Genomic DNA, 72,089 nt, shown 5'->3' with positions numbered 1-72,089 from the left:
TCGTGTATATCTTAAAAAACTGTGTTTGTCTCATTTATATACATTAGTATCCATTTATATGTTGCATGTTCAAAACCAAAGACAATTTACAGTTTATTTTTTAAAGTTGACAAACATCTGATATAAGGTATCAGAAATACTTTGTGTGAGGTTATAGTAATCTGATACAAGGCATCAGATTAATAAAAACTTTGATGTTTGTATTGAGGTTGTCTAAGTAAAGCCATGATCCAAGTAGTATGAATTTTAAAATAGGTATTATAGGTGTAATGACTTGCAAAGCTGCTCAATTTTATGGCTTTTTATAAAAAAGTTGTGTTGGCAAATATTAAAAAGAATGTACAAGTAAAAAGTTTTTTTGGTTCATTTTATTTCTGAAAATCCTATTTTTATTTTGATTATATCTCGATTTCAAAAATTATATTTATTTAAATAACTTAATATATTTTCTTAGACTTGGATTTTATTTATATCAATTCAAGATATTTTCATATAAACTTTATGAAAAAGAGAGTATATTAAAAATATGAAAATAATTTATTTCTATTAGTTTTGATAAATATTACCCATTATAAAAATATTATTAAGATGGCACCTTTCTTAATGTTATGCTTTTTTTTTTGAATAAATTAAGGTGTGCATGTATATAGTAGTTTTATTGGTTTAAGTTATTATATTGGTTTAAAATTAAATTATTCTATTGGTTTAAGATTAAATTAAGGTTAGCTATTTAATCCAAAACATATCTAAAACAAGGATTTATGATATAGAATTTACAAATTGAATGAAAATAAAACATGTATGATATATCAATGGGACAGTAGGAACTATTTATTTTTGTTTTTTAGGTATTGACAGGCTGTACTTGACGACATAGCTTCCTGCAACAAAATTAAAAGAACCTTCAACTACAAGCCAATCTCAAATAACTTTCATAGCAGTATTTTCTCAGAAGAATTTTCCCTTTGTTTTATTTACTAATTAGGTTACTTATAATTCATAATTTCTTTTAATATTTTTGGATGTTTAATTTTGGTGTTTTACAAATTTTTAATTTTAAAAATTTATTTTATATATAGATTTTTAGTTTTTAATTATTAATTTTTATTTAGGAGTATAATTATAATTGGAGTGTCCGATATTGTAACTTTTTTTTGCAAATACTAAATTGATATAATGTTATCAATGTGAGAGCATAACTACAATAAAAAAATGGTAGGATGAGGTACATAGACCAATGATCCATACGCTTTGCTTTTTATAAATCAAATTGAAGTTTAGTGCAAAATGTCTGTACAGATAGAAACCACTCGCAAAAACTTTTGATATTAATTGGTCTATAAAAATGTTTTTGTTATTTTTACATGGTTTCCACTTACTATGACTGTAAGTGTGAAAGCACACGCAAACTGGCAATCGGGCGATTTTTGAACAAAAATTAACCCTGTGATGGTATTGAAGAACAATCGTTATTTATGTTAATATTCGTTCCTTTGAGTTTGTGTGCGTTTTTTAATATTTGAACCTTATATTTATATTTCAATAAATTACAGTTTTAAATAGTTCTCAGATTTTTTGAGCTTATTTTTTTTGTTCTGTGGGCATATTCATAAGTAAATCTTTTAATATTGTGATTGTTTTCAAATATTTTAATGACCTTTTATTTACTTCACATGATTTCTTTACTATCTATAGCCATAATTATTACCAAAATATGTGAAAAATATAGATGATTTCAAAATGAGTTCATTTTTTAAATTTTGGTAATTGGTTCCCGAGTTATGACGACTTATGTGCTGCCCAATAATGCCTATTTTGGGTCAAAATATGTGGAGTTTTACTTAAGGATATTCGGCATTAAAATTAAAAATTTTATTTACTTTTCAATTGACATCAACGAGAAGACTTACAGTTGAGCGCTAATAAAAAGTATATTCATTCTTTTTTTAAAAAAAAGAAAAGAATGAATGCATTCAATTATACGAATTGCTTTTGTAAAATAGTTGGGCTAGGAGTTGTTTTACCCTTTTGGGGCATTCCAAGGGCTTGTTGCACCCATTTGGGGTATTTGGGTCAAAAATAACAATTTTTTTGTAAAAAGCATAAAAATTAACTTTTGTTGTAAAAACAGTTTTTTCATACTATAAGAGTAAACAAATTCATATAAACTTATGAAAATTCTTAAATCATGTAAGAATCATAGGACTCATTTCCCCATTTGGAGCAACTGGGTCAAACAAAATATAATTTCCGCAAAAGCCGTAAAAAACAAGAGTTTTCTCAAATTATTAGAGTGAACATAGTCATATACACTTATGAAAATGAAGAAAATATGTAAGTGGGTCATAAGCAATGAAATCTATGTGGAAACTATAAAAAGCAACTTTAGTTGAAAACTAAAGCTTTTTCAATCTTCAAAGCATTTCATAGTGTTCATATGTTCCTGGAAGTAAAATGTTAGTAATAAATTTGATTATTATCAAAAAAGTATAACAGATTTATCTTTGTTTACATTTAAATAGTAGGATCTGTTATAACAATCACAAGATTTTAAATTAATAAATACTGAAAAAAAAATTCAGTGATTTTACCTTTTAACTTTTTAAACAACTCTTCTTTTTGTTTCTTAATCAAGTCATTGCGTTACTTTTTTCTTTTAGTGTAAGATTCCTTTGTTCTGGTGGAGGCAAGTTGCATGTGCGAATGATAGTTACCAAGTTCTTCATCAGCTCACTTGAATTTAAATCAATACGTTTATTTCCAGAAACTTTAGTTTAAAAAAAAAACTTCAATAAACATTCAATGCCTCCATTACATTACGATAAAAATCTAATTAACTTCTAATAACTTGCTTCCATAAAGTATTATTATCAATTTTTAAAGATTTATCTTCTGCTTCTTCTACTGTTAGCCAAACTTGTGATTTCAATTGAATAAGCACATTTACTATATTTGCTTTTTTCAGTGATGCTCTCTTTCTTGCATCTGCTTTGAGTTGCTGTTTTATTCTCAACATTGAAGTGTTCTTTGAAATTTACTCTACTTCTCGCTCTTCATACTTTAGTTTCATTTTCCCAACACTATGAGAACCTGTTTCAATTAACATGTAACCCCTTTCTTCTGATTATGCATCCAGCCATGCTAAGGTTTTGTTTCGGTGCTTATATGCTTGAATTGTACATAGTTTATGTTTGAATTTTGGCATTTAGTTTAGTTCGAACAATTAGATCCAAAATTACGAAATCAATTTTTGAAGCTTTGTTAGTCGTTGGTACATTTTCAGCAGCCTTTTGAATTTGATCGTGTGAGTTCCTGGGAGCTGATTGATTGCTTGTCTCTTAAGTATTATTAGAAATGCATGGGTAACTATTTCAAATGACTGTTGCACCAAGGCATCTAATTCTATATTGACAGTATCCTCAAATAGTTTTTCATAAAGTTTATTTTAATGTATTTTAACATCTTTCGGATCAAATACAAGTGTTTCATTGAGCATTGGAGAAGCATCTTTGCAAAGATCTGATAATTTCATTGTTAAACAAAATAAATACTTGTTCATGCTAAGAATGTTTAACTTTTCTTCAATGAGTCTCCAAAGAGGACCAGTAATAAAATTATCAAAAATACCTAGTGCACGAGATTCAGCTAAAAATAATATATTTGATATATCTTCCTTAACTGCCTTCGATAGATTATTAGGATTTGGCCATTGACACAAAAATTCTTTAATAGATTTAGAATGATAATGCAGTGCAGCCCCATTATAAAACAAAATGTTAAATATTTTGTCTATAAAAGGAGCAAACATAAACTTGTCTTCACCTTTTCTAATGAGAAAAGAATTGAAATATTCTGCCATTCAAGCTTCATCACTACCTCGTTTGTTGAATGGTCTACATGCAGTGCGTATCAGTCTTGCAGCCCCAGATTCTAACGTTTTAAATGCAAAAGTGTCTTCGTGAGCATCACTCAGAGCAATTTTTTCAAATAAACCCAGTACTTTATCTGTCTCAGTTCCAAAGTTTGTTAAAAGATGTAACTTGCAAAAAAATTTCGACATATCTTTAAATTCATTTTTCTGTTCAGTTGTTACACTATCCTAATGTTCTATAACTTTTGGTAACAATAGCTCCCTCATTTCTTTGAACTTACTGTTTAACACTGGATTAACAGAACCTAAATCTGGCATAGTTGTTTTAAATGAACATATTAACCTTGTAAAGTTTTCTTCCCTGTCCTTTGTGTCTAGAATATCACAAAGCTTATATAAAATTTCTGCTAAAGATCTCAAGGTTGATGCAGCATCCCCAGAGGCCATTTTCGATTGTCCAAATGATAGAATTCTACCGCTTTGGTAGTCAACTGAAAGTTTTGATAATGTCTGTAATATTTGATAGCTCCATCTCCATGTAAAGGTCACTTGAGAAGTGCAGCCATGGCGCAGTGGTTAGAGGTCTGGCTCAGAACAAAGTGGTCCGAGGTTTGACGTCGGCTCCAACACAATTAGCGACATTGGTGAGGAGGGAGGCGTAAACTTCCTACTTAAATTCATTTTCGCGGAGCTCTGTGATAAGACCGTAAATACTTCTGAGAACCACACAAAAAAGAGCTGATTACACCGAAAGCTATAAATTATCAGTTTAATTTCTTAAGATTAATTAAGGTATTTTGTCATAAATTTGTTATATAAATAGATATAAATTTTGATAATGTCTGTAATATTTGATAGCTCCATCTCACGTGTCTTTTTCAATATTATCTAACATTTCTTCTGATACTTGAAGCTGTGCAAGAATTAAAGCTTCTAAATTTAGATCTTCCCTACTGAGGCAAGTCTTGTAATTCCTATTTTTGCATGTTTCTTTAAAACAATTTTAATAACATCATTTACCTTGTTTATACTGACACTTAATGATAGTGATGTGACCAAACTTAAAAATTGTAACTAACTTAACTAAAAAAACCGTAACTAAAATTACCCGACTAACTTTTTAGTCTAACTAAATTTTGTCGACTAACTTTTTAGCGTAACTAAAATTAGTCGACTAACTTTTTAGCGTAACTAAAATTAGTCGACTAACTTTTTAGCGTAAATAAATTAGTCGACTAACATTTTAGTCTAACAGAATTTAGTCGACTAAGTTTTTAATTTGCGAAAAATATATTGTTACTTTTACCCAAAAAATACTTTTTTAAAATCTTGTTAGGTGTTAGTTGTGAAGTGGTTTGAGCGCCATTTTTTTAATAACGTATTTGCTGTAAGTCAAAATTTAGATCTCCATGGCATCTTTTTCAAAGTTGATTTTCCGAGTTTTTCAAGTTTTTGGAGCAGACTTTTTTTCTCAAGTTTGCGAGATATACAATTGGAGTTTTGTAATAGTAAAAAAACTGTATCCAATTACTCCCCCCTTATTACTAAGTACTTGTTTTAACTTTCAATGAAAAGCGGTTTAAATCTGGATTTTTTCAATTTCTAATTAAAATGAATCATAATCTATTTGAAAAAAAAAATGGTGCCATATTTTTGAAAGGTGTTGTATGCAGAAGCTTTTTCGGATTTCCTTTATATAATACCAGCAATCATTTTTTTAAGGTAATAATACCTAATTTATATTTGTACTACACTCATAAAATGCAGTTTTAATTAATGTTTTTTATTATTTCTATATTGTGTAATTGAATATATATCTTGTTCAACTCTCTTTTTTTTTTAAATTATTAAAATGCTAATAACTAATTATGTATTCGGTATAAAATATCAGCTGTTTTTGGCGGAGTTGTTTTACTAAAACACCAATTTTTATTTAATTCAATAAAAGAAAATGTGGGGCAATACTAGGTACAAACAAAACATTTTTATTACCTAATTGTCACAAATTATATTACGTATTTTAAATTTCTTAAAAACAATAAATTTTAATGAATGTCTTTAAGTTGATTTATTTGTCTTAATTCATATTATGTTCATATAATTTCTCAACACAACAAAATTTAAGAAATGTCTTAACTGACACCTCAAAGTAATGGTTTCCCGCTATATATTAGATAAACCGTTATTCTTAAAAATATATTTAAATTTACTTTAAGAAATTGCATTTTTAAACTATGTCGAAAAATAATACGTTTTCTCCAATTGAATATGCTGCTCCAATATCTGATTTGATGAATCTGACGAAGAAAAGATTGGATAAAAGAAAGACTATAGATGAACAAAACCCTGCAGATCATAACGATAGCGAAACAAGTTCAAGTTTTTCATTCGGTCAAACAGAAATTGAAGTTGATGCTCAGTCCATTGAAGAAGCAGCTAAAACTACATACGAATATTACTCAATCGAGGAGGAAACATCAAAATGGATATGCAATCAATGTAATAGTAACAGACCTAAAAAGTACTCTTGTAAAACATCAAAGAGTATATTAGATTAACATCTTGAACATGATCACAAAATAATAACGCCGAAAAAAAAACGAACTATGAGTGGCTTGTCAAAAGAAGTTAGCGATAAGATTGATGGAGCTCTTTTAATTTTCATTATTGCCTGTTGTCTTCCATTTATGTTGGTAGAAAGTAGTGCATTTAAAGAGTTTGTTTTGTGTTTAAATCCAAAGTATAAAGTGCCTTGCCGCAAAAAGTAAAGATCTCTTTTAACTGATTTATATCGAGAAAAAGTTGAACTTTTGAAATCAAAATTATTATCAATTAAAGTTTTATCTATTACTACTGACGGATGGACGTCCTGTCAAAACTATAGTTACATATCTGCAACTGCACATTTCATTTCTGACAAAACAAATTTCATCAGTTTTTGTTTGGGCTTTGCATACCTTAATGGCCGCCATGATGCAGATAATTTAAAGGAGGCTTTGCTAAAAATCGTAGAAAAGTTTAAAGTGGATGATAAAATAATGAGTATAGTATCAGACAACGCCAGTAACGTACGCAGCTGTCTAAATTCTTTAAAAGTTTGTTTAAACATTCAACCAATAAGATGCATGAGACATGTTTTGCAATTGTTTGTTAAAAATGTCATAGATTTAGTTGAAGAAGGTGAAAAAGATAGTTCGTCTAAATTCTTTTTCATTGCAAGAACATTAACTAAGTGCAGGAAAATTGTTACATCTTTCAATCATTCTTCGATGACGGCTGATTGTTTTCAAATGTTGATGTTTTTGTACGAAATTTTGGAATTTTTTAATTTGGTTTAAAATTGGTGCAATTTTATCAATTTAATACGGAAATATCTTGTTGTAATAATTATTTTTGAATTTATTTTATTGTTCTTAAATAAAAACTCTCAAATTAAGAACTTGAACTGTTTTGTTTTAAAAACAATCAAACAAGGTTGCAACATGTTTAAAAAATGATTTTATAAAGTTGTTGCTCTCATGTTTGGGGCGGGAGGGGGGAAACCCCAGAAACTTGAGGGCTTCTATATTTCCAGGCTAGAATCATTGCAATTTTTTGCAAAGTATCATTATCCGATTTTTAATTTTTTTTTTAGAAAAACCAATTGCTTAATTAGACTATAAAACTAAGTGCAAGTTATGAACGTTGCAAGTCTTTCCGATACTATGTTATTTAAATTCAAGTTTTTTTACATTTGTAAATGTATTTTACATTTTCATGTATTAATTACGACCCACCCAAGTTTATATTTCATAATAAATGATTTTATTAACCTTACCTTTTCTATATAATTCTACAAAAAAAGGCGTCTCAAATGCGGTTTATTTAAGTTGATATTTCAAACTTACTTTTTAAATAAGATTGCTTCTAGTTAACTTTAGATCTTACTTTTCACGCTAAAACTCTTATTTTCAAACAAACTATCTACTCCAGCTTGAAGCAATTTAAAGCCAAAATTTGCTGCTTCCTAGTATACAGCCATATTTAATATAATTAAATGAGTTTATATACGACTAAAAATTAAATTTTTGATACCAAAAAAATACATTATTTTGGGAAAAATATATCGTAACAGTTATTAAAAACGGTTTAATTGCGGAAGTTGCATTTTTAAATGCGGACAACAAGCTTCTCGGTAAATGCTACTAAATGTTTTGCATTTTAAAAACTCCATTAATACGTTTAACATTTGGTATGCATTTTAGAATAAATAAATTGCCGAAGCTTAAATGTACTTAAATTCTAACAAAGATAACCTAGATACGCCAACCAATTTAAGCGCAATTCCGTGCATATTTGTCTGTACGTTGAAAAAAGGAGGAAATAATAAAGTTTTAATTATGAATGTAATGATAGCATTGAATATATAAGCTTTCTCATTAAATGACAAGCTTGTTGAGAAAAATTATGGAAGTTAGCGTTAATAAATTGGTACTTCTTATCGCTGATATGAAATTAAATATTTAGAGACTAAGTATATTCGCTAGTATACAGGGCGGGGGGGGGGGGTGAGGTAGTAAGTTAAAAACTACCGTAAGAATATTTGCCGATTAAAAATTATACTTGCTGAGAATAAAAATATATAACTCGATTATAATAAAATAATTATAATAACATCTAGTTTGCCGAATGATCAAACTAAATATTGGTAATAGCATGACCTATAAGAGATGGACGTGCAACCTATTTTTTTTTTTTTTTTTGCGAACCATGCTTATTGCGCATTGTTACAAATCTTTTGTTTTAAACAATAGAAATTAAATTATAAAGTCTGTCGGATTCGTTGAAAACATTTGGTCTCACCTACATCAACTTCCTTTTAGTTATTCAAGATTACAGCAATAGATAGCGATTCCACGGCTCAACGAAAAACATTTGACGTTTGACAAAAAACATGTAACTTTCATGAACTTTATTCTCTTATATCTTTTTGTATGCTTAAGCAAACACCTTGAGGTTTTTTGCATCAATTAGTGTTACTCAACTTCTTTCCAGCCATATACAGAAAGTACTATGGTTTATATGGCTTCATTTAAATTTTATCCATATCTTAAGACCACTTTTAAGTAAAAAGCTCGAAACGGGAACGTTTTTTTAAAACAAAGCTTTTGGAGCGTATATATTAAAAAAAGGGATGACGAATCTAATGGAATGTGGACACTTTTTAACTTTTATACATAAATTTTTAGTTCTTAGCGTTTCAAAACTTCAAGGTTTATTTTTATAGAAAAAAAAAGGTGTTTTTTAAAAGTGTCCAGGTGGAAATTCCTCTTTCCTCTTTATATGACAAGTATTTATTTATGTTTTCTTGAAGAATAGGTTCTAAGGATTTGTATATAGAAATTATATATATATATATAACTATATTCCTTCGCATATTTTATGACGTTTTTTGTTTTGATTTTGCGTGACATAATGCAAATTTTCGGTGCCATAACAATGCAAATTTTCCATACTTAAGCCCTATATCTTTCGTCAAAAAATTATCAATTATTGCACTACAAAAAATTTAATAACTTTAGATCCACTTAACTTCAAAGGCCGAATGACCCCTCATTTTTTAAGTCAAGTCAAGCTCTATACCAGTGGTCGGAACCATATTTCCAAAGAGGCCCACTTGCAAAATTCTTGTTTTAGTTGCGGCCCACAGCAATAAATAAATTATATATAAAATAGGTTTTATTACCTATATAACAGAATATAGTATAGAATTAGATTATAGAACTAATAATTGTATCAATACAAAATACATACTTAAGAAAAAAAACACATAAAACACAATTAAAAATTTGGTGAGTATTTTGTTGTTGCAGCTAGCACAAGGTCATTCAAATGAGTGTCAGTCAGTCTTGTTCTGTAAACATTTTTTATTATTTTCATGGCTGAGAATGTTTGTTCGCATTGGTAACTAGTGCCATACATACAGATAAGTCTATTTTTTAAGAACTGGAAAACGTTCCTTCATGACAGCATGCCAGAAAATATTAAAATTTTCACCAAAAGTGCCATCTTCATCTTTTTTTGTGCTTTTCTTCTCAATTCCTCGTCACATTGAAAGTTAATTAGTTCATCCTCTGCTTTTAAAATATCAGCTTCTTCAAAGTCCTTTGAATACACAAAAAAACCATATGCTTTTTTAAGTCTTCAAATTCATTAAATCTGTTTTCAAATTGATCATACAAAGCAGTCACTATTAATGAAAATGACGATAACATTTCCCTTGATGGTTGACATTCATTTAAAGTAGGAAAATGAGTACAACTACCAGATGCAAATTGAGTTTCGTACAAATTAAGTTTTGTCTTCATCACAGTGATGTGGTTGATCAAATCAGAAACCAGCACACGGCGGCCTTGTAATCTCTTGTTCAGAACATTGAATTGTGCTGTGATGTCGCAAAGGAAAGCCAGTTTACACTTAAACTCTTCAATAGACATTGTAATGAATGAAAATTTTTGAGTTACCATGAACTGCAGTACACTTGGCAAACACTCCAAAAATCTGTTAAGAATATTTCCTCTTGATAGCCACCTAACCTGCAAAAAATAGACAAACATTTATTTTTGATTGTAATGGTAAATTATTTATTTTTTGTCTATATACCTCTGAATGAAGAAGAAGATCACCATGTTCATCTTCATTTTGTTCCATTAGCGCACGAAATTGACGCCGTTTAAGTGCATTGGAACGTATATGATTGATTGTTTTTACTACAGCTGTCATTACATCATCAATTGTCGCAACTTTAGCGCACAGTGCTTCCTGGTGTATCACACAGTGATATGACATAAATTTGTTAGGAAACTCACCACTATTTCTCAGCAAAGTAACAACTCCTCGAATTCTTCCAATCATAGCAGGAGCGCCATCTGTGACAACTGAAGATATTTTTTGAAGAGACACTTTCCTATTTTTTAATATTTTGAACAATTTGTCATAAATGTCTTGTCCAGTTGTAGTTGTTTCCAGTGGTTCAATTCCAAGCAGTTCTTCAAATAAACAACAATTCGTAGTGATAAAACGTGCATAAACACAGAGTTGTGGTTTACCGACAAGGTCAGTAGACTCATCAAGAGCGATACTCACAAATTCAGCTTCTGACAGATTCTTTGACAATTGTTCATAAACATTAACAACCATTTTCTCAATTTTTCGAGTAACTGTACGCGCGGACAAGTGCATACTTTGAAATTTGTCATGAATTTTTTTATCATTTGGGAAAAGAAATTTTGATGCTTCAATCATGCATTCTTTGATTATTTCACCATCAGTAAATGGTTTCAGGTTTTTTGCTAATATCCATGACACCATATTAGAGGCACGAGTTTCACAATCAACACTGCTAGACATTTGTTGAAACAAATTTTTCTGTTTTTCTAAACAGCTTTTCAATGAGTCGTATTTTATTTTTCTGGTTGTTGAATCAAGAGGATATTTAGTATTGTACAATTCATGTTTTGATACGAAATGACGTTCAAGCTTGGTTCCTTTCAGTTCACTAACAGTCTCATTACATATTAAACATTGAGCATTGTTACTTGGTCCCTCAGTGAAGAAATAAATCAGCTCCCATTTTTCATTCCACTGACGTGCGTATTTACGCTTCGCTTCATGTTTACCTGGCATATCTTTGCAAGTTAATGTGTGTATTTATCAGAGTTGCAACTTCTGAGTAAAGCATCCAAACTCGATAACCGGTTACTCGATAACTGGTTATACTCGAGTAATTTTTGGTTATTCAATTTCCAAATATTGCGTCTTAAAAAACCGGTTATTTAAAACATTAAAGATTTGCCAACTATTTCTTTTATAATACTTATTTCGTAAAAAATCTAAACAATGTAGTATTTTTACTCAAGAAAAGTACGAAAAACATTCTAAAGACGATAACTTTTACCACTGGTATATTTTATATGAAATAGTTTTTACAGCGTTAAATTAATTAAATTGTTGTTTGAGTTACTTCATCTGAACAAATTCGAATGTTCTAATTATTTTTGACGTTCTTTTCGAATGTTTTTATTTTTTCAGAGCCATTTTTTAGCATGATTTAACTTTTAAGTATAAGGATCTTATTTGAAGTCTTAAAGTGCTACAGTGTTAGAGTGCATTAAAATTATTTTTTTACTATGTCTAAAATGACAAGATGTGGTGTTAGGGAGTATTTTATAAGGAGGCTTTATAATTTTTACAGCCTGGAAAACAACTAAAAGGTCCACAACTACACTACTTTGTATATTATGCAGTTAGGTGGCATGGGACCCACAAATTATGTAGCAAAGGCCCACAATTGGGCCGCGGCCTACAATTTGCCGACCTCTGCTCTACACAATGATATAAGTTACATATGTTTATTTGAATCATAAAAAAATCGTCTGGAATGGCTACAATAGAATCAGGTTTTAAGCTTAATTTTATATAGCTAGATATTCTTAATATTTTAAGAAATAACACTGATAATAATATAGAAATTGAAATCACTTACTTAACTACTTTAGTACATGTATAACTAGAGATATAATAAATAATACAAAATATCAACTAGTTTTGTAGCTACTTAGAGTATATTGGTTTCATGTCCAGGGAACTACACCATCTACTAAATTGCTGTAGACTTATTGTTTATGAGTATTATAGAATTTTCTATTTTTATGTTTAACAACAGAAATATATACAGTTAAGGATAAATAACTCATACATAAAATGAATGTAAATACAATAAAGAAAAAAATAATTTGTCACAGTTTTAAAAAATTTAGCAAAGCCAATTTATGGCAAACCGCAAGAATAACTAAGTATTTAATATTAACATAGCATGATTTACCAGCTATATATAAACTAATTTTTATTTAACAAAAACAAATGGGTTATTATGTGCCTATTATGACAAATGAAATAGTATATGAAATATGAAAAACAAAAACATGAAATATCTGGCTACATATTGCAAGATGATAATAAACTTGAATAACTTTTTAAAAGGTTTTGCATTATCAAACGAGTTATAAAAAAGCCAATTAGAAAATACACTTACTAAAAAACAATGCTCAGTGGAATGTATATTATGGAGCTTATAGAGTAGTCGAGGCAAAAAATGGCGAAATATTGGAAATAATACTCAAAAAATACACAAAACTAAGGCTGGTGAATGAAGGACCAAGGAGTTGCATGAAACCAGACCTTGACTAAAAATTTTATTTAAGCATTTTTACTTTTCGCTTTACTTTTTTAGTCGTTTTAAAATTATCCTTACAGATTTATTTTATTATTGATGGAACTTTGTTTACACGAAAAAAGTTCCCAAATTTACAAATGTTTATCTTTGAAAAATGATGAAAATCTGTTCGTGCCGACAACTGATTTCCTTTTCCTTGGTGTAATTTGTTTAGTAATTTGTCAACACGTGAAGTAGTTACTTATCCTGAACAGTCTTATTAAACAAATGCTATAAAAGTTTAAACTAATACCACGTAGTCAGAGTTTCTGTTTAAAAACTAAGGGCAGCCGTTTTAATAGATTTTTTTGTTGACGGGTGAAAATTTAGAGTTTGTCGGAAACTCGCATGGCTCGCTAATTTCTGCGGCCCCTTTGATGTAAAACAATAGGTTGCACGTCCATCTCTTATAGTTCCATGGTAATAGATAGTGAGTGTCATACCCCCAACACCACCATCCCTTCTCGTGGCTCCAATACATATCACTAATATGAAAATATATATATATATCCAATATATATCACTAATATGAAAATGAAAATTTATAGGCAATGTATAATAAAATCCAATTTTATGAATGTTACTTATCTGGAATAATTTTTCCTATGTTGCTATTTTAAGCCTTTGAAATAGGGTTGTTAACCGAAAGATTTCAAAGATTTCTGGAAAAAAAAATCTTTCAAAAGGGTATATACAATTAGTATTTATTTTTATTCGTAACGAATATATAGAACCATTTAAATTTGTCAAAGTAACTTTCGCAAATAATACTTCTGAAAATTAGACTTTCGCAAGTTGCTATTTCAAATAATGCTCTTCCAAAATTTCCAAAAGTTTCACTTTCGGAAGTAGCACTTGAGAAATGAGCGCTTTTGATAACTACGTTTCGAAATCTTTAAAGGAAGTTTATTCGCCTAACTGCAAGAAATGTGAAAATAAAATATCTGTATATATCAAACTGTTTGTAATGAAACTTTATCTTCAGTATAGCAACGTATTAAATTTTTACTAGTTTTTTTTTTCAAATAATGATCAAAAAATTTAATTCGAAAGGAAAATTTTTGATAAATCCACTTGAAGAACGGTCACTTACGGAAGAAAACTTAAAATTCGTCATAAAAACAAGATTGAAATATTCCACTTAAAAAAATCCGTTTAATGAACTAAGTAATTAAATGCTCATTACTCATAAGTGTCAATTATCGCGCATGCAAATTTTTATGAAGTAAAAAACTGATATTATTTTTTAACTGAGGCCTTTCGGTAGGTTCCAAAAATCTTCTTTCGAAATGAATCGATTAGCAAGTTTCTTTTCGCTTGCGGTTCTTGCAAAAAATTTATTTTTCGTATATTGCTTTACCAGCAGCGTGGGCAGGATTTTTTTGATGTTTCAGATATGACAGTTTTAGGCATCGTGCGAACTCATAACTCAAGAATGTTATTAAATCAAATGAAAATGTTTCTCAAAAAAATTGCGGTGATTGGAGCGTGAGAACAAAAATACCCCAACAAGTTCGCTTTCTTAACCCCGAATTAGACGTTAAATTAAACTGCAGAATGTTAATTATACGTTCAAAGGGTGCCTTTTTTAGATTCCGTGCCCATTGTGTGTTTATAAACAGTTGCAACAACCGCATTGGTAGTTGTCTCAGAGCTGCGAAAAAATTCTAATAATCAAATTTGATTTAATACGTTACGAAGATTTGACTAGCCCCTATGAACCATAATTGGGACATTCAACCGCCACAATAATGTGCCATCGTGTGTGAAAATTTCATGGCCCAAGTGATGAAAAGCATGATGGTTCTAGATATTGAGAAACTTAACACAATACAGATAATAATTTTTATGTATAAATATAAAATCAATCTTCTACCAAGCGTTTTTTCTGATAACTTTCTTATATCATTTTCTGAAAAATATAATCTGCGTTCAAATACCAGGAACGACTATCAACTAAGAAAAATTAAATCACAGCAGTCAAGTTTTCTAATTACAAACCGAGGTCCATCAATATGGAATCGTTTCCAAAATAAAAATATTAAAGACCTAAAAAGCATTTCATCGTTTAAACAACAAACTAAAATGCATCTCCTTAATTCCTGACATATATATTATAGTTTACAGTATTCGTTTTCAGATTTTTTTGTATTTTTTCTTTTTATTTATTTTTTATTTTTTTCTTCTTATGTGTTTTAATTTTATTAAATTTTTTATTTTTCTTTAAAAATTAAAGTGTTTTTTTATTTTTATTTCAATAGTGACTAAATGGGCTATATAAAAAGGTTGTGATGATAAACGCATCATCCTTACCTTCTTTGAGTCCCTGACTGATTATAACAGTATATATATATATTATAAATTAAAAAGATTAAAAACGTTTTTTATAAAGGTTTTTTATGTTTACGATGTTATTTATTTTATATGAAAATTTGTAATATTGTTTAATCAGCGAAATAAAAGTTAAATATACAAAAAAAAAAAAAAAAAAAAAAAAAAAATGGTATAGGTTATTCAGTTTTTAGTACTAAATCTTGTTTTAATCGACTAATTTTAGTTACGCTAAAAAGTTAGTCGACTAATTTATTTACGCTAAAAAGTTAGTCGACTAAATTTAGTTACGCTAAAAAGTTAGTCGACTAAATTTAGTTAGACTAAAAGGTTAGTCGACTAAATTCAGTTAGACTAAAACGTTAGTCGACTAATTTTAGTTAGACTAAAAAGTTATCCCACTAAATTTAGTTAGACTAAAAAGTTAGTCGACTAATTTATTTACGCTAAAAAGTTAGTTGACTAGTTTTAGTCAGACTAAAAAGTTAGTCGATTAAATTTTGTTAGACTAAAACGTTAGTCGACTAAATTTAGTTACGCTAAAAAGTTAGTCGACTAAATTTAGTTAGACTAAAAAGTTAGTCGACTAAATTTAGTTACGCTAAAAAGTTAGTCGGCTAATTTTAGTTACGCTAAAAAGTTAGTCGACTATATTTAGTTAGACTAAAACTAACCTTAACTCCCACCCCTACTTAATGATAGCAGTTCCATGATAACTTCTTAAATATCACTTGAATAACGTCCTCTTTCAAATGTTACAATTTCCTCATCTTCCAACAATTCTGAAAGACTATTTAAATAAATGTTTTCTTTGTTTAACGGTATAACTTTTGCACTATGTTCTTTAACTTCTGACTTTAAAAAAGAGAGATTTTTTGAAGAAAAGGAAACTGTTTTCTTTGTATTACTGAAACTATTTTTCACACGGCTTAATTTCTTTTTGAGATTTCTTTTTTCTTAACACAATATTCCAACTTTTGCATTACTATTTTCTAGCATTTGATTAAGGTTATTGAATTCCATATTTAAAGTTTGAGATTGTTTTTCAACTTGTGCTTTTAATGCATCAATTTCTTTTTCTTGTTTTTTCAACTTTATATCTCGATAAACATTCTTCTTGTTTAAATTTCGAATTTGTTTGTTTTATTCTTTAGTTTCAATGTGGTAAACTCTTTTCTAGGCTGAACAGGCTTTTGTTTGTTGCTGTATGTAGTGCTTTACACTGCATGGCTTGTCTTATAAATTCAAATTTCTCTCCATTTTTACAGCTAGTTTAAGTTTTTTATTTTCACTTTCAAGACCATTCAACTGGTTACACTAGTTTTCAGAAACTTTTTTAAAATTTTTGATTTCTTCAACTTTGCGCTTTAGAGTTTTATTTTTGATTTTGAGATGAAGGTCTTTCGTAAGATTTTTTTCTTTTTCAGATGACGTTGATTGTAAAAATGGTTGAACATTTGTTTCAGATAATGGTGATATAAAATTTAAAAGCAAAAATTTCTTCTTTCTTTTTTTTAGTGAGCAATCTAACTTTTTGAATCACTCTTTTTATTTTCGAAAACAAAGTAAGATCATTTTTAGCCATTTGGAAATTGGAAAAAAAGTGTTGTCTAAAAATTGTGCACACATTGGCTAAGCTTTTGTCTTCTAAATTTTGATACCAGAAATACAGATCTGTATTCTACATTTCAAACAGCTAGATATAAAAAACTAATTATATATCAAAGTCACATTAATAAGCGCTTTTTAAATATCTATGTAAAACTATGTAGGTTAAACGGAATACCATAATGTCGCCAAGGTAAAAATCGAAAAAATGATGAAAAGTGTATTTTTTAAATTGATATGTCCGGATATAAAAAGCAAACGGTTATAAAAGCTAATATCAAATACTATTATTCGATAACCTTAATATTTATTTTTGAGGTGCTAGAATGCCAAAAAAGCAATGTATATCAGCGTATTTACTTGTCAAAATGTGTAAATTAACGTAACTATGAAGAAACGACTTGAAAAATTTTTTGGCTTCTTTTTTAAGGAACTTTAAAGAATAACCTTAAAAGAACAACATTTTTATTAAGCATTTGCCAAAGGTAGACGGGCAATTTGGTTTGAAATTAGATAGCTTTAAAGTATTTCCCGAAAAAGTTGCCGAAAAAACCGCGTTTATTTATATGATGAACTTGCGACACGGAAAAAGTCACGTGACTGAAATCCCTACTTTTATTTGGTTTCCTCCAATCTTTCCTATATGTTCATTTTGAGTCCATCAATTCGTAGATTATTTCTTTATTGCCTGTCTTCTAAATGTCTAATTTTTTTTATTTTCATTTTGACCGAATTCTGTTTTTTTGTGAATTTTCCCTCAAGGTCATGAATTTTCTTTTCTTGATTATCTTCAGAAAAACTAGAACTTTCTTCAATATCTCTTTGAACTCATTAATATTTTTCTAATCGTTTGTTGACGCTTTCAAGATCTACTTTCCTTGATTCGTTTTCGTTAAACAGAGTTTTAAACAATTCTTTTATTGATAATACTTTTGCATTCAAGCCATCGATTCTGTCGTTATATAGTTTAAAGTTTCCGCTGATAAATTTAAGAATGTCGTTTTGCTGTCTTCCCCCCCCCCCTCCCTCCACCTTCCTTGTATGAAGGACTCGAGAATATATAGTAAAAACATTTTTAATAAATCATGTTAACGAAACTTTGATTTTAAATTTTTAACATAAGTTTTAAATAAATATTTAAGTTGTTTGATGACACAGTAACAAACATGAAACTATTTTTCATCAAATGCGCCGGTGGGAGGCAAATATTTCTCTCCTCCAATTTGGTAGCCGCTGCAAGCTGGGAGGTAAAAGCCACTGGAGGTGGCCTCCAAATCATTTTGCCTTCAAAATATCTTCAGTAGGCGGCCTATTGAAGATACTATAAACTATTGGCGGCTGTGACCGCCACTTGAAAGGCGGAATCCGCTGGAGGTGAAATATAGAACATTTTGCTGCTAAAAACATTATGCTGCTAAAACCTAACATTTTGCTGCTAAAAACCTGCTGCATAAAAAAACTGTAGGCGAGAAGATTTACGCCGTTTATCAAGTGGCAAATTAAAAATAACGGAACTTAATCGAAAAAATTAACATTACAAATATTTATAAAATTTGAATTATTCTTAAAAATTCTTAACTAAAATTTTTAATTAAAAACTTTAAATTAAAAACTAAAAATTTAAAAATCTGCTAAAAAAATAACAAACAAAATCAGGCGGAATATCTGGCAATCTTTATTTTACTTGCTTTTTTAAGTATGATTGGTGCTATAGTGGTCCAAGTACAAACAGATGTTAAAACTAAATAAGATGTTACAAATTTACACGAAATGAAAAAATTTTATAACTGATAAAGTAATAAAAAAAAAACTCCATCTTAATACTTATTTTGGAGAAGATATAAATGAATTAAATAAAATTGCCAATCATTTCAAATAATATTGTTAAAAAAATTACATAAAAAATTAAATTTTAATTGCACTTAACGAGAGTAAGTTGGTGTAAATGTATATTGTATAGTGTGTAAATATATAGTATTTAAACCCTACTACATCATCTCTCACTATATCTATCTATCTATATATAACACACACGCACACACACACATATATATACACACACAGACAAACACAAACCCATATATTTATATATAAACATACGCTATTTATAGTCTTTAAGTGGGTATATGCATTACTTTAAAAAGATTTTATAATATAAAGCTTAGTTTTAAATATCTAGGTATTACATTCCTTTTTCGTGTCAACCCGCTGCTTTTTAAAAAATGGATGGTCATCAAATTTAGTTTCACCAGCGCTAGAGACTTCAATGGCACTTTGTTTTGTTTTAACTTGGTTAAATTTTGTATTGAGTGCCTTTTTCTGCTTTTCAATATCATCATATAATTTTTGACTTATCGTATTGATCTTATTTGCTTGATTTTTCAAACTTAAAGCAGTCTTAACGTTTTCAACGCAGTTTTGAAGTGTCATTTCGACCAACTTAATAAACTCTTGTTTGTCGGACCCCTCTGCAATTTTTTCCGTAGCAATGTCCAGCGCAAGCCAAACAGTCTTAAGAAACGATGCTGGGATTTCCTTTTTATGCACATTTCCAACGAAACAGTATAGTTTATCACTAGACGTGGAATAAATCTAAAAAAGAAGTAACAAAGCTGAATATAGAAACACAAGAAACTAACAAGCTTCATAATAAGATTTTTGCTTGCTAAAACTTTTAAGCTTGTTAACCTTTTAAAAAAAGTTATATTTATATATATATTTTTCGATTTTGCTAACTTTTTTTTTACAAAGCTGCATTCGACACAATGACGAATGCAAGCTAGGAAAAAAGAATTACCATCTATAGCATTTTAGGTTGCACACGACAAATTTTTACATGCAATAACACCAATAAATATTTTTGCTGGATTTCAATCGGACAAAAAAAACCCATTTAATACCATCATATTTACAAACGGTGAATTTATGCCATTAAACGATAGACATAAATGATCATAATACATACCAGCTGTAGCTATAAACCTGTCTGCAACTGTTAATCTAACCTAAAGCATGTTGCAGCAGCAATTGCGGACAATCACAACGCTACAATTGTGAATGTTCACAATGGTTTACGTGTTCTCAACATAAACCTAATCCAAGATGCAACATGATACACAGAACAAACCAAGTAACTCAATGGCAACTAAAAACATCTGTTTAACCAGTGAAAACTTTGGCTGAGTTGCAAGCTATTTGGCCTATAGTAAGAACAATATAACTCGGTAGAATTTCGATAAAACCAGTAATAAAATACTATAAAGTTACAAGGTCAAGTAAACATCAATATATGATAGTTCACCAAAAAAAAACCCCGTCATTTAGAGCACTGGAAGGTGCTCTTCTGGGCCTCATTAAAAAGGGTTAATATTTATTATGATCAAATTTTTTTTTTTTAATATACTTTTCATATCTCGTTGGAAAGATAATTTAATGGTGATTCATAATCCTATAAGAACTATGGGTTAAAAATAATTTGTTTAGAGATTATGATTAATTAATTCTATGAAAAAAATTATAAAAAACACAGCAAGTAACAAGATTTTTTGGTATATCTTGTTTTTTATTATTTGTTTAGTATGTAAGTTGACAACCGTTATTAATATGTACTTATGAGCAACCGTGGCACAGTGGTAGCGCATTTGCCTCAGAAACAAAAGATCCGTGATTCAAACCCTACCTATGGGCAAGTTTTGCGACATCGGTTAGAAAGGAGGCATGAACTTCCAATTAAATGCTCATAAGTAAAACTTAAAAGAAAAAAAAAGAAAAAAAAAAAAGACAGGAAACCCTAAAAAAAAGATACAAAAGCAATGATACAAAGGCATATCAGCTATATTACCTCTCCAATGATACAAAAGCATATCAGCTATATCAGTGTCATAAGCTGATTTAGTTGTTACGCTTACATAACAACTTCACATTACAACTACAAATTTGATGCTTGTTGTAAAACAGTTGAAAAATTGTGGCATCAGCATCACCTGGGAATATATGTACTTCGTGCCCTGCATCCCTAAGATGTTTTTTTAGCAGTGAACTCTACCTTGTTCTGTTAAGCTATAACAAGCACTCCTGGCCAAACAGAAATATCACCTATGTCACAATGTCAAACCATCATGCACATTGATCAGATAAGAATTTTTTCCTTTTTGCTTCTAGCATGCTCATTTGATTTAGTTGACAAAGTTTCATATCCATCAAACACGACTCTTAATACACTATAATTGCGTTTGATGTATGTTAAGTACTACTTGCAAATCTCACCAAATTTTAAACCTTTTAGCCATCTTACTTGATGTATTAAAGCTAACCATCGATCCATGTCCTCGAGTTAAGCCACCTCTGTATAGAACAAATTAATGTTTGCTCTATTACCAAATCAGACGGAAGCCCTTCCCAATGATGACTGGAACTTTTTACAGCATGTGATCCATCATAAAAGTAGTTACTAAACCAAAAACCTTTGAGACATCAATGTTCCATTTCTGGAACATAAATTCTGGCATTCTTGGTGTAATTTATGTACCCATTTGCAGCAAATAAATCTAGCATCAGCTTTGTTGTATGTAAGTGAAGAGACCAATATAATGTTTTCACTGCAATAATAAAGTGTTTTTGCAATTGTAATGTATTTCATATATTAAAGCCAGAGTTCTGCATTTTTAGATTGTGATTTCAGAGATTGGATAAAATTGTCTACTCTACCTGACAGGATGATAAACTGTTCTGTTTGTACAAACTTCTCAAATTCATTTTCAGTTAGTGTACTTTTCATTGCTTTTTCAAAAATAGGTTGAAACAAGGAAATTTAAATCTCTCTGCCATCCAGCAGTATAACTTTCATCCAACTTAATTTTCTGCTAAAATGTATGAGAAATTCATTAAGCATTGCTTTACTAGAACTAAGAGAAGTTTAGAAAGAATGAATTTAAAGAAAGATATTGCAGAATTTGTCATTCAGTCTTAAAGACTTTTGCGCCTTTCTAATCAACTTCTTGCACAATTTAATTAAAAAATAAATTTTCAAAAAGTATCACCTAATTCTTAATCTGTTAGTTCACAATTATGTCATGGAACTGTAAAATACCTAAACTAGAAATACAATCATAAAATACAATCATAAAAATCCTCTTAAATGGTACTCATTCTGAGAGCAATTTAATTAGCAGCCATTAAAACAATTCCTTGAGCCAAATAGTTAAATTTTCATTTAAAAAAAGGCATTTCCAGTATTACCTATTTCAATTTCAAGGTTATCAAATGAAATCTATAAAGAAGCAATTGATATTTTCATGCAAAGATATGCAGAACTTGAGCTCAAATTAATACACATATAGAAATTTTGTTAAAAGTTCATCCTGTTACATCAATATATTATATTATACAAAAACAAAGGTTATGAACTTTTTACCCAATATTTCATTATTGAAACTTTTTTTATATCAAAAAACATTAAAAAAAAATATTAATGCTTTTCACTATTCATTATTTGATTTGTTAGATGACAATGAGTTTTTTTAACACCAAATGTTATAAGATGATAGGAATGAAGGTAGAGCAATCAAAAATTACCATCTAATGACAGTTTTTCTAATTATTTAAAAGTTGCTTTATAATTATTCATAAATTTATTTTATTTTAACAAAGAAACTTAAAAACTTTTATATTGTTATTTAAACAAAATTGTGACAATATGATAAATATATGAAAGTTAAACTACTTAGTGAATTCACAACTTTTTTTTTTGTATTTACCAATCCAATCCCTAACTCCTTCTCCACCCAATTACCACAATCACCTCAAGATCAAGGTGGCTACTACAGTAAAGAACAATGCGTCATTAACTCATTCGGCAAAAATCAATGCATTAGAATCTATATTAGCAGGTATAAAGGAAAAGTTTTTGTTTTATGAAAATTTTATTTGTGAGTTTGTGTTAAATCTTATATAATTATTCCTGTAATCAATATTGAGTTTAAGCAAAGATTTATCAGGATTACTTTATTTTTATTGCCTTTTACTTGAAATTAGAATTAGTTTTTATTTATTATTATTTTTTATATATCATCTGTAAACAAGTGATAATAGTATTTTTTGCATAATTTTACTTATTGCTGGAGTAATAATGACTAGCAAATTGTATTTATTTTCTTTCATTAAAATTGTTTTAAAGAACTTCATATTTATTTTTTGTTCATTTTCCAATTTCGGTAAACAATAGTATTTAAGTTGACCATTTGAATATTTTGATTTCAATTTATTGAAGCATAAGCACAACAAAATTTAAAATTTTAAACATCTTGTAAAATTTTAAAAATGTTTTCAATTTTTAAACACATTTTTAAATTTTTAATCGATTTGTTCCAAATGAGTTAATGTTTTTAAACATGATTTTTTTATTTTTAAATAAAATTTTTAATGTTATGATTGTGTGGGCTTTTGCACTGCATTACTGGCCCATAACTCAAAGTCATTAAGAGCGACATCCTCGAAAAAAAACTTTCTTTCTTTTTTAGTTATTTGACAAGAAAAAATTTTATTGTTAACAAATCAGTAAACTTTGATTTTGAATAATTCAAATGACTTTTAGCTTGTTGAATAAACCTTGACGAAGCCAACACCTCTAACTAATCACTTTAAAAAATTAAAAAAAATTTAGCTGGAATTAAAATTTCAATAAACAGTGCAACAAAAAGGAGCATTCTAGTCTGATTCCACTTCTTATGATATCCATTAAACTAAGCTCTTTCAGTATTAGTAAATTTTTTTCATATTCCATCATATTTTCCAGATGTGTTAAATAAACACAGTATTTGCTTAGTAATATTTCTAAAGTCTTTTTTACGATAGATTTCACATAAATTTTTGAAATTTATGTGAAATCTATAATGTACATAAAAATGAAACAAGATTATAAATTTTATAATTTACCTAATACTTGCAAAAATTTAACTAAAAATATAAGCAAATAAATTCATCATGCATAACTGTAATGGTAATAAATATAAGATAAATAAATAAAAACAAACAAACAGGTTTTTTAAGGTCCGGAACCACCATGTTTATATTCATCATCTTCTAGAATACAAACCAGTTTATCCAACTACCTTTACTTTTTTTTGGTGATTTTTTGTAAAAGTAAAAAAAAAGCATTTTTAAAATCATGCAATCAATGTCATTGAATGAAGCTGTTTTTCGTAACATCTTTTAAAGATAACTCAAGACAATGTGCTACACACCCACCAAAACGTGATCTAGGGGACTTTAACTTTGAGCAACGTTTTAGTGCCTGACATGCTTTTTCTGTTAAACAATGCGCCTTCCACACCAAAACCAACTAAATTTTTATTTCAATTTTCAACTTCTCAATTGTCAAGTGACTTTTTTATGGAGTTGAAAACTCAGTGCGAAGTTCCATACTCTTACATACATTGAAAAGTAAAACATACACATACATCCAAAAGTGAAAAAAATCACATTAAATGTTTACTTCAGATTTTCAAGTGATAGACAATTTAAAGGTAAAGACATATGGGTCATTCCATGTCAAATGGACCAAAATTTTAGGATTTCAACATGGACCCCCTCAGATTTTGATGAAACTTAGTGGGTTTGTTAATATCAATAAGAAAAGCAATTCCTGATCCTGAATCCCAATTTTCCATAATCGCTACCTAAAAAAGCTAAAAAATTGTTTGCAAATATAAAAAGTTGATTTTTGATGAGTCAATATACAAAATCTGCAATTTAAGAAGTAAAAAGACATATTTTTTTAGTTTCTATATATGGTAAGCTTCCAAATTTTTTAAAATTTACTGATAAGATACAAATCAGTAAAAAATTATAGACTTCTAAAAATGGCTGCGGCTAAATCTTAGGAAAATGTGCCTCCACTTCAAACCACCGGTAATCAAGGACCAACACTGGTTATAATAATTTTTTTTTTTCTTCTAATTTAATAGACTTTATTTCAGTGATTTCAGAAAAAAAAATAGTGGGTACTCATGGAGAAGTTACAAAATCAGAACAACGAAAAATGCCCAAAATGCATTAAAAACAATAAAAATAAAGTTATTGTTGTACTTTAGTTAGTGTTACATATTCTAATAAAAAGTGTGTATGAACTTAAAAGTATTTCACAATAAGTACTAGAAATAAGTTTTTAATTAAGCTTGAATTAATCTCAGTTTAAAAATAGCCCTAGCTCTTACCTGCCCCCTCCCCAACCATTTACTTTTTCACATTTTTGCCCAGAACTTAGAAAGAATTCGTAATTGAACACTTTTCATTACAGGGTGTGTCTGGTTTTATCTCTGATGTGTGAAGTGCCTTAATACCCAAACACACAACTAAACATACACATATAAAAACTGTGAAATTTAGTTTTGTCAGACAGTAAAAAAACTACATAATCATCAACTTGCTTCTCTGTGCAGTGGCCTTGTTCGTCAAGGTTCGTGTTTCGGAGTTACAGAGTTGAGAGAGGGTGATAACCACAAGTAGCCTCCTCATCTGTAGTGGCCTTCTTGGCTTTAATGAGGTGAATTATTAAAAAATGTATATATATATATATAAAACTTATAAGTAGCCTATTAGGTTAAAATGAAAAAAGACTTTCTAGTCTAATTTACCTAATATTTAATACCATGACCATAAATTTTGTAACATTTTTCCAATACACTCAATATTCCACCCATCCCCACTAATTTAACTTATTTGATTATCATGTTCAAATTTAGATTACAACTTATACCAAGTTAATATAATAACTTATATAAGTTCTTTGATTTGTCAGCCTAATGCGCAAGTTGATTATGTAATAAATTATCTAATAAACAATCAATATAAACATTGAACGTTTCAAATAAATTTTTGCAAAAAAACTATGTTTAAAACAAATAAATCTAATTTATAATAATTTTGCTAAATTTTTATTTAATTGTTACTTATGCTATTGTACTAATGTAATATTTCAGTTTTTTCTTGAGCTGATAGTTCATAGCATCTACCAGTTAGTGAACTTTTAAAGTTGAAATTTTGTATAAAACGTGCGTTATTGGAACCCAGCAAATATCTTCTTTATGTGGCCAAGTAAAAGTGTTTAACAAAATAGACTGCTTCATGAACATCTTGATTTTCTTCAGATATTTTCACAATATTGCCTAGAGACCATTTTGCATTATAAATACATGCTGTATTAATTCCTGGTGAAAGAGAAGCAAGTGGAACCATATGATGCATTTTAGAAACATTTACTTAGTATACATATTATCAAATGACACCCGTCTTATCTGTAAAGTAGTTAATAATTGTGGTATAGAACAATGGTGGTTTCTTGTTCCTGGAATTGTTGAACAAGTAGCATAACATTCTTCTAATTTTAACTTTATGCAATGTAATACAATTGCATCATTTGAAACGTATTGAAAATGTATTCCTTTATTATTTTGTCTACACCAATCATACATTTTTTCAGGTGAATTAATAGGATCTGTTAGTGATTGTAAACTGGCCCTAGCTACAAATTTTTTGACAGAGTCCCCAATGCAATCACAAGCACTCTTTCCATGTGATGTGGCAAAAAAATGCCATTCTGCAGATACTTTATGATCTAGTTCATGGTGACATAAGTTAGATATATTTTTATAATTTTTATATTGTGAACCTGCACCATCACTAAAATAAATGCAGTGGTTAAAGTAAGGCATTAACTCTTTTAAATGTTTTATTACTTCATTAATGAAACAATGAACTGAGTTTGTATTATGTTGCAAATGATCTGAAATAATACAAACACTTTTACATTTTATCATATTTTCTTCCATATAGTAATAACAAATAACAAAAGAATGCAATGTTGCTTGACTGTTGTTCCAATGGAAACCTTGTACTACATCTTGAATTAAAAAAAGCTGTAATTTTCAGCAAAGCATAGTAATACTAAAATATGATTACTTGGTAATGTTATTTTTAGATCCTGCAAATATGCTGCTTGATTTTTGGCTATATAATGATGATCTCTTAATTGGTCTATTTGTTGACAAGCTTTTTCAATAAAATGATCCACTGGAAGAGTTAGTGTAACTATATCATGTTTTTTGTTGGCTTTTTGCCACTGGGCAATTATAGCAACAGTGCAGCATGCAATCTCGATTTGTTAAGTCACATGCAACTAATGTCGAGAGGTCTTTATAGTCTAAAATAATTGGTATTTTTAATGCTAAAAGTTTTGCATTTTGGTAATACTCACAAACACATACTGAATGGAGACCTGAAGCACCTCCAATAGGAATACATCACTTAGGTCTAAGTTCACAAAACTTAGAAAACCAAATCTTGACGTCAACAGAAATTTTAATGAACTCTAAATAAAGTTCTTTTATATTAACTAATAGAAGTCTTTTTTGAAAATCTTATCTTCTACCATTAACTTGGATTGAGACATACTGTTTCCTACCTGGACACATTTGAGAGTATTCATCTGATTGGTAAAATTCATGAACTTGATTTTTTACTTTATCACTAATAGATCTTCCTTCTTTTTTAAATGGTTCTGCCATTATGCCACACATTTGTTTCAAATACCTTGCAGGTTTTATCATTCTAAGGGCAGAAAAATAGTTTTGTGCATAATTAATGGTCCAACTCTCAGGAACTAAAGTCTGTAATTTAAGTTTTTCTGATTTCGAAGAAACATCAAACTTTGCTTTAATTAATTCCATTAATGAATCCAAGTCTTGTTTACTTTTGCAACACAGCTTTTTTGTTTCTGGTTCATCCTTAATTAAATCTGGAGAAACTCCCAAAACAGTAACAATTTTCTTTTGGGTTGCAGTATGGATTTTGTTCATTTTTCTTTTTGCATAGCTGACCCTGTCTTTATGAGCTACTAGTTTTAAAGATAAACAACCAAGGCTATTAATGCATTTTTCGACATTCTGTGCAAAGTTTATGACCAGGTATTAAATCAAACTCCTTTGCAACATCCAAACTAATTACTCTGATAAATTCTAAAAATAAACACAATGATAAACCATTAAAGAAGCCATTGTCTTTTAAAAAATTAATTAAATAATAAATTGTATATGTCAAATTTTTTTTTTAATACTTTTTAATTTAACTTTGTGTTTGTTGAATGGATCGCAACAAAAGCTTTCATCATACAAAGTCTCAAATCTACTCAAGTAGACCTTTTCATGGTGATTACAAATAGTTTGAATATGATTTACTTTACTCTGCAAGTGTACAAGTTCTTGATCTTTTTTTGTTAATTCCTCAAAACCTTTAATTTTTTTGATTTTGGTAAATTTTACTTCATGACAATTGAATCGATGTATACAAAAACGTTTTAAGTCATAAGAACTATTTTTTCGCGGAACGAGAAAAAACTTATTAAATCTAAAATTATTACTTTAATAAATTCAAAAAAAAAATCTGGGTGCTATTTGACATCTTTCAATATTAGATTTGTTAAAGAATATATCAAAATTTGTGATTTATATATGTGTTATACATAGTTAAAGTTGTCTGACTTAAAAATAGTTTTTACGACTTAGAACGTTTTTGTATACATCGATTCAATTATAATTTAATGCTTTCCCAATGGAACATTGAGTTAGATCTAGCGATGCACTTGCCATTTATTTTTTATTACTACCTAAAAAGATTTTAAAAACAAGTTTTGAAACTAAGTTTTCCATAAGTTTTGGCACAACAAATATATAGGAAATGATAAAATTTGTAAATAAAAAAAAAAAGACATAAAAAGAAAACTCAATAATTTGCTTGTTTTTTGTGTCACAGCTTTTAAACGTGTATGTTGAATTCTTTGTTTGTGTATATAGACACTTTCATCAGACACATCAGACATATTTCTTTTTAAGTTCTAGGCAAAAATGTGCATGTTAAAAAGTAATAGCTTAGGATAGGAGGCAAGGAGGGAGGGGGGGGGGGAGCAGGTAAGAGCTAGGACTATTTAAAAACTGAGTTTAATTCAAGCTTAATTAAAAACTTATTTCTAGTACCTATTGTGAAATACTTTTATACATACTTTGTATTAGAATATATAACACAAACTAAAGTACAACAATAACTTTATTTTTATTGTTTTTAATACATTTTGGGCATTTTTCATTGTTCTGATTTTGTAACTTTCTCATGAGTACCTACTATTTTTTTTTCTGAAATCACTGAAATAAAGTCTACTAAGTTAGAAGAAAAAAAAAAAAAATTATTATAACTAGTGTTGGTCCTTGGTTACCGGTGGTTTGAAGTGGAGGCACATTTTCCTAAGATTAAGCTGCAGCCATTTTTAGAAGTCTATAATTTTTTTCTGATTTTTATCTTATCAGTAAATTTTAAAAAACTTGGAAACCTACCATATATAGACACTAAAAAACTATGCCTTTTCACTTGTTAAATTGCAGATTTTGTATATTGACTCATCAAAAATCAACTTTTTATATTTGCAAACAATTTTTTAGCTTTTTTAGGTAGCCATTATGGAAAAAATGTGACATTTGAGATGTTTTGAATTCAATGTCAAAGTTTTATTTAAGTAAGTCAAGAGTTGTATACAATAAAAAAAACTAGAAGGTTTTCTGAAATTTTGTTTTAAAAATATAGACCTTGAAAATATAAAGAAAACATGTTTTTGCTACAGAAGTTTTTATTTTTGGAAAAATCAGAAATTTCAAACGACTTATGAACCACAAAAGATTTTATGCTAAAATTTTTTTCGATTATTCAGTTTACTTTTGAGATCTACTAAACTAGAGACAATGTAGTCAATAAATACTCCACATGTGTTTTTGTTTTTAAAAGGTTGACCAAAAAATACCCTAAGTTCTTCTTCTAGTTGAAATATTTTTGGGTATAGGCAAAGCGACAGTTCTTTGCCTATACCCAAAAATATTTCAACTAGAAGAAGATGGATCATATATTAGGCCAGAGCCGCTAAAAAGTTGCTCACTTGCCACTGAGCCTTGTGGACATAAAAGGTATGGCAAGCAATCAAATACAGTGTTTTAAATTTTTATTACCTCTCCACAATAGCAAGGGATCTTCACTAATAAGAAATTGTTTTTCTTTGTTGTATTCATTAAGTTATGCCTTCCATATAATAAGTTTATCAAAAACCTGGGTGTTCGTTGTAGTGTTAACATCCTAAACATTGCTACTCATCAATATATTTGATAAAATAGATGTGATATTTGTTTTTGGTTTATTTGCTGATGGGGATGATAGCTTTGTCCGTTTTTTAGCAGGAGCCTCAGCATCTTTACCTTACTTTACATGATTTACAAAGTTATTTATGCTGCTAAGTGAACTTACCAATTCAGATTCAACATGTTTAATATTTACTTCGTAAAAAAATTTTGTTTTGTAGCGAGGATCTAAATATGTAGAATTAAAAAATAAATGTTAAAATAAACTCTGCAAATCTTGAATTTAATTGTTCAATGGTATACTTCATTGCAATTTTAAATATTTCATTTGTGTCTGGTTTACTTTCTTCTTATTGTAATGAGTGTTTTACAATGAAAGTTTAAAGGTAGGTCCTGCAGGGCAATCATTTGAGAAATTATATTATCTATCTTCATTGACTTACCTCATCAAAGCGTCTTTGAAAGTAATTTGTTTTTTTGCCTTTTGAAAAGGACTTGAAGTCGAGAAATGCTTTTTTTTCTGCTTCTTGCCTAATAATTTCTTTGTATTCACTTCCATGCAAAGACTTTAAATAATCTTTTAATAATGTAGTTGAACCTTCTTTTCTTGCATAATTTGCTGTATTAGCGTCAACTTCATAGAAATACTTCCATATAAAACTTGTTTTTTTGGCTTAAAAAACAAGTTTTATATGGAAGTATTTCAATGAAGTTGACGCTAATACAGCAAATTATACAAGAAATAATGCTCACGTCAATAATGCTAAATACTACACTCATGCACTGCTAAGATTTTTAATTCACAAAAAAAATTTTTTTTTTTTTGTTATTTACCCTCTCAAGGCCGAGAAGGCCACTACAGATGAGGAGGCTACTTAATAGTGGTTATAACCCTCTCTCAACTCTATTAATCCGAAACACGAACCTTGAGAAACAAGGCCGCTGCGCGGAGAAACAAGTTGAAATCAACTTTAAATAAATGTTTTGCTTTAACTTCTTTTAATATTAAAATATAATTGTTTCAAATTACAACAATTGGATAGAACACGCTGCGTTCTAAATTTAAATCATTGTTAAAGATCTGGCTTAAAATTATTGGAGCCGAAGTCAGAGGTGGAAATCATTCGGAATTTCCGGCCTTTCGAAGCCGCAGTCGAAGCTCCATAACATCCCTAATTATAATATTATAAGAAACATAAAATTATAAAGAATGAATTAAATAAATTAATGCACAAGGTCTAGAAATTAATGAGTGCTTGTATTGTCAAGGTAACTACTCCTCAACTAAATGCTATGTTCACCAATATTGAAGCTTGTGTAGTAGGCTTGGTCAGGAAGGCATAAGATTGCATACCATTATATACCCATGCAAATAATGTTTTGTTTTGAAAATTGGGTACTTGACTGTGGGTATTAACACTTCAAAAATGCACTGAACAAAAATGACTTTGAACATTATCTCTACTAAAGTTTTTCAATCAGCTAAATGATTTTAAATAAAGTAACAATTTACAGGCCTCGTTGTGAGATTTAGTTCCATTAAAAGATGGCAGATATTAGTGAAAGTTCAGATGAACATGTGCATTCACCCTTGTGTTTTAACTGGAAACTGCTGTATGAACTATGTGAATCTTTTTTAGTGTTTTTGAACAATGTTGCATTTCTTTAGGGATTTCTGATTTCAAAGAACTAGTAAAATTCAAGTAAATTCAGAAGCATTTACACTGTTACATATTGTTTTAAACCATTTTAACTGTCCGTATATTTATAATTAGAAATGGTATTATAATTGGAAAAAAGATTTTTACGAACATTAGATAATGGTAACTTTGTTTCATCACATGGCCTTAAAATTCTATGGATTATGCCAATCTTTGTTTTTAAGTCTTTTATGGTTCCAGAGTTATTCTCTTGATCCTCAGAGCACCTTTTTTCTAAAAATTTTGCTCTGCTTGCCCTAACAATAAAGATTGAGTAGCCCTTACAGTGTATCACTGCTAGAGGATAAACAAAATGTATTTGCTAATAGTAGTTAAATACAAAATATAATTCCAATTAGATAAATAAAAGCTTGCTTACCAAAGTAAATTAAGTAATGCGTGTAGCATGTTATATAATGCACACATTAATATAACATGCTACACTATATTTTTTATTTTGGCTTTTAGTTAAATAGATTTTGTTAACTAGTTAGAGGTTATATAGGTGAAAAAAAAAAGGGATTTAAGTTGACTTAATGTAAATTATTTATATTTCTAATATGGTCTACAGAATAATTCTCAAATGTTTAAAATGATATTGCATATAGTCACAGCTCCTTTTGTAATATTGAAAGATGAAATTTTAGGATAAGTTTCATATTGTAATTACCAATTTTGCTTGGTATTCATTTAACAATTTTCTGACTGTTGAAAAAAAAAAAAAAAAAAAAAAAAAAAAAAATTTTAAATGCAAAAATTTAAATAATAATTAAAAATTTCAAAATAAACAAAATTAGTGTAGCAGAAAAGAGAATTTTTTAATATAAACTTTGTTGGTTTAGGTGATGTTACCTTCAACTCTGAATAGTCCTTTGTAAAACCTCCTTCTAAAGAAACAAGCATAGCATAGCTGTATTCATGGTTGATTTCTAAGTCTTTGATAAACTTATCTATTTCGCTTTTGGGAATGGATTCTTGTCGATTTTTGACTTCAAGCATGCCATGAAAATTACTCTTTCGAACTTTTATAGCAAAATCTCCTTTATTTTTCATGTGGGATACTTTCCAAATACTGTAAAAATTGTCACCACTCAATAGGTTTTGAACAAATAACTCCCCATCATTACCCAGCTCTACAAATAAAAAATAACTGATATATGAACTATTTTATTAATAAAATAGTGCAGCTAAAACAAAACATATTAGAATTAAATAAACAATAAATTATAACATTACACAGGGTTCACACATATTAGAATTAAATAAACAATAAATTATAACATTACACAGGATTCACACTATTAAAATTGAGGCTTAAAGTAAGGGTTTTAGGCAAAAATAAGGAGATATTTTTCTAATATTTATGGATTTGGTCACAAATGACAATTTTTGAAAAAAAATACAAACAAACAAATATTTTTGTTAGAAAAAGTAAGGAGAAAATTATTATCTTAAAGACTTTTTTTTTAATAAACTTTAAATATAAACAAATAAAATATTATGAATTAATATATTACATTACATTACATTACATATATATATATATATATATATATATATATATATATATATATATATATATATATATATACAGTATCGGACTAAACGAGTGCAACCAAATAATGCTAATTTAGTTTCTTTATATAAAAGTGCTGCATTTTTTCAATTTAGAGAAATAACTATGTAACTGTTTAGAGACAAAGTTTTTCAAGTTTTATTCATCACAAAGTTCATTATTTGTACACAAAAATTAATAAATTAATCAAAAGTATTAAAAAAAGCTGATTTCCTTCTGGACAAAACAATTGCAACTCGACAAAATATTGACCAAGCTGAATTTCGCTATAAATATTTTGTGGTGAATCCTTTGTTGTTGATCACAGCCTTGCATCTTTGAGGCATAGATTTGATCAGGTGATCAATGAAACTTTGTGGAATCGCTGCCCAGGCCTTTTGGATTTGTTCAAACAGTTGATCCTTATTACGAACACCTTCACGATTAATTCTGAGGTTGAGGACCTCCCACAGGTTCTTGATAGGGTTGAGATCCGGAGATTGAGGCGGCCAATCCATCACCGATAGGTGGTTGTCTTGAAACCACTGCTTGACTACTTTTGCAGTGTGTTTCGGATCGTTGTCTTGCTGAAAAACCCATTTTATTGGCATATTCCATTCAGCATGAGGTAACATAACAACTTTCAGGATATTTTTATACACGAAACGGTCCATTATTCCATTGTTTCGATATATTGGACCTAGAACGTTAGCAGAAAAACACCCCCATACCATTACATTGCCTCCACCATGCATCACGGTCTTATGGCAGTAACGTAAATCGAGGCAATTTCCGGCCGGTTGACGTACATGGCAAATGCCATCGCTCCCAATGATGTTGAACTTCGATTCATCACTGAACAGAACAGTTCGCAATTTCTGCACATTCCAGTCAATATGAGATGTAGCAAACAGGAGTCTTTTCTTCTGGTTTTTTAGTAAATCAGCGGTTTCTTTGCAGGGCGTCGAGAAAACAATCCGGCTTCAACAGCACGTCTTCTGATTGTTCGGTCCAATACAGGCAGCTCTAATTGCTTTTGAATCTCGACTGATGATATCCAGGGATCCTTCTTGACAGATCTGACGATCATAGAATCCTCTCTAGAAGTGGTGGAATGTGGTCTTCCACCTTTGTTATCTGCTGCCAACTTCCTCGTAGAACAATATTTGGAACATAGTCTTGATACGGTCCATTTTTTTACGCGATATATATCACAAATACTTTTTTGTGACATTCCACTTATGTAATCGCCAATAATTTTCTTTCTTAGTTCCAAAGTTCGAATCCAAGAGTGTCGGGAGCCATTTTTGCACTTAGAAGTCATAAAAATAATAAAAATAAATAATCACGCTTCTCAAGGCTTACCGTGTTACATTTACCTTGTGATGATACAATAATGCTCTGTGGAACACAACGTCTTGGTTGAATGTGGACTGTATTGATGTAATGAAACACTTGTTGTATTTCACTTCTTGTATTGATGTTCTTCGATAAAACACTTTGATAAAACTCACTTCGATAAACTGTCTTGATAATACTGACTGATTGACTTCCATATACTGACTGAATTACATGTCGATTTACATGTCTCTTATATAGTAAAATGAACCTGTGTGAACCTGTTCTGGAAGATTCTAGATGCTTTTTTTCAATGCTTCTGGAAGCTTCTGGATGCGTCTGGATGCTTCTGAATGTTTCTGGATATTTCTGGATGCTTCCACATGCTTCTTTTGGAAACTTCTGGAAGCATCTGCATGCTTCTGGTAACTTCTGGATACTTCCTTTTATTATTAAAAAACTTCCGTGACATTGACACGGACCAGACTTAAGAAAATGAAACAAACCAAAAAAGTTGCACTTGTTTTGTCTGCTGCAAAATGGCACTTGTCAACGAAATTCTGTCTGTGCGCTGTCACATGTCAGCTGATTGCTCATGTCATGGCATGCTATGACTCCAGACTCCTGAACTGTTTGTTGTGGTAGTATAGTTCGTTTCGTTTTTAAGACATGTAAAATTAGGAACACTTTATAGCATTGTTCGATGTTGGTTGCAAATGTTTGGTCAAATACTGTATATATATATATATATATATATATATATATATATATATATATATATATATATATATATATATATATATATATATATATATATATATATACATACATATATATACAGTTTGATCTCCACGACATCCCAAGTAGTACTGGGCTCAACTTGTTTATCTGAGCAGTGGCCTTGTTTGTCAAGCTTCATGTTTCAGAGTTATTGAGTTAAGAGAGGGTTGTATCAACAACTAAAGTAGCTTAATTGATTGTAGTGGCCTTCATGGCCTTGGGAACCTGAATTGAAAAAAAAATATATATAATATATATATACACACACAGAGCTCGAAATAACCAACTTTTTTGTTCCAGACAATTTGTCCGATAAATACTTAAGTTTGGCAGATGTGTCTGATAAAGCATAAAGAAATGCAATCGAACGCCATACCTGACCACGCTTAAAATATTTTGTTTTTTCAACTTGACCACAGCAGTTTGTTTTGACAACTTAAGAAATTTCAAAATGCATTGAATATAAAAACAATATTTAAAAGATAACTAATCTAAAAAAAGAAAATCTTGAAGAAAAAATCAAAGCTCAATAAACTAAAATTTGAAAAGAAAAATATATTTATACTACGTTTTTAAAAAAATACTATACTATACGAAATGCTTTGTACATTATTATAAATATTTAATATATTTATAATAATTAATAAAGAATTTTAAATACATAAACTATTATGTTTACTTATTGCTCAATTAAATAAACTAACAAACTAATTCCCATGATTGTTTACAATAAATCCACTTTATTTAAATTATCAAAGAATATTATATGTAATTACATTTATATAAATATGTACTTTAATTCAAATGACATCTATATATATTTCATATACAAAGTATGGTAGTTTTGGGTCGCTTCACTAAAGAGTAAATTATTTTTTTAATTATCACGCACGGAACAGAAAAAAGTAAAAAAAAAAAAAATGAACCCTATTTTCTTTAAAAATGTATCTGTGACAGGAGTTTTTTGTTTTTTTATAGGTAATTATATAAGCATTCTTAAAGATCACTACAAAGTTACAGCATTCTACTATATCTTTGCTCAACAAATCTACTATATCTTTGCTCCACAATTGTAGTTTAAATCAAATTCATGCACAGACAAAAAAAAGTCACGAACGATACATACAAACATTTGTCATTGTTGGTTTGTATTTTTGGAAATAAATCAAATATGACTATCATAAATAACATAACTATAAATACTAATTATATTGAATATACATTTAGTTAAAAATGATATTTTAAAGTATAATATTAAAGATAAAGATGTATTATACAGTTAATATATTATATCAAAGATAAGAAAATTATAATATCAAATTTAAAAAAAATAAGTTTAGTTGTAACACTTCAGCTTGATAATAATGTCTCCACAGTTATCAGTGTGGTTGTGGCATTAATGAATTTAACTCACACAAGTCATGCGAGGAGAAGTTGTCTTTATATATCATTTTTAGTCATTTTTATATATCAGATGGATATATAAAAATAAGTTCATTTTGTTCATTTAGAAATTGAATATGTGCCATATTATCTACAATTTCTAAAACTTCAGCAAGGTATTTTGTTGCTCTACCAGCAGAAAACAATTCAACAAAGACTAGTATATCTGGGGAAATAGCAATAAATTTGTACCATTTAGATGGAGATGATACCGCATTTACCAATAATGAAGAAGGTGGTCTCTTAACAATTTTTACCATTTCTGATTGGTTACAAATTGACATAAAAGCACCATCAACATATACCCTTGATTTTAAATTTACCTTTGAGAAACTTCTCATCAATTTCATTTTGGTTTGCGGTAATACACTCAATTGAAATCAAGATGATCTAAAATTCTACAACTTTCATTTTTAGATTTTTTCTTAAAATAAGGACTTAAGAATTAAATTAAGGACTAAGATTAATTTTGGTATTTTTTTCACTTGCAATGATCACAAAATCTTCCAAACCGCATCAATATTGTTTTCCAGATTTCACTGATGTCCAAACTATTCTTTTTATTTCTCCACCTATGCCATCAACTGCCCCCTTTCTGTGTGATGTTGCAAAATATGGCCAACGAATCTCAAGAAGAGCAGTTGACAATTAGTACAAATTATTTATCGCTGTCATGACATGAATTTTTGAATTGTGATGAAGAATCTGTGAAAAGGTGGAATTTTGCAAATATTTTTTATGTTTGATAATGAACAAGATAACATATTTATCATGAAGTAAACGATTGGATACATTGGCATCGGAATCTGTATGACCCTTACTCCAAATTGCAGTAGTAAATAATGTTAGTTGCTGATGAACCCTGTAAGAAGATTAAATTTTACTTTATTATGGTGTAGTTTTTATTGAAATCCATCTGATTTTAGAAGAACTAAAAGTATAAATGGATGAATAGTTAGTTTATAAACATAACAAAAAGGTTAATACAAAATTATTAAACTTTGTTATTGTACAATAAATGAAATTTTACTAATTTGTATAATAAACTCATTTTCTAGTCCATTTAAGCAATATAAACATAAATGTACAGTTTGTTGTCGCTTTATACATTTTATTCAATTACAATAGCAATTAATATAGCAATATGCACCCCTCTAACGAAGATGTTAGTGGTTATTCGATTTTCTGCGCATTTTCTGAGGAGTATTGGTCGTAAACAAAGAATAGTTTGTTTGAATCATCACTAAATGAGTCTCTTACATTAGAAACATATTCATTAAACTTAGCCAGCCCACAGTTCACTTTAGATTCCATGAACATGCAAGATTGGCTGGTTTGATTAAACACAGTTCTGTCAACTATGTCTGACATTAAATTTTTTTGAAGGGCATTAGTTAATAACCTGAAGTTTTCATGGTATATGCAAAGGCAAACATCGCGGGCAAGATCGTTTACCAGCTTGACATAGAATGGCCGCAGATCTAAAAACTTAGATTTCCCCACTTTTAAATTATTATGTTAACTTTTAAAAATTAAATATGCTTCTCCTACGGTCATAAGAATATGATAAATTTGTTTCTGAAAGAAAACAAAATTTTTGAAAAAAACAAATGAAAACTTAATAAATAAAAAACGACTCATACCTTCTCTTTAGTTTTCTTATTAATAACAACATCATAGCGACCTGGAGCCATCTTATATCTTCTCGCAAATAAAAATCAAGAACTTTGCAGTTAACATTGCCCCATCCAGCGTTATTCAGGGCCTAAATCTGAAACATCAAAATTAATTCAGCATTAACTCCTGATGTTAACAAAAGAAAATACCTGATGTTTCAGATTTAGGCCCTGAATACGCTGGATTGGGCAATGCTAATTGCAAAGTTCTTGATTTCTATTTGCCTTTCCAAAACACTATTGAGATAAAAAGGACTGTTCCATATCAGATGTAGATTGGATAAGCTCTTTCTTTCGCTTCTTTTTTTTTTTGACGCTATTCCCCCTTTTGGTTGTCGCTCATGTTAGCTCTTTTATTTTTCATTCAATTAGTTTCAGCACTCTGATATTCTTCATGTTTTTTTCTAAATTTTTTCTGAACTATTGAATGCTTAACTTTGTTAATTTTAATTCTTAATTCTTTTAAGCTACTATTTTTCATTAAACATAGATCATCCAAGACATATTTTAAAAATCCGGAAAATTGTTTGGGTAAATTTCCGAAAATTCTGGAATATATTTTTCTTTATTTACCTCTTAATTTTGCTTTTAGCTAAGTTGTTTCAGATTTTTTTACTTACTCTTTTTAATTTTTGTATGAGGGAGTGCAGTCCGCACTGAGTGACACCATCAGAGGGGTGATAGTAAAATTAATAAAAAGAAAATATGCCACAATTTTTTTCTCTAAAATTTCACTTTTTTTTATATAGAAATTTCTAGATATAGAGGACTTTTTTTAGTTTTTAGTCTAGAGGGGTAACACCAAAAGTTTATTGCTCCGGGTGACACGAACCTTTACTAAAATCTATTGAAATTAACATACTACAAAGAGATTAGTAAATAAATGGTAGGAGTGAAAACGACCTACCATGGCCGATTTCACTACTGAAATATTTCTAAAATCTAATAAATACGACATTACTACTAAAATATTTCTAAAATCTAATAAATAGGTTTTTTAATTCAAAGAAAATGTCTTAAAACATGAAAACTCACATAGAAAATTATTAGGATAACGCCTTTTTATCAATGGAGAGATTTGAGATATTAACATCTCTTAATTACCTAAATCTGCACACTTAAAAGGAACAATTTTTTTCTTTTGAAAAATAAATATTGTAAAACCATTTTTTATTTAATTACTCTTGGGTGTGTAACACAAAAAATGGGTAGGGGGCAGGGGGAAACAATCTAGAATGTGGCTTGCGATCAGATGTGCATTTTATTTTACAGCTGTTTAAATATAATTCCATAGAATTTATTATGCTTACATAAGTTTTAAATTATGGTGAGTTATAAACTTTAATAATTTTGACCAATCGAAATTTAAAAAAATAATTTTTCAACAATTTCCAAAGTCTTATTAAAGTTTTATTCTTATTAGTAACATATATATATATTTTTTAAAAGTTTGTTTTTTTAAAGTTTTGTGTTTTTTGTTGAAAACAAATGAAAATTAATAAATGTCCTCCAACCGCCCTCTCCTCCTCATTAAGCACCTATGAGTTTCTACATAAAAACTCATAAGCAATAAGAAGGGGGAGGAGCAGGGATAATCTTTTTCTGGATATTTCCCGAATTCCATATATTTTTCTCAACTTTTAGTTTTTCCAGATATCTAAAACACTTTCCATACATACAAAGTTTAGGTATTTACTTTTTAAATGTACTTCATTTTTAAGCATTTTCACTAGAAAAACTGAGAAAAGTTAAAATAAAAAAGTTATAAACAAATCAACTAAAAGCAAAACTTAGAGGAAAATAAAGGAAAATATACTCTGGATTTTTTCTGGATATTTTAACCAAACAATTTTCGGGATTTTTAAAATATGGTCTGGATGATCTATGAAGAGGAGAGTAGGAAAAAAGATAAAGGTGTCCAACCTCGGTCTTTATTTAAAGATATGAAGTCAATTTAAAGTTGTTAAGTATTAATTGTTAATCAAAGGCAAGATGAATCATTTTCTATCTTAATTGAAATAAATAGACTATATATATATATATATATATATATAATATATATATATATATATATATATATATATATATATATATATATATATATATATATATATATATTAGGTTGCTGCAAAAATAATCTCGTTTTTCAACCGTTAACTTTGAACAAACATAACTCAGCATAGAATAAACTTTATTAATCGAAATAAGAACCATTACAATCAACACATTTTTGCCAATGAGAAACAAGTTTATTTATGCCGGTAGCGTAAAATTCCGAAGTCCTGGAAGCGATGAAGTCATCAAAGGTCGTTTTGACATTGTCTCGGCTTTTGAAGCATTTCTCGTGGAGGAAGTTGTCGAGATGCTTGAAAAAGTGGTAGTCGGTGGGCGAGAGGTCCGGTGAGTATGGTGGATGAGGCAGAGTTTCGTAGCCCAATGCGTTCAACTTCTGCAGGGTCGGTTGTGCGACGTGCGGCCGGGCGTTGTCGTAGAGGAGAATTGGTCCCTTCATATTGACCGATCTCGGGCACATACATCGGAGCTTTTGATGCATTTCGTCGATTTGCTGGCAGTACTTCTCTGCCGTAATCGTCTCGCCAGGATTCAGGAAGCTGTGATGTATGAGACCGGCTGCAGACCACCAAACAGTCACCATAACCTTCTTTTGGTGGAGATTCGGCTTCGGGAAGTGCTGTGGGGCCTCATCGCGGTCCAACCACTGCGCGGAACATCGTCGGTTGTCGTAGAGGATCCATTTCTCATCACACGTCACGATCCGGTCGAGAAACGGATTGCTTTTGTTGCGCAGAAGAAGAGCAGACGATACCTCAAAACGTCGATTTTTTTGATTTTCGTTCAGTTCGTGCGGCACCCATTTGCTAAGCTTTTTTGACTTTCCTATTTGCTTCAAGTGGCGATCAACTGTTGAGTTATGAACGTTGAGTTCTTCCGCAACCTCTCGTATGGTTTTGCGCGGGTCGGCTTCGATTAAGGCTCTCAATTGATCGTCATCAATCTCAGACTGGCGTCCGCGACCCTCTTCATCTTCAAGGCTCTCCTCACCGCTGCGGAATTTTTTGAACCACCACTGTGCCATACGTTCGTTAGTGGTTTCTGGGCCAAATGCAGTGTTGATATCGCGAGCTGTCTGGGCAGCTTTTCGGCCCATCTTGAACTGGAACAGAAAAATCGTGCGAATTTGTCTCTTGTCCATGATAGATTTGACGTCCTGTAAAAAATGACTAAATTATTATAAAACAAAACCAATACGATAACTAGATCAAGCGAAAAACGCGCTTTTAAATAACATATAGCATGACATCTGCCAATAATAAATTTATTCAAAAATTCATCCAAAAATATAAAATATGAAAAACGAGATTATTTTTGCAGCAACCTAATATATATATATATATATATATATATATAATAAAATATATAAATGGTAGGTGTAAAACAGACATAGCGTGACCCGTTTTACGGGTCCAGACAGCTAGTAATATGATAATGTGAGTAATTGTAAAATTCCATATAAAAAATATAAACAAAAATAAGATTTATCTCAAAGAATATAACATGATGCCCTAGAAATGGCGGGTTTAAAATAATTTTGCATATAGTATGAAATACCGAATATGAACATTTGAATAAAATTGTGTGTTGACTTATCAAAATGTTAGGTCGCGTTTCAGAATTTTTTTTATTGCAAAACCGTAAAAGATTGCTTCAACAAACATTTTTTGTGGTGTTACAGTAGATAAACATGGTCATCATGATCATTATCACCATCATCATTATTATCATCATCATCAAGAGCGTGAGTCAAAAATAATTAAAAAAAAGAGCGTAATTTTTCTTTTTAAATATCTTCACCTTCAACAAGGCTGCAAGCAGCTGCTATTAGAAATGAAAGTTACTAGAGCAAGATAACGATTGACAAACAACTTAAATTCAGGTTTGCAGAGCCGGAGCCAGAGTTGGAGCAGAGGACTCGATAGTTTTTGCAGGAGCCAGAGCCGAGAAAAACTAGTGGATCCCAGCTCTCAAAAAAATTTTTAACTGAATAATTTTTTTTTTTTGAAGTTTTAGAATAATTTTTGAAAATTTTTTTTGGCAACCTCTGCACTTCATTCTAGAAACTTAAAACTCAAAATTCTTTAAGTCTCTAACAAATTATTTCATATACAATAAAATGACTCACAAGTTTAGTCTAAAATGCCATCTCAAAAAAATGGCCGCCACCATATATTTGCTTATATTGTATTTTTAAACTGTTATTCTTGTGAAATGAATGAAGTGCCATATTTATTCTTATCTTCTGTCATTTTTTTTTTCATTTCAAAATTATTCAATGACCCAAAAACAATCTTGTATTTTTCTTTTCTTCTCCCATTTAGATAAAGTTGAATAAATATTTGGAATTTTTCCGCGATTTCTGTTATTTGTAAATTGCAACCATGAGTGATAACGTTGAAGACAAGAGGTTATATGATAAACTGAAATGGTTTGCTTATCGCAAAGATGACGACGTGTTTTTTTGTCAAGTTGACATTAGTGTAGGGGAGGAAGTCGGCAAACTTTGCGGTGCAACATGCAAAATGCAGTACAAAGGAAAAGAGAAACGGAAAAAAAAATCCAAAGCCAACATGAAACACAATTTTGTCAATAAACATTCAACACTTTTGACAAAAATTGTTGAGGCAAGAGAGCAGAAAGCGCAATGAGTAAAAGAAGTTTGAAATTGAGGGGAGTGGAATTGGTTGTCATGGAAATGACTCTAGCGAGAGTACTGAAAGCGGTTTGGAAAATGAAGAGGAATCTGAGGAAATGAGTCCCAGAAAAAGGGTGCAAATTCGAATGGAACGTGCTCGGAAGAAAAAAAGCAAGCAGTGCAGCCAAGACGTTGTTAGTCATAAACGATTGGAGGAAGAAGAATTCCGAGAGGCTATTCAAAGTTTGCCAAAGCTTTCTCAATAGATCATGAAGAAAAAGGATGATGGAAATTCGAAGTGTAAAACTGTTTTGGACGGAATAAAGCTGTTTCCCGAGTTGATCCAGAAAACATGCCAGATTGCTTCTGCTCTTCCTATGACGCAAGTCAGAGTAGAGCGGGTGTTTTCTGGCCTAAATTTTCTGACTTCGGACCAAAGAAGTCCTATGGAATTGGATTTGATTGATAGCATGGTTTTTCTTCGAATGAATAAGGAGTACATTTGACTTTTGAGTGTGTATTGATAGAAAAAAAAAAGAGAAAATGTTTTGAATTTGGAACTTGATGCTAAAAAAGTTTGTTGAAAAAATTTTGTAGAAATGACCAGGCTAAGGCACAAATTTGCAAGTACGAAATGAAAGGGTATATGAAAGGGACTGATTCTTCAAAAAAAATGTAATAGTTTATTTTTCATTCATTAAAAAATTTATGAATACACGGCAAGGTATACTTTAAAATCTTATTCTTCTATTGACGTTATGAAGAGTTGGAGCCGAGGTTTTTGCTGGGAACCGGAGCCGAGTCATGAAAAAAATTGGGCGGCTCTGCAAGCCTGCTTAAAATATTGCAAATTATATGAATCAAGAAAACAAGATGAAGAAAGCTAATTCAAAAGGACCAGAAAAACAAATGTTTGAGGAAAAAAACTAGACAAATTTGGAATTTTTGGAGCACTTAGGAACAGTCACAGTAAAAGGAAGATACTTAATTGAATGACAAGTAACACAAGAATAAAATTTAGTAGATGGCAAAACAGAGGCTAGCTCTTTAGAGCAGTGCTTATTATAGTATTTGTAGAAAAGAGAAAGAGAAGCAACATTATGTGATAAAGATTGGAGGTTAGCTGCAAGATCAGATCCAACCATCTTTACAGTTCATTTTTGCACCTTGTCTAAAAGAAAAAGGACATCATTGGAAGATCTGCCCCAGATAAAGCAACAGTATTTCATACAAGAACGGATTTGAGATTTATAGAGATAGAGAATAAAATTGGGAGTAAGAAAGTGGTAAGCGCGATGAAGAGATACAACCATAGCAGATGGTTATTTTGCAATCAAATTGATATACAGTTTCCAAAAAAAGATCAAAAGAAAGAGTTAATCCTGAAAGAGGGAGCCCAATGCTGTAGCAGAAGTGAGATCCTTTGCAAGCTCAAATGCCCCCTCCAAGCGATCAGAGAGTGTTGGCTTCTTATCAAGACAAGAATAAATGGTAGCATCATTAGCGAACAATGCCACCTTAGATGTGAAAAGTTATAGGAGATCGTTTATGTATATTAAAAAAAAATAGGGCCAAGGATCAAACCTGGAGAAACCCCTAAAGTTATGAAGTAGAGTTGTGTCCATCGAAGACAACTTTTATACTATGATTAGTAAGGAAGGATTCAATAATCTTAAAGATGTTACCGGTTACATCGTAAGAAGAGAGTTTATGGTAAAGACCAGCATGTTAAAATTTATCAAAGACTTTACAAATGTTGATAACAAAAACCTTTGCCTCTCCACATCTATATAATGCATGATAAAACCTATCAGTAAATACCACTAACAAATCAGCAGTAGAACGAAAATATTGAAATCAATATTGATGATCAGAAAGTAAGTTATAAGATTCAAGGTGAGAGATTAAGTTTTTGTTAATTAAAAACTTAAAAACCTTGCTTATGATAGGAAAAAGACTAAGTAGTTTGATGAGTTAGATCGCTCTCCAGAGTTTTTGAAAATAGGGATAACAGATGCCGCTTTATAGCAGGTTGGAAAACAAGACTCTGTTAAACACTTCTTAAATAGCTTTGAAAGTATAGAAAACAGCTCCAGAGAGATTACTTCTGTAAGATTATAACAAGTATGTTGTCCAGATCACAAGCTGTAGAAGTGTCTGAGCAGGAAATTACTTTAGATACAGAAGCTAAATTATTATTATTATCAACCTGTTTGTCGACTACATTAGGTAGAATGTGACTAGTGGAGTCAGGAAATAATATTGATGAAAAGTTCTTGACAAAAAATTCAGCTTTTTTGCTAGGTGAGGTGACAATCTTAACCATGAAAGAGAGATGGAATAACAGATATACCCCTGTTATAAATGCTGTTAAAGATTCTCTAGAAGTCACGAGAGCCTAATTTTTGAGATGAAATACAAGATTTTGTGACCTAGGAATAGCAGGCTATGGCATTAGACAAAACCTTTTTTCAATGGTTTCTAGTGATAGTAAACAGACAATTGTTTTCTGAAGAATTGTTTTACTGAAGAATTATTTTTAAAAGTATTGATTACAATTGGAAACTGCAGTAGCACAATGAGAGAAAAACCATTGAGAAGAGTGAAGCTTGACTTAGAATCGCCAGAGGGAATAAAAGATTCTATGCCAACCTGAATCCAAGAAATTACTTAAGAAGCACATTTGTCAGCAGGAGGACAAAGATTTTTACCCAAGGGCCATCACAAAGAAAAACATGGAATGAGTCCCAGTCAGTTTTAAGGTAGTTGTAAAAGGTATGATGATAAGGGGATTCTGATGATGAAGAAGAACGAGATTATAGTTTTAGAGAGATCAAACCATGATCAGAAGCACCTAAAAGTGAATGTGGAGAAACTGAGCAGGATCAACTGACTAGGAACACAAACAAGACATTAATTGAGTAAAGAAGGTAAATGATTCGGGTTGTCTGGAAAGTTGTCTATTTGGGTTAGAGATTGAGAGCGGCAAAACTTGTCGCCTTAATGCCTGTAGAGTCAGTGACACTAGAGCCAAGCCATTCAGTGTGATGAGCATTAAAGCCACTAACGACAATGATATTGGTTGAAGGATAGAGAGAAAGGGCTTGGTCAATTTGATCAGAAATAAGAATGAAGGAGAGCAATATAGAACAAAGGAAAAGGCAATAGAGTGAAGTGGTGTTAAACGAAAGCACATAAAAGAATTATCCTGATTGAAGCGTTTTGTTCTGGGAATATCATGACATTCCGATTGAATAACCGCAATCGAAAATTTGGTACGGTTATGAACCAAGACGAACCAAGAATAACATGACAAACCGTGACGTTCCGGGACAAACTGTTACTTCTTGGTTTTTAAAATTTTTAAGCGCCTTTTATGACTGAAAATGATATGAACCAAAGTAGGATAAAGCGCTATGTAAAGGGGTGCGTTATCTACATTCGTCTTAAAGCATAATTTGTTAAATAACAATTGCCTTTAACGCGCATTTTGTGTTAAAAATTTTATATTTTAAAAATTTACAAAATAACATTTTTGGAAAAGTGTGGTAACGTAACGGAATGTCGGGGTATAAAACAAAAAAAAACTGGTGTGGTTTGATCTTGGTTGGTGCGGTTTCCCAATTGCAAAATTATATTATATATATAATTATATTATATAATTATATATATAATTATATTATATAATTATATATATAATTATATTATATAATTATATATATAATTATATATATAATTATATTATATAATTATATATTAATTATATATAATTATATTGTTATATATATAATTATATTATTATATATATAATTATATTATATATAATTATATATTAATTATATATAATATTAATTATATATTAATAATTATATTATATAATTATATTATATAATTATATTATATAATTATTATATAATTATATATATATATATATATATATATATATATATATATATATATATATATATTATATGGTCATATAATTTATATGGTTCCAACTTTTTATGGTCATATTATTTAAATGTTCAGAGATTATACAATGAAAGTTAAAATTTATCATAGAATATAAATTTTGTTAAAAAGAGTAAAAAAATATTTATTAACTTGTTGCTCACACTCTCTCACATGTTGCACAAGTGGGGGAAATTTAGGGGTATTTTTTTGTTTCCAGACTCCAATCATCACAATTTTTTGTTAGTATCTTTATTTGACATAAGTATAAACATATAAAGTAAACATAAGTACAAGTTCCAGACATAAGTACTAATATATGTCTGGAAGTTAAAAAAATGCTGCATCTGTCTCTGTTCAAAATGCCTATAAACAGCACAATTATTTTTTGTTCTACTTAACATAAAGATAGTTATGAAGAACATTTTTTCTTATAAAAGTGATATTATAAAATCTACTTTTAAAAAATACATTTTGCATAGTGTAAGTGAACTGTATATCATATGCATGCATATATGTGTATATAAGTGTACTGTATAGTGTATATAAGGGTACTGTATAGTGTATATAAGGGTACGGTATAGTGTATATAAGTGTACTGTAATATAAATGTTAGTCCACTTTTTAAAATCAATGTTATTTGTATCTTTTTTAAGAATAAATACTGGATATATCTTCACTTTAAGTTGACGTAGGATTATAAATTTAGTATTAAAGTTTATCATTTAATAATACCTATATAATAGAATTGCTTTGGTTAGAAAATGCAAGGTTAAATTTTTCATGATGGTAACTACTTATAGAAAAAGATTTTTACCAGAATTAAAGAAAAAACACACACAAAAACTCATATTTTGTTTAAAGTTTTATTTTACTTTTATAACAGTCCTTTTTTAACTGATTTTATTAAGACTTTAATAAATAAAAAATTTTTTAACGTGATAATTTTGATATAATCAAAAATTAATCAAATAAAAAACTTACTGACTGACTTTTTTTCTCTTATTGTATGCTTTTCTATTATATCAGTGTGCTTTGTATTTAATTCTTTCAGAGCATCAATTGTCTTGTCTTGTTCAGTAATTTTGGCATGTAACAACTCTTGCTGATGATTTATATCATTGATTTCTTTTTTTAAACTGTCATCCCATTTCGTTTTTTCCTTAGAAAGTTTGATTTCAAACATATCCTCTGGTGCCTCCTTAAATTTTTCAAGGTTCTTCTCAAGTTCTTTGATTTTATTTTTAAGTTCATCTTTATTCTTATTGTTTTCATTTGTTAAACTTGACATTTTTAATTGATTTGCACCAAGCCATGCAGATCGCTTTGAATTTAATTCTTCAATGTTATTAGTTTTAATGAGGATATCATCCTCAAGAGACTTAATTTGTTTTTCGAAATATTTAATGGTTTCATCCTTTTTATTTAAAAAATCCTTACATTTTTCATTATTTTCTAAACTCTCTAAATTAACATTACTTTCTAAATTTTGGTAAAAAATTTTAAAATTAAGGTTTGCCAAATAAATGTAATCATCATCAGACAGTCCATTTAACCATTTTTCAGCTTCGTTTTTTGTTTCAAAATGACCCATTAATTAAAGTACTAAACTTTACTTAGTAAAACTTTTTAAAAAACATTTCGTCAAACCATAGTCATAGGAAAGCAGAAGATACCAGGACATCATAAAAAAGATGCTTAAGCTTATTTACTTTACTAAACTCCTATTAATTGATCGAAATTGCATTGTGGGATGTCCTGCCGGAATTTTCCGCAACCAGCTCAAATAGTTTTTTTTTTAACAAATATAACTTTGTTGCTAAATATCTCAATTTTGTAATTAAAAATTATCAATTTTGTAACATTAAGATCATCAATTTTGTTAAGACTACCATAAGAATGTTTCAATAAGAATGAAATAATGGAGAAAAAGAGTTTTGCAGGACAAAAAAAGTTTTGTAGATCATAAAGTTAGTGTATTTTCTTTAAAACATAAAAATATTTCATTATACATAAAAGTTATTAACATTATACATTAATAAAAGTTATTAATATTATACATTATAACATAATAGTCTCAATACAAGGAATTAAATTGAAAAATAATATCATTATATATCAAAGGTCAATACGCACAGTATTTTTGAAATTGCAATTTCAAAAATACTGTGCGTATTGACCTTTGACATATAATTTGAAATATAATAATACGCACAGTATTTTTGAAACTGCAAACGGCTGGGCGGGGCGGATTAGCGAGCCGGATCATTTAAACGGTACAACTCAGCAAAATCTCCATGCTTGATCCACGCATGGGATTCATGGCTGATGACTGGTACCACTGCGCCAGTGATGTCGCTCATATTCCAATGGTTAGCCATGTTTGTTTTACGATCAATCGTCTGTGCCGATCATGCCGATCTGGTTCCAAATTTAACCATGTTTGAAATTAAATAAAAAATGAGTTTGCGTACGACTCATTCCTTGCTAAGTGTTTAGCAAGGAATGAGTCAAATTTTGCTAAGAACTCCAAGGACCCGAACAAATTTTCATTACTGAAGTCACCGTCCAGAGTACTCCAAACTGGACCTCAACTGCACAAAAACTTCAAGCATTCAACAACTCTTGTTAGAACTTTCCTCCAGTAATGTTTTTCATCTTTTAACTGCTGTTTTAAAAAAATATCAATTTCTCCTTTTATTGTGATCCACTCATGTCCTTTATATGATCCACTCATGTTAGATCCGTTATCATATCCTTGTGCGCAACAGTCACTTATAGGAACATTTTATCTTTGTAGCGTTTCAAGAATTAGATTAGCAATATCTTCTCCAGTCTTCTTATTGCAGTCAACAAATGCAAGAAATCTTTCCATAATTTCGAATTTGTTGGACTTAATAATAACGTACCGTAAAATGAATGTAGTTTGTTCTATATGCGCAGAATCGGGTGTTGCGTCTACAATAAGGGAATAATACTTCATAATATCTCTTTCCTTTAAAAAACAAGTTCTCATGTAATCTGCACAGGATGATATGAATTCATTTTGAATGTCTGGCGATTAGTAATGTACTTGCAATCTCTGCTTTTCGATTTGTGTCTGCTTTACGTTTTTAAAATATTCTTCTAAAACCGAGTCGTAATAACTTAAAAGTTCTAATCATCCTAGAAAATTTCCATTGTTCGAATCGCCAATCAAATGAGTAACACCTCTAAAGGCCAATCCACGCTCAGCTAGAAACAAAATTATATCAAATAATCGTTTTAATAAATCTTTCCATTTCTGTGTCTCATTTTGTATTTGTTTTACTATATAGCAATCAATTGTGGTATGTTTATTAATATTATTTTCTAAATTTCGCCACTGGATATAACAAGATTTATGATTACTAGATTTTTCATGGTCACGTATTCTGTCATATAATTTTTTGTACCCTCTATTAACCTGCTAACCATTTTCTGTAACAAAAATTGATCTTTGCTCATGAAATTTATAAAATAAACGACAAGGAAAACAAAACAAAGCATTTTTAGATTTGCTCCAAACTAACCAATCACGAGGAATTATTTCTTTATTTTTTAAACAAAAGTTTAATAAATAGGTAGGGAATTGGCAACCGTGTTTATCTACAGGAAATGTTGTTGGGTGTGGTTCTGCACCTCTTAAAATGGCATCTTCTACCTCTTTTGGTGTTACATTTACTTTTACCACTCCAATATCGATATTGGCACAGTCGGTATTCAAAGAAAGTGTTGAAATATCAGATTGCGCGGAAATGCCAACAAATTCTGTTTCATTCCTGGCGCTTAATGGGTCCAAATCAATATCTCCATTATTGCAATAGTCGTCGTTCAGTGCTTTTGAAGAAATTTAAGCCCCAAATTTTCTAGTGTTCTCATACCTCTAGAACTTTCTTAATTTTTTTTTGTCGCTTTTTTCGTTTTTCGTATTTAGATTTATGGCGAGAAATCATATTCTGTGTTTCATAAATTAAAATGTAGCTCTTTATACAGAATTTATAAATAAATAATGTGAATTAAAGTTTACAAACAATAACATTTTTTTAATTGTAATATTTATCATTTAATTTTTAATTGTAATATTTATCAAAAGTTTTAATTTAACACGTATATGTTATTCACATTATGTAAGCTAAAATTAAAAATACACGCTTACAAAAAACATCAGTAGTGTCTAAAACAAAAATTTTAGAATGCAGCATTAATGAGAGATCAAATCATGCAATCTTTACAACTGTTAACGTTTTAAAAGAAAATTAACAAATGAAAAGTTAACAACGTCGATTAAAAAAATTCGAATTTTAATTTTGATTGAAATTCGATGGAAAAAAATTCGATTGAAAAAATTCGAATTTTAATATTACAAAAGAAAAATAGCAAGAATAAAAAGAAGCATATTTGTTAAAAATATTTTTTGTCTTTAAGAATTAAAGACAAAAAATATAGTAAAAAACACTTATCTAACTTTTTCTTCAACTGTAAGTTTCACCATTGCTGGATCATCAGGAAGAGTTTCTAAATCTCAAAAAAAATTCAATTTATAGAAAAAAATATTTTACAGGAAGTTATAAATTATTATAACTAAATATAAAAATAAAAAAAATTTTTAATTACTATATTTTTTTGGTTAACGGGAAGTTACAGAAAGTAATTATTAAATAAATTACTATGGAACGGGGATAATTTAATTTGGTCATTTGTTTTTATAATTTTTTAAGAGGTATTTATTTTCGTGACTACATATAAAAATTAATTCAGATTTTTTATTTAATAAATTTTCTTGATTAAAATGAGCAATTATTTCAAATTTTTCTTGCAAACATAGCATACATTTTTTGGAAATGTTATTATAGGCAGGGGCAGATTTTAGAATAGACTATTGTAAATTAAAATTTTTAACTTTTTTATTTTAAATCCCAAATTTATTTTGACAGCAAAGCCTCTTTTGAATATTTTGTGTGTGTGTATATATATATACGCTAATATTCATTAGCGTATTAATATATATATATATATATATATATATATATATATATATATATATATATATATATATATATATATATATATATATATATAAATATATATATATATATATATATATATATATATATATATATATATATATATATATATATATATATATATATATATATATATATATATATATATTATTACGCTAATGAATATTAGTACGCATAGTTACGCCTAATGTTCGTATTAATTATTACGGTTCTGTGTTCTGTAAAATACACTATTTCTTAGTCTTTAAGTAGTTTCTAGACTTTTTTATGCCCGGTTATATTTTCCATGCGGTCTTTCGAGTAAGGTCGGCAAACAAATTAGAGCTGATATACTTTTATTTTCAAGAAGAATTAATATTGTTCATTGTTAAAAATAAAAATGTAGATAATCGTTTGTTTGTTGTTGGTTGTTTTTATTTTTCTAATTTTTATAACCTGTTTTCATTTTTTAGAAAAAGTTAGAACTAAAATGACTAGTAAAATAGTTTTTTTAGTTTAATGTTTCTTTTTTTGTAAACTGTTTCAGTTTTGTCGTTAGTCTTTTTAGAACATTTTAAGCAAGTATTGTTTTTTTTTTTCTAGAGCAGTTAAGAGGAGCTGATGGCTTTTTAAGCAAGTTCAATTCATTTTCTTATTTATAGATTAACATTTTTTTTTGTAGAAAGAATAATGAGAATAAAGTTTTATTTATGTATTTAATACGAAAAGTTAAATAAAATAAGACTGTTGTTTGTGGTCATGTAAGTTTATAAACATAAGTTTGCGTTTATTTCATTCTATTTTATATTTATCTATATCTATATGTATATTTATATTCTTAAGAAAAATAATAAGGAATAGAAAAATTTAAAAAAATTCTTCCGGAATTTGTCAAAAGAATGTTGTCTTATGCTTCATTTTAAGGTATCTGAATATGTATTTATTAGAAATTTTTAATTTTGTTCTTAAATGGTTTCATTTTTTTCATTACAATGTTGTGAATTGTAGTTTGCATTCTTTGTTACATTAAAAATAAATGATGCTAATAAAGGTTGTTTTATAGTTGTTAAAGGTTTGCAGATATGTTTATATTATGCTCAAAGTTAAAAAGTTTTCGAGAAACATGTGTATGTGGTGATATATGTTACATAGTTGTTTTATAAATGTGTTTATATAAATGTGTTTTTATAATAGTATGAAATGTATTTTATCTAATGTGCACATGATTGTTAAATGATGTGTTTTTTTATGTTATATATTTTCTCTTGAATGAATAAATTGTGGTTTAGGAAATAATTGTGTTATTATATGTTTGTTTTTCTATATTTAATATAGCATTAATTATTTTCATAAATTTTTAATTAAGTTTAATTGTTTATAATTTATTAAGATTTAGTTTATTAGAAAATTCATGTTTACGGAGTTGTTATTAGTCATAATCGAGTTGTTGTACCAAGTAAAATGTTGAGGTTTATTTATAAAATATGCTATATATATATATATTATAAAGAAAATTTTGGTTTTCATATGTTTTCACTAATAAATAGTTCAATATATATATATATATATATATATATATATATATATATATATATATATATATATATATATATATATATATATATATATATATATATATATATATATATATGTATATGTATGTATATATATATATATATATATATATATATATATATATATATATATATATATATATATATATATATATATATATATATATATATATATATATATAATTATATACAATGAAAAATATGTCAAAAAAAATCTCAACTTCAAAAAAAATTTTTTTATATAATTCTTTAAAGGTTTGTAAGAAATTAGTACAAAATATATATTTAACACTAGAGGTCTTTCAATGTTTCATCAGTAGTGTTAGTTTAAGTGCTCTAATGTACAAATTTATTTATTTTTTGTTACAAAAGTATTTTTTTCATCAATTAATGTATTGTTGCTATTAGTTACCATTGTCTAATATTTTTTAAAACAGAAAGTGTTAGTTAAAAGTATCATGCTTTTGTTTATGCAAATGACTTTCATAAGATAATAAATTTTTATCACTTTTTAAAGAATATTAGACAATGGTAACTAATAGCAACAATACATTAGTTGATTAAAAAATACTTTTGTAACAAAAAATAAATAAGTTTGTACATAACAGCACTTAAACTAACACTACTGATGAAACATTGAAAGGCCTCTAGTGTTAAATATATATTTTGTACTAATTTCTTACAAACCTTTAAGGAAATATACAAAAAAAGTTTTTTTGAAGTTGAGATTTTGTTTGATATAAATTTTTCATTGTATTGGTTAAAATTATATTAATAGTTATATATATATATATATATATATATATATATATATATATATATATATATATATATATATATATATATATATATATATATATACACTACCGTGCAAAAGTCTCCGCTCATTTGTAATATTTCAATAAAGTAACAAAAGTTTGCAAGAAAATTGCGTTTATTTTTAATTGTTTATTAAACAATGAATTAGACAGTAAATACAATACATTTTAGGATGATTTTAAATATATAAAATCAATAAAATGTTAATATACAAAGTTGTAAATGTTAAATTTTATTTTCATCAATATGAGACCCCTTGGAGCGTATAACAGCAGCACATAATCTTGGCATTCGGGCTAATAATTTATTCATGGTTTCCGCTGTTATCTCATTCCAAGCTTTTTGCAAACGTTCCCATAGCGTTTGCTGATTAATAAAAGATGTTTCACCTGCTTCTCTGATCTTCCGATCCAGTTCATCCCACAACTTTTCGATGGGTGATAGATCTGGTGATTGAGGAGGCCAAGTCATAATTTTGCAAACTTTTCCCCTTTCTTTTAGTTTCAAATAATTTTTGCATAATCCAGATGCATGTTTTGGATCGTTGTCCTGCTGCATGATGAATCCTTTCCCAATTATACGAATACCAGATGGAATCGCGTGCTTAACCAAAATATAACGGTACATGTGTTTATCCATGGTAGATGTGATTTTAACTAAATCTCCAGTTAACCCATTGCCAAAACATCCCCAAAGCATAATATTACCACCTCCATGTTTTACAGTACTTTGTATACATTGAGGAAGCACTCTTTCATTAGGTAAACGCCTAACATGCACGCGACGTCGGGTACCAAAAAGTTCGAACCTACTCTCGTCTGTCCATAGAACTTTCTTCCAATCTTCTAATCCCCAATTTTTATGCATTTTTGCCCATTCCAATCTTTTCTTCTTATTTACTGCCCTCAACAAAGGTTTACGTGCAGCAACGCGTCCAATTAAGTTGACTGATCTTAGTCTTCTTTTTACAGTATCAGTTGATACTGGCTTTACCCTTGTTTTGTTGAGTTCTGCTGTTAAAATTGTGGCTGGAATTTTTCTATTTCTTTTGCTGGACACAACAATAAACGTATCTTCTTGCCGTGATGTAACTCTTGGTCTTCCAGAACGTGATCTGTCACTGTTGGAACCAATATCATGTAATCGTTGTAGAGCATATCTCACACCTGATTCGGATATTTTTAACCTGGAAGCAATTTTTCTATATGAATAACCTTCTTCACGTAAAATACATATTTTGCCACGAAGTTCTTCACAATATTCTTTCTTTACTTTCACCATTTCTCAAATTCTTTATTAAATTCAAGACATTAAATGCGCACACTAATGCCATTTTCAAGTATAAATATAAACATAAGTCTATTAAAAGCAACCAATTAAAATGACTGAAAACATCCTTACCATGCCGGAAAGTATCATGCTACTGTCAAACCTAAGCTTACAAAAAATATTTTGGTTAAAACTTTTGTGCAGTTTTAAATTTAATAAAGAATACTGAAGAACTTTATATGTATTTTACGTGAAAAAGGTTATTCATATAGAAAAATTTCTGCCATGTTTTTAGCAGCAGAACTCAACAAAACAAAGGTAAACAAAATTATTTGAAACAAAAAGAAAAGGAAAAAGTATGCAAAATTATGATTTGGCCTCATCAACTTTTTATATTAACATTTTATTCTTTTTATATATTTAAAATCATCCTAAAATGTATTGCATTTACTGTTCCTTGCAAATATTACACATAAGAGGAGACTTTTGCACGGTAGTGTATATATATATATATATATATATATATATATATATATATATATATATATATATATATATATATATATATATATATATATATATATATATATATATATATATATATAATATATATATACACACATTATTAGAAACACTTTACTATTTCTAATAAAAAAGGATATTTGTTTGTTACTAAATTCTTTTTATTAGAAACAAAATAAATTTTAACTTTTTTTCTATCCTAATATGATTCCAGGCTTTTTTCAACTTTAATTTAATAAACTGAAGAAAAAGTAGTACAGGTGTATTACTTTTGATAATGGCAAACTAATTTTATTTTGCATTTATTTGGTTTCTTTTTTTTATAATTTTTTGAGTAAGATTTTTTTAGTTATTTATTAAGTTTTTTTATTTTATTGTTAACGTTAGAGTAGTAAAAAAAAGAAATGACTAGTGTTGCTTTGATAAATATGTTTAATGAAAATGATGACATTGAAATGGATGATAGATGAAGTTATGTATTTACAAGATGATGTAAGTGCTATAAGGCGTGACGTGAAATAATCGTAAACGAAATGAAAGAAATAGACTTAGACAAGATGAAATTAATCATTTACAAAATGAAAGAAATAGGCTTAATCAAAATGAATTTAATCGTTGCCAAAATGAAAGAAATAGGCTAAATCGTGGCGAAGTTAATTGTCGCCAAAATGTAAGAAGATCTGTTGTACAAGGACGAATGTATTCTATAGCAAGAAGTAATGCTATTCCAGATTATAATTATTTAGCAGAAATGAATTAAATTTGTCAGCACTGTGGTGCTAAGAAATTTCCAGATGAAACACATTTTCTATGTTGCCATAATGGTAAGGTAGGTTTGCATCCACTTTCACCATTTACACAAGTTTTACAGGATTCATTTACAGGTAGTTATGTAGATCGTAATACTAATGATTATTTTTTTAAACATATTCAAAATTATAATGTCTGTCTTTCTTTCGCTTCTTTTAAAGCAACTGTAGTTCAACCAAAAAATTATGAGACTCCATGTTTTAAAATATGTGGCCGAATTTATCATCGTGTAGGTAATCTTAGGCCAGATCAAGATGTTCCACCAATATATTCTCAACTATATATATATGATCCACTTGCAGCAATAAATGATAGAATGCAACAACGTGGTAATGATCTTTGTTTACGTGATTTAATATTTCAATTGCAAACTATAATTACTAAAAAAAGTCCATTTGCTCTTGCATTTTAAAACATGGCTGAAGTAGAAGATGAAGAAATTCGTCAGGCGGCTATAGAAGGTCGCCAAGCTTCTGTTGTAAAATTGTCTTTACTTGAAGGGGGTCATGACGTCGGCATGATCTACCTTCACACGATGAAGTTGCAGTTGTATTTGTTGGCAAAGATGGTGCTCCCCCAACTTCCAGGGAAGTTGTTATTTACCCAAGAGGTCATTCTTTAAAAATTGTTTCAAGAATGTCAGCCAACTTAGATCCTATGATTTATCCTCTCTTTTTCCCAAGAGGTGATGCTGGTTGGCATAATCAGTTAGTGCATAACCCTGAGCGTACCACACTGGTTAGAAATCATGTTACATTATCTCAGTTCTACAATTATAGACTTTCTGTTCGACAATTTTTCTGTTTATTATTTTATAGCAAGAAACTGTTTCAGCAATATGCTGTAGATGCATATGTAAAAATTGAAGGCCAGCGTTTTGCTTTTATCAGAAATAATCAAAATAAATTGAGAAGCGAGCAGTATGATGCCTTACATGAACAAGTTAACAACATTGCAAACGAACGTAATGTTAGACCAGGGCGAGTAGTTGTTTTGCCATCATCTTATGTTGGAAGTCCTAGAGCTTTAAAAGAAAGCTTTGAAGATGCTATGGCAATTATTAAAAAGTATGGTAAACCAGATCTTTTTATTACTTTTACTTGCAACCCAAAATGGTGTGAAATAACAGAAAATTTGTAGCCGGGTCAGACTGCGAATGACAGACCTGATTTGGTCTCTCGAGTATTTAAACTCAAGTTAAATACTCGAGACCTCCTCAATGATACTCGACCTCCTCAATGATATATTCGAACATGGTGTATTAGGCAAAGTTTTAACGCATGTTCAGGTTATTGAGTTTCAAAAGCGTGGTTTGCCGCATGCCCATATTTTACTTCATTTAGCCAATGATTATAAACTTGAAACAGCACAGGATATCAATAATTTAATATGTGCAGAAATTCCAGATCCAATTGTTAATCGTGAACTTTATAATGATATTAAAATTTGCATGATATACTGCCCATGTGGAATACTGAATCCTAGTTCTCCCCGCATAAAAGTTGGAGTGTGCAGCAAAAGTTATCCAAAAGAATTTAATGCCAACACAGTAGCCGTTCGCAATGGTTATCCACAATATAGACGTCGTGATGATGGGTTGGTTATCAATATTAAAGGCAACAATGTAGATAACCGTTGGGTGGTACCTTACAATCCTTGGTTATCTAAGAAATATCAAGCCCGAATTAATGTTGAAGCTTGCATGTCTGTGACAGCTGTTAAATATTTGTACAAATGCATATACAAAGGGCATGATTGTGCAAATGTTTTAATAAATGAACAGGTTAATCACAATGAAGTAAACGCTTTTTTAGATTGTCGTTATGTTATTGCACCTGAAGCACTGTGGCGAATATTTAAGTATCTCATGAGTCATATGTCACACACTATTATCCGTCTAAAGGTTCATCTTCCTGAGAGTCAGATTGTGTATTTTAGAGAAGGAGAAGAACAAGTGGCTTTAAATTGTGCTGCTCAACGCGATACACACCTTACGGCATGGTTTAAAATAAGTTCTGAAAATGAAGGAGCGCATCGCTATTTATATGAAGGCATTCCATATCACTTTGTATTTGATGAAAAAGATTGTAAATGGAAGGTTAGACAAAGAGGTGGAAATAAGGTGATAATAAGAATGTATGTAGTTAGTCCAACAGGACAATTATTTTTTGCAAGATGACACTGAATGGCAGAATACTCTTTCTGAGGCAGTTTTAACGCGAATGCCTAAGCAAATTAGGCAGCTGTTTTTAATTATTTTAAACTTTTGTGAACCTTACGACCCTTTGCATTTTTGGAATACATACAAAGCTTTTATGATAGAGGATTTCATTCATCGCTAAGATCCATTTATATTAGCTGAACAAGTTACCGGGTGAGGTCAAAATTTATTTAAGTGCTGATCAAATTGAGACTAATGACTTTAATGAAAGAAATAATTTTCCTGTTGAGTTTTTGAACAGCTTAACTCCTTCAAGTATGCCTCCTTATTGTTTAAAATTGAAAATTTGTTTTGTAATTATACTACTTAGAAATTTATATCTCAACGCTGGGTTATGCAATGGCACTTGAATGAAAGTTTGTGCTCTTCATAATAATTATAATGATGCAGAGGTTTTGACAGGTGTTTCTGGTGGTAAATGGGTTTTTGTTCCTCGAATTTAGTTGGCTCCATCAGATTCTAATTTACCTTTTGTTCTGAAACGTCGTCAGTTTCCTGTCAGATTGGCATATTTAATGACAATTAATAAAAGTCAAGGTCAAACATTTGACAGAATTGGTGTATATCTAAAAAAAAACGTATTTTTCTCATGGCCAAATACACGTTGTCTGTGGAAGAATGCTCTAGCATTTAATAGTTTGTTTTTCAAAATTGATAAACATACCATTCAAGGTATGGTCGGTGAAAAATGTTACACAAATGATGTTATATTTTCTATTGTTCTTAATTTATAGTCTAGGTTTTTCACATTTCCAAATGTCCATATACTGAAAGCACAAGCTGTATGATGTATGTTATGACTTTTAGTTATTAATTATACCTTAAATTATCAATTTTACTTTTTATTTATCATTTGTACTTTTTTTAGTTTAAACATTTGTTCCAAAGTTCCATATAAAATTCCAAACGTTGCATTAACAAAATAGCATAAATTTTGAATTATGTAATAAATGGTTTTTAAAGATGTTTAATTTACAAATATACTTAAATTATAAATGATTATTGTTTTAATGTTAAACATTTAATTTTTTTTATAAAAAAATATAGAAAATGCAAACAGTTTTTTGTTATTTTGCCTACTGTTATAACTGCTTTTAAATAGTTATTAGTGTTGTAATTCATAGCCAAAGGCGTAGAGTTAGGCCGTTAAACTAGCCTAGCAAGTGTTGTGTCTTGCAGTGTATATAGAGCTAGTTCTGTAAACTAAACAAGCAAGTGTCGTGACTTGCAGTGTGTGTAGAGCTAGACTGTTATGCTAGCCGGCTGTTCTTTATAACTAAAAATCTATTTAAAAAATAAAAAAAAGTAAAGTAGCGATCAGCAAGATTGCAAACTTTGCCAGCCAAGAGCTTCAGTTAGCAGAGCTGTGAGACAGCATTTAGTGCCAAAAGGTGTTTGGATCGTCCTTAAGTTACGTAACGCAAACTTATACAATAAAGCGAAAAAGTTCAAAAGTTTTCCCTCGCTGAGTTTTAATATTTAGATAAATTAGCGCATTAAGTTTAATGAAACTTGACGCGTAAAAGAGCTAAATATCTCCAACTTCTGTTTTTAGATATATTTTGCGTTGCGTAATTTATGGACGATCCCTTACTGTTATATTTAATGTCTGTTGTTTAGCCTTTTATAGCTATATATATATATATAAAACACATTTCTGTTAATATTTTGTGTAATTTCATCCTACAAATATCTTAAGCTATTTGCTATTGGTTTGTGTAATTGTTGTGATGTTATTGTTGTAATGTTTTGTGTTGATTGACAGCTTGTCTTACCTTCCCGTGGTGTCTATCGTATAAAAATGATTACAGGTAGTTTCTCTAACTGCTTTTAATTATTCACTAAAAGCCAATATAGCATTTTATACTACTATAGTACAATTGTTTATATCTCTTTTTTATCTTTAGTGTTATTAATATTTTTGCTGTTTGAATGAGATTAAACGAGTTGGCTTTTCATTAAAGATAAAGATATTGGTTTCAAAAATGAACACCATAGCCAAAGTGCTCACAAAATTAAGAAGTTTTAAAAAATCTTTCTATTTTGTTCTTTTTTAATTCTTTTTTTTCTTTTTTTTTTACTTTTTAGTTATTTTTCTATAACTTCCTACTAGCATGGAATCACGTAGCTTTTTTAATGTTTAATCGTCGTCCCTATCGATAATAAATATTTTTAATTATTTTAATATGGTTTTTTTTACAATGGGCTATGCTTTACTCCTCGGTCCTGGAGATGGCAGCTATTGTAACTCATTTTGAAAAGTGCCTTCAACGTTAATTGTTTTTTAAGAAAAATATGTTTATATAGATTTTTTTTTTAATATTTTTGTTACATATTTAACTATTTATCATGTAAACAAATTTATTTTAAAAAAAAAGTGAACACAATTTTAAATATTTAATTTTTACAACTGTTTTTTATGGTTTTAACATCTCTTTTATAGCTTTCCAGCTCATTAGGCCGCGTGAATAAAAAAAAAGCAATTGCTTTTATTCAACGCTTTAAGACTAATTGCTGACCTTTATGTAAAAATATTTATCGATTTTGCTCAAATTTATATTAACGTAAAGCGTAACAATTACTTCAAAAATGTCGAGTAAAAGCAATTGCTATTTTATCAACCTGACTTATACAAAAATTAATAAAAAGTTTTAAATTAAACTAATAATTTTAATGCAAAGTTAAGACAAACGCAAGGCAAAATATATTCCGGACATTTTTCGCAAAATATTTTCTGCATTAGTATAAATTTGGATTGGATGAATGCTGTAATAAATATATGTTAATATACGTTAATTTAAAGTAAATCGACATATTTAATTAGCGTATTTTTTTTTTTTTTTTTTTTTTTAATTATTAATTTAATTTGTGGTGGATTATTAAAAAAAAAGATAGCTTGAGTAATAAACTTTAATATTATAGGAGCAGTATATAGGGATTAGCCTTATCCGGAATTGCGGATATATTTTTTAACTTATAGTTTTTCCAGATATCCAAAACAATTTCTTTTCAAACAAGTTTACAAGTTATATATTAATAACTTATATTAAGATACAAGTTAAGGTATAATTTTTGTGAATATATTTTTTAAGCTTCAATCATCACTCTTAGCAAAATAAAGAAAAGTTTTAAAAAAAATTAGAAACTACTCAACTAAAAGCAAAATTAAGAGGAAGGAAAGGGAAAATATATTCCGGATATTTTACCTAAACAGTTTTTCGCAATTTTAAAATAAGACTTGGATAATCTATGCATAAAATTTAAGTCATATTTTAACAAAACTATTTTGTTGTGATTTACGCCTTCAATGTCCGAACGTTGCGAAATAAATGGTTAACTGTATCTTTAATGAAGCTAACAGTTTTGTTTAACTAAGAAGCCAAGAAAAATAAAAGCAAGCAGAACTAAAAAAGTATTAAAAAATTTATATTTCATTAGAGAAAGCAAATTAAATTATTATTGATAATTTATTTACTTCAAACCCGTAATACGGGTTGCCTACTGCTAGTATATATATATAAAAGAATGTATCCCAGTGGACACGGTACGTTTTTAAAACGTTTTTTAGACGTTTTTATAAGGTTAAAACCTAATAAAAACGTCCAAAGAACGTTTTAAAAACGTACTGTGCCCATTGGGATGTATGTATTTATATATATATATAATTGTATGAATGTATTTTGCTTTCATCAATTTTTTTAAATTTTAAATAGTTTACACATTTGTATTATATATTAAATATTTTTACAGCTGTAGAAAAAGAGCTGTTTATTTTTGGAGAACTTAATTAAAAACTCGGATAATAGTAATTCTATCATTAGTCAACTTATTGGAATGTTAAGACAAAACAGTGAATTTACAGTATTATCAATTAGTATTTGCAGTTTGAATTCGCAGTGTGGCTGTATAGCTCAGTTGGTTAAAGCATCAAACGAAAAGTTAAAACCCGGACTGTTGTACAATACGGGTTCAAATCCTGCCATCGCCAACTTAGCGCTTGAGTAGTACTTGCTTACAGCGCTTGAGTATTTAATATATAATACTTCTGTACGAAATAATGTTGGTCAATAACGGACGCTTCTTTGGATAAGCCTTAATGACTATTTGTGGCTGTTTCTATGCTAAGCCAACAATATCTTTGGATATTGGATATAACATTGCAAAGAAAAGTACAGCATGAAAATTCAAATAAATAAAAATAAGTATTTTGCAGTCAATAAAGCTAAATAAACTTAGAGTTATTCTTATCTAAAACTTTTAAATCAGTTTTTGGAAATAAAGATAGTTATTACTTATATGATGTATAGTGGTCGACCGAAACAGAAAAAATGTCTCTATTTATAGCCTAACTTGGTATCATTTACCCAGCTGGCGCATCTGGTATTGTAAATAGGTTGAGTATTTATCCAGTATTATATAACGCTCTTGATACCAGAAAAATGCACATCTAGCTTTAAGTTTTAAATTTGAGTTTAATACCACGCATAATTCAAAAATACGTATAATTTTGCCCGGTTTTATGTAAATATAAACATTTGACAGAAAAATGAAAATTTGCGTGCAGAGTACACTAAAAACTCTAGATCAAAATTACGTTAAACGAGAAGTTTAGTGAAAGGTCCTAATTTTATTTATGCAACTTTTAAATTTGTCTTGAATTGTTATCTTTCTTTAATAAAAGCTATATTCTATAACTATATTTTGTCAGGAATATTCAGGTAGACACAAAAAGCTATATAAAAACCAAGTCTTTATATATAGCTTTTGTAATATAACTGAATTGTTTAGCAGAACAAAATCTTCTCAGAAGAGATATCCTTCTGATAAAGCATTTCAAATATTTCAAAGATTTGGCGGACGTGTATTTCAGGCACCCCCTTTAGTAATTCCGTATGTAAGGCATACCTTTAATTATCTGTGTTTGTTTAAATGTTATCTGTGTTGTTTTAAACAAAGACTTTATATTCTAATTGAAAAATTAGAGCATTTATTTTAATAAGTGATTTGGAAAAATTTATTCATATTTTTAAATAATAGCTTTAGATGTTCGAATTGGTACAATAATCGAATACCATGCTTCAACAAGAGATCTGTATGCTGTTCACCAAAATCATAAAACGTATATGATGTTATCCAGGGTGCTAAAGAAATGGGTAACTTTGTCAAACAATCAGTATACAAAGGAGGTTTAAATGAATATTGATTTAAGCTGCAGAGTAAGTCGCGAAGAAGGTGAGCTCTGGAAATGTTTTTGCGCTTTTTTCAAGTCCAAAAAAAAATTCAAGTTTAAAATAATCATTTTTTCGAGGCAACTCGGAAGGGCTATTTTTCTGAAAATCAAGCAATGAGTTATGGATCCAAACTGTAAAATGGTATCTCTTACAACTGGTAGTTCAAACTGATGATGCGTTTTGTTTTATTAGTTTTAACAAAGACCTATAAATTGATTGTCAATTAAAGCTCTGTTAAAGAGTACATCAGAGTAGACTCCATTTAATAAATTACTATAAACACAATATTTTTAGCTAATATTGTTAATTAGTTTATTGTTAATAAGTAATAATAATCGTAATAGACAATCTAATTAATTTTAAAAACTCATTCTTTTTTTTTTTTTATTATATATATTTCGTCGTTTGACAATAATTATAATAACTAAGTAAATACATAAAAATTTACATGACAGGAGCAAAAAGAAGACTATAGTTGTCTTATCACTAAACTCCGTAATTTATACGATATATAGCATAGTTTTTAAAAACCGCGTAAGATAATACAAAATCTTTTAAATATTAATTAAATTTTCTTAAAAATTACATTTTAAATAAGGAAAGAAAGATAGAAAAAAATTTTAAAAAGTTTAAAAAAGAAATAATAATTTTTTATACTTTATCCTTCTATTTCTTTTATTTTTTTTTTATTTTTTTTTTTTTGTTAGATTGAGAATAATTAAGAGAAAAAAATTATAAAAATAAAAATAAAAGTTTATAGATAACAAAAACAAAAAGATAAAAAGTAAATGCACACACTCACATCTAAATACATGGCAAACAGTTAGGGGTACTTTTTACATTAGATTTCGAGAATGTATAGTATAAACTTTTTTACATCCTCGGTAATAAACAAATGATAAAATTAAATGGTGTAAAAGTGTACAATATAATTTTTTTTTTAAATATTTGTATATATAAAATTAATAAATATATTCATAATTATATAAATCAAACCACAAGAGTACTCTAATATAACGCCTTAGAAGAAATTTAATTCATTGTCGTTTAGTTAAAGAGTTTGTCTAAGTTTTGTTTTAAATTAGTTGAGCGAAGAGAGTGTTTTAAGATCATCATTTAAAAGTGTACTCCATAGTTTAGGTCCTCAATTTGTATTTGAGTATTTAGTGGCTGAATAATAAGTTTTGGATTGACTAAAGTTATTTTTTGAGAATCTTGTGCTGTATATCCGATTTATTTTTTCAAATATTGAGTAAAATAAAGGCGGTGTCGTTTTTTTTTCAAGTTTAAACATAAATATAAGAATTTGATAAAGATTTATTTTGAAAACATTTAATATATTGAGTTTACTAAAAAGTACTTTTGTATGGGAGAGTCGACCTTTATTTGTTATAATCCTAAGAGCATGTTTTTGTTTGCAGAGAAGCTTATTTATCTTTGTAACGTTGGTGCTGCACCAAGCAATCTTTGCATGGTTTAGGTAACAATGTAAAAATGAAAAGTATATGTTTTTCAAACAAGATTGGTTTAAAAACTGTTTAGCTCAATTGTATTTATATGTTCTTTCCAATTAATATTTTCATTTGGAGTTTACCCAAGAATTTTAACGTTATTTCCCTTTTTATTAAATTATTATCAATAAAAAGATATGGTAGTTTCAATGGAATGTTTTTTTTAGAAGCATAATGGAATAATGCGCATTTAGTTTTATTATTGTTTAGGGATAGTTTATTGGATTTAAACCATTGGCTTAACTTATCAAGTTCTTTGTTTACTGTTAAAAAAAAAAATAATATCTTCATTAAATTGAAGCAAGTTAGTATCGTCGGCATATAAAATTGAGTTTAAGATATTAGATAAATGGTTTAAATCATTAATATAAACAAGAAAAAGAGTGGTTCTACTATTGAACCGTGGGGAACACCGCATGTGATAGTCATATTATCCGTTTTTCCACCTTCGTATGAAATATTTTGCTTCCTGTCAAACAAATAACTTTTAAACTAGGTCAAGTTTGCATTTCTTATACTATAGATTTCAAGTTTTGATAAAAGAATTATATATATATATATATGGTATATAATCATATCATATATAAAATCATATATAATATAAAATATATAATCATATATAAAATATCTAAATAAAATCATATATAAAATATATATGATTAACTGTATCAAAAGCTCTGCTTAGATCTATAAAAACACCTAAAGTATACTTTTTTTCATTAAACACTTTAAATAAATCATGAACTAGATGTATGATGGCCAAAAATAAGCCATATGACGGCTTTTTTTTTGTTTTGCATTTATTTCCAAAACAATGTGAAAACTACTAATTTTTTTACAAAAAAGGTGAAACAGTCAATTAAAACTTTAAAATTACATTTTATTTTATTAACAATTTTTATTGTATTTGAAAAATTTGGTCAAAAAATTTTTTAAATATTTGTTTTTAAATGCCAATAAAAATTTATCGAGCCGTATAATAGTGATTTTATAACACTGCTAATGAGTTGTTTCAAATAAACGGTTTTGAATATATATATATATATATATATATATGTATATATATATATATATATATATATATATATATATATATATATATATATATATATATATATATATATATATATATATATATATATATATATATATATATATATATATATATATATATATATATATAATATATATATATAGGAATCAATAAATATTGTTTATTTAAACATAATCATCAGGATAAAATAGATAAGATAGATAAAATAGCTTTTTTATTTAATATTTTTTATGGTATGGATGAGCCATCCTTCAAATGGAGGGCTCATCCATACCGGGGTGTTGGGAGACACCGAAGAAAAAACAGCAACCAAAAGGTTGTAAATGTCTTCTATCAGTGAAGATATTTATAACTTTTTTGTTGCCGTTTTTTCTTTGGTGACTTTTTTTTATTCTTTTTGATTTTGTAATTTTTTTTTTAATTTGTAATTTTTTATTTTTTATAATATACTATTGTTTGTATTTGGTTTGTTTTTGTCTTTTTTAATTGAAATTTTATTTGTTTTTCACCAATTAAAGTTAAATATAGTTAAGTTGATTCACTACCCAATCATCATAATAGGATGCTACATTCTATTTGTTAAAAATAATTAATTGGTAGTTTAATTTATTGAAAACACTGCTTTTAAAATTTACTATAAGCCAAGACTATTTAGCTATATAAATGCAATTTATTTATATCTATTTGATTTTTTATCTTTAATGTTTTTAGTTTGGCTCCTTGAAGCATTTTTTTTTTCTTTTTAATTAAAATATTTTAGATCTATTGTAATGTCTTTTAAATATAACTAAAGTTTACTAAAAGCCAACGTGAAATAACGTCATAAAACAACACCGACAAGTTGCATCATGACAGCAGTTTGAGCAGCACAACAGACTACCAAAAAGCAGGTAAATTGTTATCCAGTTTGTTTGTTTTGTTTTTCTTTTATGTCTACTTATCTGTTACAATTTTTATTTTAGGTTTGTCATATGACGCATTAATGCAATATAAAAGATCAAAGTTTACATGTTTTTTACAATTTGTAATACACATTAGGGTAGAGCGATTTTGAAAATTTTTGAAATTTGATTTGCCTGAGCAGCAAAGATAAGTTCTTGAGGTTCGCCTTTGCAGCAAAGATAAGTTCTTGAGGTTCCCCTTTGGATTCTAAATTTTTGATGGCTCCTAATATTGTTTAAATTTTTTTTTCTAAACTATATTAACTTGATACTTAAAAGAAGCAAAATAATATACTGATTTTGAAAATAGTATTTGTTTTTATTAAAAAATTAAAATTAAAAAGTAGAGTAAAAAAAAAAAAAAGTAGAGTTGTTTTTTTCATTAAAAACCCCTGTCCTCAACAAAACGGGGGTTTTAAGGTATATTTTTGCAAGAATTTTTTTCACTAAAAAATTTTTTTAATAAAATTATTATTTATGAAACAAGCATTTTTTTCTGCTTTTTTTTAGGTCCAAGGTTGATAATGGTTTAGAAAAAAAAATTGAAAAATATTAGGACCTGTCAAGAATTTAAATTCCAAACAGGGACCCTCAAGGTCTCTCATCAAAATCAAAAAATATTTTTTACTTTTATCTTATAATTAATAGACATTGATTCGTGTCTCAGTAATATTGGTTTTCAAACTTTTTTTTTGCTATGAAATCGCTCAACCCTAATACACATGTTTGATTGTAAATCGACTTTTTTTTGTTTGAAACGTATTTGTACTCAATTGCTTAGTTATTTATAATAAATTTATTTAGTTGTGTGCATTTATCGTTTTAAAGAAACATGTATCAAGGGGATACCAAAAAATTAATAACTCATAAATAAATTACTTCACTTCATATTCTTATTAATTAAAGTTCATGTTATAAAAAATATAACAAGAATTTAGCTTTAATCTTTCGTCAATTTAAGGCATGATGAAGTGTTATTATTTTGTGTCAGTAACTAAAAACGTATTGTGTTGAACTTAGTAATGTCTAGGAAAATGGTTCGGCCATACACTGATATGACCTATGTCAGTTGTAAATTACTCAAATAACGTTAAATAATTGGTAAATTAATTTATTTTAATTTTACAGATAGTTTAATTTTTTATTTTGAAGGAGTTTTTCTTACAGGGTATTAGTTAAGGTATCGCAACTTTAAATTGTGGAAAACAGCCACTATAAATTAACAGACCGACCGTAACCCGTATTACGGGTTGCTTTCTGCTAGTATAATTATTAATATGAAAATACTAATATTAAAGTTAAATAATATTCTTATTTTACAAACTTTGTTAGTTTGAAATTTTCTTCAGTCTTTATACATCATTTTGTTTAACTTAATTATTTAATAACTATTTTTTATTGGTTTATTTAGTATTAATTTAATTATTAAATATTTTGGTGAAGCAAATTACTAAGTTATTTTATATGTAAATTTATAAATTATAGTTTTACTTTTTTTAAAAAATTAGACAAGAAACTCGGTAAGAAAGGTTTATTATTGTAGTATGTTTATAAGTAAGCTTTAATATTGTTTAATTGTACCACTTTCATATTGTTAACTTTTTGATGGACAATATCAGTAGTTCAAATAGTAAGTAATTTATAAATTAGTGATGTGTCAAGTACACCACTTTGTTTTTCCACAATTTAAAGTTGCGATACCTTAACTAATACCCTGTAAGAAAAACTCCTTCAAAATAAAAAATTAAACTATCTGTAAAATTAAAATAAATTAATTTACCAATTATTTAACGTTATTTGAGTAATTTACAACTGACATAGGTCATATCAGTGTATGGCCGAACCATTTTCCTAGACATTACTAAGTTCAACACAATACGTTTTTAGTTACTGACACAAAATAATAACACTTCATCATGCCTTAAATTGACGAAAGATTAAAGCTAAATTCTTGTTATATTTTTTATAACATGAACTTTAATTAATAAGAATATGAAGTGAAGTAATTTATTTATGAGTTATTAATTTTTTGGTATCCCCTTGATACATGTTTCTTTAAAACGATAAATGCACACAACTAAATAAATTTATTATAAATAACTAAGCAATTGAGTACAAATACGTTTCAAACAAAAAAAAGTCGATTTACAATCAAACATGTGTATTAGGGTTGAGCGATTTTCATAGCAAAAAAAAAGTTTGAAAACCAATATTACTGAGACACGAATCAATGTCTATTAATTATAAGATAAAAGTAAAAAATATTTTTTGATTTTGATGAGAGACCTTGAGGGTCCTCTTTGGAATTTAAATTCTTGACAGGTCCTAATATTTTTCAATTTTTTTTTTCTAAACCATATCAACCTTGGACCTAAAAAAAAGCAGAAAAAAATGCTTGTTTCATAAATAATAATTTTATTAAAAAAATTTTTTAGTGAAAAAAATTCTTGCAAAAATATACCTGAAACCCCCGTTTTGTTGAGGACAGGGGTTTTTAATGAAAAAAACAACTCTACTTTTTTTTTTTACTCTACTTTTTAATTTTAATTTTTTAATAAAAACAAATATTATTTTCAGAAAATCAGTATATTATTTTGCTTCTTTTAAGTATCAAGTTAATATAGTTTAGAAAAAAAAAATTTAAACAATATTAGGAGCCATCAAAAATTTAGAATCCAAAGGGGAACCTCAAGAACTTATCTTTGCTGCAAAGGCGAACCTCAAGAACTTATCTTTGCTGCTCAGGCAAATCAAATTTCAAAAATTTTCAAAATCGCTCTACCCTAATGTGTATTACAAATTGTAAAAAACATGTAAACTTTGATCTTTTATATTGCATTAATGCGTCATATGACAAACCTAAAATAAAAATTGTAACAGATAAGTAGACATAAAAGAAAAACAAAACAAACAAACTGGATAACAATTTACCTGCTTTTTGGTAGTCTGTTGTCATACTTAAACTGCTGTCATGATGCAACTTGTCGGTGTTGTTTTATGACGTTATTTCACGTTGGCTTTTAGTAAACTTTAGTTATATTTAAAAGACATTACAATAGATCTAAAATATTTTAATTTAAAAAGAAAAAAAAAAATGCTTCAAGGAGCCAAACTAAAAACATTAAAGATAAAAAATCAAATAGATATAAATAAATTGCATTTATATAGCTAAATAGTCTTGGCTTATAGTAAATTTTAAAAGCAGTGTTTTCAATAAATTAAACTACCAATTAATTATTTTTAACAAATAGAATGTAGCATCCTATTATGATGATTGGGTAGTGAATCAACTTAACTATATTTAACTTTAATTGGTGAAAAACAAATAAAATTTCAATTAAAAAAGACAAAAACAAACCAAATACAAACAATAGTATATATTATAAAAAATAAAAAATTACAAATTAAAAAAAAAATTACAAAATCAAAAAGAATAAAAAAAAGTCACCAAGAAAAAACGGCAACAAAAAAGTTATAAATATCTTCACTGATAGAAGACATTTACAACCTTTTGGTTGCTGTTTTTTCTTCGGTGTCTCCCAACACCCCGGTATGGATGAGCCCTCCATTTGAAGGATGGCTCATCCATACCATAAAAAATATTAAATAAAAAAGCTATTTTATCTATCTTATCTATTTTATCCTGATGATTATGTTTAAATAAACAATATTTATTGATTCCTATATATATATATATATATATATATATATATATATATATATATAT

At 28.6% G+C, this 72,089-nt stretch overlaps 3 protein-coding genes across 3 annotated transcripts; 1 reads left to right on the top strand and 2 right to left on the bottom strand.

The window, feature by feature from the left end:
- Positions 1 to 9,990: 9,990 nt before the first annotated feature.
- Positions 9,991 to 11,536, bottom strand: LOC136089598 (general transcription factor II-I repeat domain-containing protein 2A-like). The gene is made up of 2 exons (XM_065815650.1): positions 10,514 to 11,536; positions 9,991 to 10,446 (listed from the first exon to the last, which is right to left on the bottom strand). The coding sequence occupies exons 1-2, from the start codon at positions 11,534 to 11,536 to the stop codon at positions 9,991 to 9,993; spliced, it is 1,479 nt and encodes a 492-aa protein (XP_065671722.1).
- A 7,159-nt stretch (positions 11,537 to 18,695) lies between these two features.
- Positions 18,696 to 49,123, bottom strand: LOC136089239 (uncharacterized). Its single transcript, XM_065815054.1, has 3 exons — positions 48,371 to 49,123; positions 32,785 to 33,065; positions 18,696 to 19,655 (listed from the first exon to the last, which is right to left on the bottom strand). The coding sequence occupies exons 1-3, from the start codon at positions 48,978 to 48,980 to the stop codon at positions 19,239 to 19,241; spliced, it is 1,308 nt and encodes a 435-aa protein (XP_065671126.1). The 5' UTR covers positions 48,981 to 49,123; the 3' UTR covers positions 18,696 to 19,238.
- A 9,500-nt stretch (positions 49,124 to 58,623) lies between these two features.
- LOC136089597 (uncharacterized) lies at positions 58,624 to 59,583 on the top strand. Its single transcript, XM_065815649.1, has one exon. It carries the CDS (start codon positions 58,624 to 58,626, stop codon positions 59,581 to 59,583), a length of 960 nt encoding a protein of 319 aa, XP_065671721.1.
- Positions 59,584 to 72,089: the final 12,506 nt, after the last annotated feature.

Source organism: Hydra vulgaris, chromosome 13 (assembly GCF_038396675.1).
Source record: "Hydra vulgaris chromosome 13, alternate assembly HydraT2T_AEP".
NCBI lineage: Eukaryota > Metazoa > Cnidaria > Hydrozoa > Anthoathecata > Hydridae > Hydra > Hydra vulgaris.
This window is presented reverse-complemented; position numbering and strand designations above follow the sequence as displayed.

Bases quoted from the DNA above. Each gene is read 5' to 3' on its own strand.
- LOC136089598 (XM_065815650.1), bottom strand. From the start codon at position 11,536: ATGCCAGGTAAACATGAAGCGAAGCGTAAATACGCACGTCAGTGGAAT. The intron at 10,447-10,513 runs GTATATAGACAA...TATTTTTTGCAG, and splicing joins ATCTTCTTCTTCATTCAGAG to GTTAGGTGGCTATCAAGAGG.
- LOC136089597 (XM_065815649.1), top strand. From the start codon at position 58,624: ATGATACTCGACCTCCTCAATGATATATTCGAACATGGTGTATTAGGC.
- LOC136089239 (XM_065815054.1), bottom strand. From the start codon at position 48,980: ATGGGTCATTTTGAAACAAAAAACGAAGCTGAAAAATGGTTAAATGGA. The intron at 33,066-48,370 runs GTAAGTTTTTTA...TTTTATTTGTAG, and splicing joins AAGAGAAAAAAAGTCAGTCA to AGCTGGGTAATGATGGGGAG. The intron at 19,656-32,784 runs GTAACATCACCT...CTTCTTTTTTAG, and splicing joins AGGACTATTCAGAGTTGAAG to ATTTATTCCACGTCTAGTGA.